Source organism: Erythrolamprus reginae, chromosome 11, assembly GCF_031021105.1.
Source record: "Erythrolamprus reginae isolate rEryReg1 chromosome 11, rEryReg1.hap1, whole genome shotgun sequence".
Lineage (NCBI taxonomy): Eukaryota > Metazoa > Chordata > Lepidosauria > Squamata > Dipsadidae > Erythrolamprus > Erythrolamprus reginae.
In genome coordinates, this window is record NC_091960.1 from 28,250,694 (window position 1) to 28,322,782 (window position 72,089).

General features: G+C 42.2%; 1 protein-coding gene across 1 annotated transcript; it reads right to left on the bottom strand.

The window, feature by feature from the left end:
- Window positions 1–3,599: 3,599 nt before the first annotated feature.
- On the bottom strand, window positions 3,600–58,257 carry LOC139174381 (protein argonaute-3). Its single transcript, XM_070764700.1, has 19 exons — window positions 57,869–58,257; window positions 40,967–41,138; window positions 35,318–35,438; window positions 30,714–30,922; window positions 27,706–27,842; window positions 24,391–24,525; window positions 20,684–20,771; window positions 20,018–20,165; window positions 17,780–17,899; window positions 17,456–17,578; window positions 17,003–17,136; window positions 15,508–15,692; window positions 13,893–14,052; window positions 12,349–12,439; window positions 9,794–9,988; window positions 7,388–7,522; window positions 6,678–6,779; window positions 4,778–4,977; window positions 3,600–3,738 (listed from the first exon to the last, which is right to left on the bottom strand). The coding sequence occupies exons 1-19, from the start codon at window positions 57,885–57,887 to the stop codon at window positions 3,630–3,632; spliced, it is 2,583 nt and encodes an 860-aa protein (XP_070620801.1). The 5' UTR covers window positions 57,888–58,257; the 3' UTR covers window positions 3,600–3,629.
- Window positions 58,258–72,089: the final 13,832 nt, after the last annotated feature.

The window sequence follows — 72,089 nt, forward strand, 5'->3', positions numbered from 1 at the left end:
TCTTAAAATAGCAGATCCCCTCCACATGAAAACCGTTTCACTGCTCTCGCACTCTGTATGAACTGAAAAGATGCTTTCCCAGTGGCCTCTGACTTGGCAGGAAGCGAGGAACTGACAGGCAAGGTTTGCAAATTAATCTGATTAAATGTAGGAACAGAATAAGAAATACATATCATACTGCATCGAGATGTAAACAAATTTTTTTTCCAAAGGAAGCAAAGCTCAACTGTCCAAAATAACCTTTTTAAAGTGCTTCTAAAAAGCTAACTTGGAAAATAGTTTCGGGCCGTGATGGCGAACCTATGGCACATGTGCCAGAAATGGCACACAGAGCCATTTCTTCCGGCATGAGAGCCATTGCTCAGCTCAGATGTACTGCACATGCGTGAGCGCCTCCCACTGGCCACCTGATTTTCAACAGCTTCTGGACTTCTGGGAGGTCTGTTTTTCACCCCAGGCTCCAGAGGGTTTCCTCAAGCCTCCAGGAGGACAAAAACGGCCTCCCCACAGGTTCTGGAGGTCCAGAGGGAGTGCGAGGGGGCCACATGTGCATGCACAAGGGGTGGGATGCACATACATGCACGGAGGCAGGGCACGTGGGGAGTGTTGCGCACACATTGCATTATAGGTCCCGGCACACCCATGCGTGCAGCCACATGTTCATGCACTTTCGGCACACAAAGAGAAAAAGGTTAGCCATCACTAGTTTAGGGCATGAATTTCCACTTAAAACGGGAAAAAAAGTTTAAAGTAAGCGTTCATGAAAACATGCTACCGCTTTTCTCAGATTTCACTCAGAACAATGCAACTGTGGGGGTCACTGAGCTTGGTTGTTTCCTTGCAGATGTTTCATGACCCAACTAGGTAACATCGTCAGTGCTAGAGAGGGAGGGAACTAGATGTGACCTAGTTGAGCCATGAAATATTTGCAAGGAAACAACCAAGCTCAGAAAGCACAAAGGACCCCACAGTTCAACCCTGAGCTCCAAGTATTGTCTTCTACTGGCAATATAAAACTTGCATTGAGCTCCAATGAGGTTGGACAGCCTGGCTTGAAAAACAGGGCATGTTTGCTTTGGACAAAGAGATGAGAGAAAAATGCGAAGGAATCTCCCAAAGCCTGAACTTCATAGGTTGTTCCCTGTGCTGACCCTCCCTGGAGTCATGCGGAGAACGCAAAGGTAAGTGCAGTACGTAACGCATTCTCAACTAGGACATTTTTCAGGCCTGGAGTTTACTTGTAAGCCAAGCGAGCTGCTTCCTTAATCAAAGTGATTTCAAGTGCATTCATATTGTGCCACTTTCCTGCAAGTCGGAATAAACTCTGCTAGGCCTAACGTGTCATTAAAGCACCTTAAGACACCATCCTACAGAAACCCACACCTATCTTTTAAAGCAGAGGTCTTAAAACTTGGCAACTTTAAGACTTGCGGACTTCAACTCCCAGAATTCTCCAGCCAGCTATGCTGGGAGTTGAAGTCCACAACTCTTAAAGTTGCCAAGTTTGAAGATCTGTGCTTTAAAACACAGCAGAAGGTTAAAGGATCACGGTTGGGGGAGCAAAATGGGCCCAGATTAATCAGGTCTCCGTACAAGAGATTGGCAAAGAGTGGGCTCTTTTAACTGCAACGTGGAGTTAAGTAAACAAACTTCAACCAGTCAAATGGTTTTCACGTGGAGAATGCTTGTTTTGTTTCAGCAGGGCTGGGTCATTCAACAATGCCCAAATGAACCATCTGCAGTAGGCGTCTCTGCATATATAATATAAGACCAGTGCAAATAAAGCAGACCAAAAAAATTGCAGTTCACATGTTTACAAAGTGCAAAACGCTTCCCCAAACCCTGCCATTGAGTCAAAACGTTCACCTCTGACAATAAAATACTTTGCTTCGGATGTCAAGTGGAATGAAACAAGAGGGAGGCCCACTTATCAGATTCACATTTAGTGATCTCATTTCGAAAACGTATCCCACCAAACAAAATAGCGCACTCAATTTCAAAACAAAAAGCCTACACAATCAAAAAATAAGATTCTATAAGACTCCCTCCCACCCACCTGCATTTTAGGCTTGGCCTGATTTCATTGGGACAAGAGTTAGACTTCTGTAAAAGGCTTTGCTGTACAGGAAAAATACTCATAAAATAAAGGTTCCGCAAACAGAAGTCCATTAAATGCTGGAGGCAAAGAGCAGCATAAAGGAGCTTGCCTTTTTTGATTAAAAAAATAATAATAAAATCCCCTATTGTAAGGCTTTTCTTTCAAAACTGAGGCTAATTTTGTCTGTTTGAAAGCCCAGATACGTCCATTTTTCCATTATGAAAGGTGTAAAAGGCTACTGCAGCAAAAATGGACAGATTATTATTATTATTATTTTCCTTTAACGGCTTATTGCACTAAAAAGGTAGCAAAAACAGGTTGTCAGTCCTTTAAACAAAATAGTTACGTCTCTAAACATAAAAATTCAGGTTGCCCGCCACTATACCCACTTAAATTAAAGCAGTTATTTGTCTAATAAATATAAAAGAGTAGGGAGGGGAAGTACACATATAGATATGCACGGTCACATTAAAGTGAGAGGAAGCCAGTCAATCCATCTGTCTCCTTTAAAAAAAAAAAAAAAACTCTACTTCATCACGACATGCCACCTACTGAAACGAAGGAACGTGTGATGTCGCAAGAAGATTGGAAGATACAGGTACAACACACAAGAGGGAAAATTAGCTGGACAAGCAGAAAGCAACAACGTCATTAATCTGGCCAGGCTGTATCCATACTTCTGGGAGAAAAGTACATGGTTTAAGTTCCATGATGGAAAGCAAATGGAGTGGTGCGACTCCCAAGTTACGCAGACAGACATGAAAGGCAGCAGCTGGCTAAACTACACAGGGAAGTATTAAGTGCAAGTGCGCACACTCTTTCCCACAATAGCGATGGGGCCGTTCACGCAAAGTTAACACTTGTTCTGCTTGCGTTCAAGCAGACAACCATGGAGGGGAAGCTGTATGCAACCCCTCCCGCAAGGGTACAAAACAGACAAAAACACTTTTTGCACACCCACCAACCCACTCCCACCTCAACAGCACTTGCATTGCTCCTATAAGTTTTAATACCCTTGGTGGCGGTGGTGGTGTCGTTGTTGTTGTGGGTTTTTTGTTTTCGTTTTTTGCAGAAAGAGTTGTGCTGCTGAGCAACTTGAGGTAAAGGCATAAAAAGGATTAGACGACTCCTCCCTCCCCTCCCCACCCCCCGAAAAAGAAACACAGAGACCCAAACGCACAAAGGAAAAGACGATGACAGCAGCACTTCCCATAGGAAGCTGCTTGGAAAGCAGTTGGCTGGTTTCATATTGCATAATAAGTGGCGTGTTCTCGGTGAAGTAAACAATCTTCCTTGCCTCTGGACAAGGATAAGGCCTGCTCCCCGTCCCCCCCCCACCAAAAAAACAGAAATCAGCTTCAGCAAGGCAGAGCTTCTCCCTCCCCTATTCACCAATTGCTCTGGAAACATACATTGTATGTGACTTAATTCAGCAGTTCTTTCTTTTGTGAACAGGTTCCATCTCTCTCTCTTTTTTAATAGCTATCTATCTATCTATCTATCTATCTATCTATCTCTATTTTATATATAGCTAAGCAAAGTACATGGTGCGTAAGGTGTCTTGGTGAATCTGTACAGCCTTAGCGAGGGCTTGGGGATCTCTTCCGTTGCTCTGTCCAGAAACATGGCTTCCTTCGGCACTGTAAGAAGAGGAAAAAGGGAAGAGAGGATGAATATATTCCTGAGGATATGCTCTTTCCTACTTGGGCTTCTAAATCAGAGACCTTCAAACTTGGCAACTTTAAGACTCGTGAACTTCAACTCCCAGAATTCTCCAGCCAGCAATTGTGAGAGTTGAAGTCCACGAGTCTTAAAGTTGCCAAGTTTGAAGGTCTCTGTTCTAAATGAACAAGGTGTGAAGTCAAAAGATCTCTAGTATTATGTCCAACAGAATTTAGTTCTAGTAGCCAGCAAAAGTAACATTTTTATCCAATATCCCTTTTAACTTTCCACAAGTTGTCAAAGGTGGCCTTTTAATATTAGAATCATAGTTGTGTAGGTTAACAAATGCAAAATAAATCCCTGGAACCAGAGTTCTAAATAATTCCTTGGGCTTTATCTAATGTTTATTGAAATCTTTATCTAAGGTGGTTCTTTGCAGTGATGGTGGGAACATTTTTAATATAATACTATTGATATGAAGTGTAAAGTCTTCGGAGAGGGGCGGCATACAAATCTAATAAATAATAATAATAATAATAATAATAATAATAATAATAATAATAATAATATGGTGGTCTGAATGAGTAATGTGCTTTCCTTCCTCCTTACGGTCACATACAGTACATACACAATGCAACTTTGTGTATGTTGCAGATCTGTGCAAAGTGTCTCGTGTTTGAAGTATCTGAAGCTTAAAACCAATTGTTCTGAATTTACATGAGTTTACAATGTGCAAACTTTACAAAAACATTCTAATCTTGAAATGACCCACTTTAAATATACCTAACTTCAAGGCTGAGGCAGCACTAAAATAGATTAGAATATATAAAAACTATGATTATGAATAATTATGATTATGATGTATAAGACATGACCTGGTACATAAAGTATGTATGATGAAAAAAAGGAAAAATGTAATAAAATAAAAAAGAAAGAAAGAACGTTCTTGAAAATAGAACCAAGCTTTAGTTTTTAGGTAGTCAGTTAGCTGAGGGAGCAAACAAAAATCATTCTCACCTGTCATGTTCTTTGTCCACAAGATGGTATCTTGCTCTGAATGCTACCAGATGAGCATAATAAGCTGGTGCAGGTATAGAAACAGATCGTGTGCAGCGCACATAGGTGTGGCAGAGCTGGTAGGTTAGCAGCTGGAGTTCATCTGCAGTAAAACAATTGTCATCCCACAAGACGTGATAGTGTGAGGGGCGGCTGGTACCCTAAGAGAAAGAGAATGCGACAGTTATTCCAGTAGTTCAACTCATTAGTTTTTGACATCGTATTTTTGTATCTCAGCAACCTTAAGATGAGTGGACTTCAACTCCCCAAATACTCCCAACAAGCAGAGTTGATGTCCAGACATCTTAAAAGGTGCAACAATTGTGGTTGAGGTACACTATTGTGTAACATTCCAAAAGTGCAATAGTTTTTTTTAAAAAAAAACTTATTAGTATATGCATGGCAATTATTTATTCATTCATTCATTTGATTTTTTTATGCCGCCCTTCTCCTTAGACTCAGGGTGGCTTACTACATGTTAGCAATAGCACTTTTTAACAGAGCCAGCATATTGCCCCCACAATCTGGGTCCTCATTTTTACCCACCTCAGAAGGATGGAAGGCTGAGTCAACCTTGAGCCAGTGATGAGATTTGAACCGCTAACCTGTAGAACTATAGTCAGCTTCAGTGGCCTGCAGTACAGAACTCTATCTGCTCCGCCACCCTGGCTCTACTCTGAGCCATCTAAAAAAGAGCTGTCATGATATATTTAAGCTGCCCTGATATAGTCTGGGTCTCTTCTCAAAAACTTAAAAGAGGACTCAAAAACTATTTAAATGGAAAAGATTCCCGTGCCCAGTCACTTCTGATTGTAGGACAGTGATGGCGAACCTCTGGCACACAGAGCTCTCTCTACGAGCACACGTGCCATCATCAGCCACTCTATCTGGTTCCAGCTTGCACATTCATGTTAAGACCATCTGGCTGGTGCGCACGTACGTGCCAGAACCCAGAAGAGCAGCTCCATGCGGTGCACATGCGCACCAGCCAGCTGCTCTCTTCTGGCATTCCGGTGCTTGTGCGTTCCAGTTTTGGCACTTGGTGCCAAAATTTTATCCTTCACTCTCTAGGGACTGGTGTTCATCTACACTTCTTAGTCGAAAGGAGCCAGCATTATCCAAAGACATTGTCATGGTCATGTGTCTAGAGTGACTATAATGCCAAGATGCACAGAAAGCTGTTCAAACTCTATCTGTATCCCTTAGAAATGCAGACGTTTATTCTGTCTGGTTATTTCAGAATAACCATTTAAGTACAAACTTAAGACAACTGGATAGAGATAGACATGTTATGTTGAACTGGTGTATTTCCACACTTAAGACACTCTGGACTATAAGGCACACATTAAAAGATCTGCCTCCCAGCATCCATCTGGCTAGCCTTGCAGCAAACAGCAAACAGCCTGGTCAGCTTCAGCACATTATTGCAGCCGCAGAACATGGTTTGTCAGGGCTCCATTCTGTTGCGCCCACAACAGGCTGAGCTGCTGCCGCCAGGGAGCACTGTAGCCTTTGCTGCTGAGCAGCTGATCCAACCACCAATCAGCTGCTGGGCAGCAAAGTCTCCAAAGTTCCCTGGTGGCAAGGAACCAATACCACCAGATAAGAGATTCCATTAGAGATCATCACCCTGGATAGGAGAAAACTTCTGCTTTATAGCAAATCAAGGTCTTCGGGCTTATTCTAACCAATGAGTATGTATTTTTAGGGGGGGAAATTATTAGGTCGCTCTTTGCTGATTTAAGTTTTCCGAATCAAAAATTGGACAAATATGATTTTGTTCTCATCCACTCAGTGTAACCACATTTGGATAAGCATGACCAGAAGCACTGGTCCAGGAACTGAATGCTTCATCTTTCACCTGTATTCCTGCATGGCTACAGAGATAAAAATCGAATTCGTAAGGATGCGTGATATCCGTATCTACTGTTGTTCCAGCAGGGATGTTTCCACTTCTTCCAACCTAGAACATAAGTAAATTAAATATTCAATTAAAAGTATGTTGTTGTTGTTTTAAAAAACCTTCTGCATATTTCTCAATTCTGGGATTCTAATGTCCACATTGCACAAAATCTCTTGAGAAGCATTATGCCTTCTGTGCAGCAACTGCCAGTCAGTTTTTATGCACGCTTTGTTTTTAAAAAGTGATCACCTGATTAAACTTTAAGCTAACTCAAAGCTATTTACAAATTAATCATATAAACCAAAGAACTTCAGCTACACAGGTACCTAAGCCACCCATTAGCCAATACTAGTTGGCAATTTTGGGCCTGCACTTCCAACACAGATTGGGGGAAAGGTAACTTAAAGATGAGGGGCTAAAATCTTTTAACAGAACCTAATCAGGAAGCCTCTGCCAGAAATCTGACTCCCATCAGTGGCTTACAGTGGCTTGGATTCTCCCCCACAAAATATATGGCAACAGCAATTATCTATAGATCTCCTGCAAGAATGGCAACCAGTATAAAATGCTGCAAAGACTCAACCACTTTGTGTCTGTACTAAGAGTGATGGCTACAGTTCTTGTTTGGGGGGGAGGGGGAAACTGCTTGGAAATGGGACAAGTCTTACCCTTTCTGTCCTATCAGCACAAAACAGCCTCGTATGATGCCGCTTCTGAACCACAATGTATGTTATGCCAGGCTGATAATCTTTTTCCAAGCTGATACAAGCCTCTCTAATTGCCAGCAGCTCATAATACAACACCTACAGAGGAGGAATAAAAGGCTTGGCTCACTAAAACAGCGATAAGCATGGGAACAAACATCAGATTTCTATTCTAACAAACAAACACATACACACAAAAAACATTTATCATTTTTCAGCCTCAACTACCATATTTTTCAGAGTATATCAATCCAACATTTATAGCAAAGCAAGTGGTAAAGATTTTCAAAAGGAAGTTCCTAAGCTGGAGGCATGGAAAATGATCAATTATCAATGGAAGGACCAGCACTATTCAATGGTGCTGATACCGTGTTTCCCCGATAGTAAGGCAGTGTCTTACTATCTTTTTACCCCCAAAAGCCCCACTGTGTCTTACTTTGGGGGTATGTCTTATATTGTCCTGGGCTTTGGCCCGGGCGAGGCCTCTTCTCCTCCGGGCGGGCGGCGTTAGGCGTCCACCCACCCCCAGCCCCGTACCGCTTTACGGGCCGGACGGTTGGGGGGGCGGGGGGGACGCGAGGCAAAGGAAGTGAAGGGAACTACGGGCGCCGGGAAGGCGCGGAGCCAGGTGCGAGCGTCGCGCGTGTCCTTTCAGACCCCCCCCCCCGCCGTTTCCCGCCTCCACTCACCAAATTGACAGGGTGAAGGTAGCCGTTCCCGGAGGGCTCTTCTTGCCCGGGGTTTTTTTACGCGCCTTGCCCGCCGCCGCGCCCCGGCCTTTGCCCGGGGAGCCCCGCTAAGCCTTCTGCGCCTGACTCGGCGAGGCGAGAGGGAAGAAGGAGAAGCGCAAGTGGATGCGGAGCGCCCAGGAGGCATTTATCCGCCCGGGAGGCATTTATCCGTCCTTCGCTTTGACGGCGCTGGTCCGAAGCGAGCCGAGCGGGCGGACCAGCGCCGTCAAAGCGAAGGACGGATAAATGCCTCCCGGGCGGATAAATGCCCCCCGGACGGATAAATGCCTCCTGGGCGGATAAATGCCTCCCGGGCGCTCCGCATCCACTTGCGCTTCTCCTTCTTCCCTCTCGCCTCGCCGAGTCAGGCGCAGAAGGCTTAGCGGGGACCAGCGCCGTCCTTCGCTTTGCCAAGCCGGGGAAGAGGCGGTGGCGCCGCGGCAAGGCGAAGGACGGCGCTGGTTCGAAGCGAGCCGAGCGGAGGGGAGCGCCGTCCTTCGCCTCGCCGCCACCGCCTCTTCCCCGGCTTGGCAAAGCGAAGGATGGCGCTGGTCCGAAACGCCACAACCCCTTCAGCGGAAGATGGAGAATTCTGCTCGCCAACCCGGAAATGCAAGGCGAAGGACGGCGCTGGTCATCGGGCTCCCCCCCCCCCGGCAATACCCCCGTGTTTCCCCGAAAGTAAGACATATGTCTTACTTTCGGGGTATGGCTTATATTAGCCAACCCCCCTGAAACCCCCCATATGTCTTACAATCGGGGGGGTCTTACTATCGGGGAAACACGGGTAGTGGATTACATAGAAATCATTCAAGCAATGCCCTTATTGTCAGATTTTAAGGACTGATTGACTGACTGATTTATTGATTGATCGATCTATCTTATATACCGCCCCTCTCCGAAGACTTGGGGCAGCTTACAACATATAAAAGAACAATAGAAAACATCCTAAATCCAAATTTAAAATTAATCTAACTAATCTAAAACCCCAAATCCTTAAAAACCAATCACTCTCAGTCAGACAGTCAGACATACATTCCATTCATGGGCTGGGGGCTAATGTCTAATGGCCCCAGGCCTGTCGGCACAAGTGGGTCTTTGGGTTCCTGCCAAAGATGGGGAGGGGGGGCAGTACGAACCTCTGGTTCCAGAGGGCCGGGGCCCCCACAGAGAAGATGCTTCCCCTAGGTCCCCCTAGGCAACATTGTCTAGCTGATGGAACCTGGAGAAGGCTGACTCTGTGGGACCTGACCGGTCGCTGAAACTCATGAGGCAGAAGGCGGTCCCATAAATAATCTGGTCCGATGCCATTTAGGGCTTTATAGGTCATAGCCAACACTTTGGATTGCATTCGGAAACCAATTGGCAGCCAGTGCAGCTCACAGAGTGCTGGAGAGATATAGGCATAGGAAGGCCCAAGACTGCTCTCAAGACTGACAGTGTTGCTGGTAATATTCTTATTCTGGTATCTGACTATCAACAGTAAGGATATTGATAGTGTTTAAGGGTTCATTGTGATTTTCTTTTCTCTTCTTGTTATGAACGCAAGACTGCTACTGAATTAATGTTCGAATTTTTTTGTTAAGCTGGTTTGAAATACCCCGCTAACCATGCAAGACTTATAAACGGATATCAAGACCTGTCGAAACTGTCCTTCTGAAACGCCATCACGATAGAAGATGATTCGTGTGGGCTTGAACCGTGTTGATTTGTAGAATTGGATGAGAAGTTCTCTAACCATGGAGGCCAAATCTTGGATGATCTCCTGGCGGGGTTTCTGGACTCTCACTGTGGCACAGTACCTGCTTGGATGAGCATCCATGCTACCTACAACCTAACAGCAAAAAAAGAATACATGAAAATGAATGAAGATTCCATAAAGGCCATTTTTCAAATGTCCATTCTTTATACCAACTATTGTATGGCTGCTCAGCTAAAAAGTAAGTAACTAATATTTTATATGGCTGTTGCTTACACTTTTCATTTAAATTGATTTTTTAAAGAATGTCTTGTTTGATTTTGAATTTATCTTTTCTTTTATAATTAGCATATACAGTGAACCCTCGATCATCGCGAGGGTTCCGTTCCAGGACCCCAAGCGATGATCGATTTTTCGCGAAGTAGCGGTGCGGAAGTAAAAACACCATCTGCGCATGTGCAGATGGTGTTTTTACTTCCACCGCCGCCCGCCCTTCGCCCGCCCACCCCGTTGCTCGCGCCTGGGGTTTCCTGGGGAGCGAAGCCGGGGGTTCTCCAAGCGCGCGCGCGGGGCCGCTCCCCAGCTGGGGAGCGGATCTGGGGTTTCCCCAAGCGCGCGCGCGTTGCTGGGGCCGCTCCCCAGCTGGGGAGCAAAGCCGGGGGTTCTCCAAGCGCGCGCGCGTTGCTGGGGCCGCTCCCCAGCTGGGGAGCGGATCTGGGGTTTCCCCAAGCGCGCGCGCGTTGCTGGGGCCGCTTCCCAGCTGGGGAGCGGTCCCAGCAACGCGCGCGCGCTTGGGGAAACCCCAGATCCGCTCCCCAGCTGGGGAGCGGCCCCAGCAACGCGCGCGCGCTTGAAGAACCCCCGGCTTCGCTCCCCAGCTGGGGAGCGGCCCCAGCAACGCGCGCGCGCTTGGGGAAACCCCAGATCCGCTCCCCAGCTGGGGAGCGGCCCCAGCAACGCGCGCGCGCTTGGAGAACCCCCGGCTTCGCTCCCCAGCTGGGGAGCGGCCCCAGCAACGCGCGCGCGCTTGGGGAAACCCCAGATCCGCTCAGCTGGGAAGCGGAGCTAGGCTGCCCCAAGCTCCCGCGCCGCCCGCCCGCCCACGCTGTTGCCGGCTCCGCTTCCCAGCTGGGAAGCGGAGCTAGGGTGCCCCAAGCTCGCGCTCCAGCCCACCGCCGCTGGGGTCTTACCGGGGCAAGAGGGGGAAGACCCAGGGAAGCCTCTGCCCGGCGGGGAAACTCCACCATCTACGCATGCGTGGAAGGGCACGCATGCGCAGATGGTGGAGTTTACTTCCGGGTTGAAAACTAGCGAAATAGCCCTTTCGCGATCCTTGAGGACGCGAAACTCGAGGGTTCACTGTACAGTGATACCTTGTCTTACAAACTTAATTGGTTCTGGGACGAGGTTCTTAAGGTGAAAAGTTTGTAAGACGAAACAATGTTTCCCATAGGAATCAATGGAAAAGCGATTAATGCGTGCAAGCCCAAAATTCACCCCTTTTGCCAGCCGAAGCGCCCGTTTTTGTGCTGCTGGGATTCCCCTGAGGCTCCCCTCCATGGGAAATCCCACCTCTGGACTTCCGTTGCCAGCGAAGCACCCGTTTTTGCGCTGCTGGGATTCCCCTGCAGCATCACAAAAACACGGAAGTCCAGAGGTGGGGTTTCTCATGGAGGGGAGCCTCAGGGGAATCCCAACAGCGCAAAAACGGGTGCTTCACTGGCAACGGAAGTCTAGAGGTGGGGCATCCCAGCTGCGGCGGTGGGTTTGTAAGGTGAAAATAGTTTGTAAGAAGAGGCAAAAAAATCTTAAACCCCGGGTTTGTATCTTGAAAAGTTTGTATGATGAGGCGTTTGTAAGACGAGGTATCACTGTACTCCCTCCCAAGTTTATCCTTCCAACAATGTCCCAGTGAGAGGCATAGAATTAAGACATAGGAACTGGCTTAAGTCAATGAGTGACATTGAAAGCCCAAAAATGAGCTTGAATCTGGGATTTTCCAGTCTTTGTCTAGCACAGAGTTCTTCAAACCTGGCAACTTTAAGATTTATGGACTTCAATTCCCAGAATTCTCCAGTCAGCTATGCTGGAGTGGAATATTTTTATTTATCTAAATATTTATCCATCAGAATTATTTTTGGGGAGAAGAACTACACACCTAGCGCATGCTTCTTCATCACATAACAAATGCCTTCTCTCCCTTAACAAAATAAATGGACAACAAAGTTAAATACAATGATACAATGATCAGGTTTGTAGAAACTACAAGTAATGCTCAAAAATCATTCACCTTCACCAGAAATTGTTTTAATCTGCACACAATGAAAAAATAAGCAAAAAGAATGGCTGATAAACCCATGAGACACAGAGAACTGGATTAAAGAATCAAAGCAAAATCATCAATCCAAGTCTCAATCCAAGTTCCTCAATTTTCTCATTCAAATTATTTGGGGAGGGAGGGAAGGAGGGAGACCCATGAATACAGTGTAGCTTACAGCAGCAATGGAAGGCTTCTTTCCATCCCCAGCAGGTGGATGAGTAACATCAGCTCCCAAGAAGATCACTGGTTGTTGGAACACAGACGGTCTTTTAAAAAAAGGGATAAATCAGCCACAGTATTAATATCTAAGTGATGATCAACAAGGCCTGAGTTACGAACACCTCACATTTGGAAGGAAAGAAAAGCAGATGCTTCTGGTGTGTGGCCAGGAATGTCACAAATCTCATGGCTAACTCCTGCATCTTACAGAATTTAGTTTCTTTGGGGGGGGGGGGGAGAAACACATTAAATTTACATGTGAAACAAAGACCATAATCTGTCATTACATAGAATCTCCCTTGCGCTAAAGTAAACGCCAATGTAGAGTATTCAAACCTTGCCTGAATGTACGTTTTGCCATCGCCCACTTCATGGTCATGTGATGTCAGGCACTCAGCAACTGATCTGCATTTAGGGCCATTTGCAGCATCCAAATATGTTTTATGATGCTTTTGCCTGAAAACCAGCATTTACTTCCAGTTTTAGGCTAAAACACACACAGGCTCACTTTACGATCACCATGCTCGCTTTAAGATCACTATGTTCATTTAACAACCACCTCAAAAATGGCTGAAAAATTGAGTAACTCATTTTACAACCATCACAACTGTTCATGGGCAAGCTCCATTATGGACATAAATTAAGGACTATGTGTGAATTCCTATTTGATTACCAAAAAACACTTTGAAGCAACCAACATGGTTGTAACTACAGTAGAACCCCGACTTACGAGACTAATTGGTTCCGGAAGGAGGCTCGTAAGTCGGAACGCTCGTATGACGAAACATTGTTTCCCATAGGAAACAATGTAAAGTCAATTAATCCGTGCAACAACAAAAAAACCCGCTGCCTCCGAACGCGGAAGTTAGCGTTCAGAGACAGCTGCGAAGCGGTGCGCGTGTTTTAAAACGTGGCAGCCGGCCTGGAGGGCTCGGGGGGAAGCCCCCGAGCCCCCCAGGCCGGCTGCCACGTTTTAAAACACCCGCGCCGCTTCGCAGCTCTCTGCTGAATCCGAACGCGGAAGTTAGCGTTCCGGCTTCAGGAGACAGCTGCGAAGCGGCGCGCGTGTTTTAAAAGGTTGCAGCCGGCTTGGGGGGATTGCCAGCACCCCCCCGAGCCCCCCAGGCCGGCTGCAACCTTTTAAAACACGCGGGATACGAGCGCCAAGGAGCTGTCTCCTGAAGCCGAAAGCGGAAGTTAGTGTTCGGCTTCAGGAGACAGCTCCTTGGCGCTCGTATCCCGAATGTGAGCTCGGGAGGCGAACAAAAATGTCGCTCCCCTCCCAGCTCTTATCTCGAGTAGCTCGTAAGTAGAGCTGCTCGTATGTCGAGGTTCCACTGTATTAAAGTAACGAAGTATCACAGTCGTGTTTATTACATACATAAAGATTTGTATGTAAACAATTGCCACATCAAAACATGGCAATTCCACAGACTGTCTCCATTTTGATGCATGCACTCTTACGCCAAATTCTATGGAACATTAAGGAAGGATTCTTACCGTTGATGAGGTACAAGGATGTTGTTGATTCCTCCCAATTTTACATTAATCTTTAGGCACAAGTTTGAGAGGGTCTGAGGAGATGTTTTTATGACATTCTTGACTTGAACACACTGTGTAGCCATCCCCAGAAGTGTGTCCCCCACACGTTTCACCTCCGCTAAAAAAAGTAAGCATTAATATGAAAAATCTTCAAAGTTCTAAGGAGCAGTTCTAAAATCTAAGACTGAACTGAAAATCATGCACTACTGAAAATCATGTCCAGTTTTTCTGATCAGTCAACACTGATGCCCTCCTGATGGGCTGGATCCTGCTTTACCTTATCATGGGAATTTAAATAAATTAATAAACAAACAAACGCATCTACAGCAGTGTTTCCCAACCTTGGCAACTTGGAGATATTTGGACTTCAACTCCCAGAATCCCCCAGCCAGCATTCGCTGGCTGGGGAATTCTGGGAGTTGAAGTCCAGATATCTTCAAGTTGCCAAGGTTGGGAAACACTGATCTAGAGGACAGCAGGTTGGGAAACATCTTGGTCAAAATCAAGGGTGTACAAAGCTGGGAGTTGAAGTTCATAGCTGCCAGAACTACTCTTTCCTAGAGGTTTTGAGGAATAAGAGGGAACAAAACCAAGGAAGTTTAGTTCAATGAGGGAGACCAATGGCAGCAGAAAAATCCCAATTAGCTCCCCCTCTAGCCCTTATAAAAACATTCAAAGTTCTCAAAGTCCGAAGTCTTCAGAAGAAGCCCTCCATATAATCAGAACTGCACCCATTTCCTCCCATGTTGACTGTATGACTGTAACTTGTTGCGTATATCCTAAGATTTTTATTAATATTGCTTCTTCATTGCTTATTTGACCCCTATGACAATCATTAAGTGTTGTACCACATGATTCTTGACAAATGTATATTTTATTTTATGTACGCTGAGAGCATATGCACCAAGACAAATTCTTTGTGTGTCCAATCACACTTGGCCAATAAAAAATTCTATTCTATTCTATTCTATAAACAAAGTCCTGAACACACAGATTACTTTCAAATATTTATTCTTGATCTTTTTTTCCTTGCTTTTACCATCTATCCTCACAATAGTCTCTGAAAATATTAAAGAAACATTGCCAGTTAGTATCTAAACATGTTTTACAATCCATATCAGGGATCTCCAATCTTGGCAACTTTAAGACTTGTGGACTTCAACTCCACAATGCATAGCTGGCTGGAGAATTCTGGGAGTTGAAGTCCACAAGTCTTAAACGTTGCCAAGGCTGGAGACCCCTGATCTACATGATGACAGTAGAAATGGATGATGCAAAGAACAAAACATATGAGAAAGCTTCATTTTCTCCCACAGGGTGCAAAGTCTTTCCCACAGAGACTCTCCTTCCAATCAAGAGATAGATTTCACTGACTTCCTGAGGAACTTTATCGCAAAGCTCCCATAATGTAACAAGGAACACAAAAAGCTTACATTTCCATTGTTGCCCTAATTTGCGGTGCCCTCACTGCCCTAGCTTCGTACAGAACCTTCTATTCTAAGATTATTTTTGTTCTCCTCAAGGCAATTCAAAACAAGCAGAACTCATACACCGCGTTTGGATATGTATTTACCATACACTGGGGTCTTCCCTGGCAGGATGACGATGATGAGCTGGAGTCCTGAATATGTGTTTTTAAGGTGTCGGAACATGGGCTCCACACTGTCAGCACCTTGGGCATATTTACAGAAGCAAGGCTGGCCCTGGATTGGCATCCCTGCGTCCTTAGAAATTTTGCGCAGCTGGTCTGTGAAACCCCTGGCAACAAATAAAAACTGGATGAAAGGAGAATACTAGCGTCCACACCCATAAAGGCCATTCAGGTTTGCTCTTCGTGTCAGAGAATGACAACCAGAGTTGGAGGCTATTATCATTAATAAGGTACAATTACAATTATTCCACTGTTACATGTTCAAAATTCAGATGCTTAGTGGCTGACTCATATTTATGACAGTTGCAGTAGCCAAGGGTCATGTGATTACCTTTCTGACAAGCAAAGTCAATGGGAAGCCAGATTCACTTAAATAACCGTGTTACTAACTTAACAACTCTGCCGTCAGGCATGGGGAAATTGAAACATCTCCCCCTTGCCCATGTATTTTTTTGTGTATGATTCGATTGTGTGCTTGTTTTTTATATATTGGGCTTTCTTTTTTTTGGACTTTTTAACCTAAAACTGTAATTTAGATTGCTAAATATTAGATTTGTTACTATGTACTGTTTTTACCATTGTTGTGAGCCGCCCCGAGTCTACGGAGAGGGGCGGCATATAAATCCAATAAATCTAATCTAATCTAACTGTAGTGATTCACTTAACAGCTGTCACACAAAAGGTCGTAAACCAGGGCACAACTTGCTTAACAACGGTCTTGCTTAACAATGGAAATTTGAGGTCCAGTTGTGATCTTAAGTCAAGGACTACCGGTAGTTCAGATAGGAAACAGGACCAGATGAACTAATCCTACTTTATTTTAAGACTAGCATAATCTTCGTAGAATTTCCCCTACCGCCATGATGGCAAACCTATGTTTTGCCATAACGTCTTCAAAGAAAAACCATAACATACCGTTGCCCCTTGAAAAAGCACCTCTGGGGAAAGCCAGTGTATAGATTGCATTTGGCAAAACAGAACAGCCACATGCCAAGCTGTGAGGTGCAGGACTGAATACCTTCCCCTTATTTATTCAACCTCCAGTATATGCTGAATAGGGTAGGGCAGCGTAGGGTAGGAAACCTGATGATGTCCCCCTTCCTCACCATCCCTCCAGGGTGGTTCCAACCTGGTTCTGACCAAACTAGGTCCCCCAAACGGCATGGTTATCGGAAATTCCCACGGAATGCGGGAAACTCCATGTCGCCATGACAATTGGACATGCCCCCCTCCTATCTTATGATTCTTGATGAGTGTATTTCTTGTGTATCCTGAGAGCTTATGCACTGAAGACAAATTCCTTGTGTGTCCAATCATGCTTGACCAATAAAGAATTGAACTGAATTCTATTCTATTATCAAAATACATTAATTAAAGGCCAAAGGGAAGCAACTCATATCTTGAACAATAGGCTTACTTTAGTATTTCTTCGCGACATTGTCTCTGTGTTGCAAAGCAAGCAATGGCCCACATCTTGATTTCCACACCTGTGTGAAACTGTTTCCCCCGCATATCCCATACACCATGGCTTGGCGTTGCCACTGTTCGATTCTAAATAAATAAATAGAAATATCAATATGCTTGCAGTTTACACAACGAGCACTAGATGTCGTATCATAGATGCATAAACTTAGATGGGGTCTAGGGCAGTGTTTCCCAACCTTGGCCACTTGAGGATATCTGGACTTCAACTCCCAGAATTCCCCAGCCAGCATTTGCTGGCTGGGGAATTCTGGGAGTTGAAGTCCAAATATCTTCAAGTGGCCAAGATTGGGAAACATTGGTCTAGGGAAATGAAATCACAAACCAAGGGAATCCAAAGCTATACACTGAATTATATGGGAATAAATCCAGAGAAGAAGTTTCTTACCCGTCCTCCATACTGCAACATGGGAGCTGGGAGCACACGCCCCGTCACATGAGCCATCTCATCACGCACTTTAAACTGGAATTCTTGAACAAATGGGTCAGCATCGTAATTTGCACTTCGCACCTAAGAGGAGATGAAGAGGGGGCAACATGATAACAACTCTACAGTAGCTGACTTCAATACTTGCACAATAATAAACAGATATGATTTTAAAAGATAGGAGACATTTGGGATAAGGGGACCCAAACAGGAACAAGCACACTAGATCCTCAATGACCCCTCCAGCTGGCTTTATCTATTTTTCTAATTCAGAGGCAAACTAACCAGTCGGCTGATTTCTTCTTGTCTGTCAGGTGCAGATCTGGCTGTTGCTTTTATCATTGTTGATGTTTGATTGTCTGTAAGCTTCTTAATACATCGCTGGCCTGCCACGATGTTACACACCTGCAAAAATATTATATGTTCATCTTATGATAGTCAATGAACTGTACAACTGAGCAGCATGCAATGTTTTTATATACCATGTGAAACTCCACTTCCTCCAAAATAATTTGCTATAATACTGTCCAAATGGCACTCTGCAGATGTCTGTTTGTAACTGCCAGAATATCCCAGGGGATATGAAGACCTTGGCTGAGAAGTCTGGGAACCGAGGTTCACTCAGGTTTGAGAAGCATTTCTACATGCACTAATAATTTTGTTGTTTTTGTTGTTAATTGCAAAGTCGTGTGCTATCCATTGTGACCCCATGGACAACATTCCTCTAGGCCTTCCTGTCTTCTACCATCCTCTGGAGCCCATTTAAGCTTATCCCTACTGCTTCAGTGACTCCATCCAGCCACCTCATTCTTTGTGGTCCCCTTCTTCTTTTGCCCTTAATCTTCCCAATTGGCTGGATTGTATAGCTAACTGATTGTTCTGTCTGGGTGCCCCCAGACTTCAACACCAACTGGAAAAAGCAGCCAGACACGCTGGTAAAAGCAAAAGCACTTTATAGTTTGAAAAATAAACACAGAGAAAAACCTGTTCTTCCCAACAGGCAGGCTATGAGACTTCACAGCAGAGTCCTGATGGCCAGACAATACAGCAGACTTCTTGCTGGCACACCCACCACTGTAGAGAATAAGACCCACACCTTTTCCCCCCAAGGTTTCAGTATTCAAAGTCACAAACCAGAATTCCAAGACGCCAAAGATCACAGCCAGGTCCCAGGACTCCCAAAGATAATACTCCACAAGCCAGGAAGGGTGGGTCTGCCTTTTCAGCCTTTCCAGAGAGCACCACACCCAAACCCAGCTGTTGCCTCTTTAGTGCTGAAAGTACCTGGCTAATTGTCCCCTTCGTTGTGTTGCTCTTCTCTGCCGGAGATCGATTATTGCTTGTGCATTTTCATCTAAGGAATCCAGGCTGCTTGCTGGGGAGAGCTCCCCCGAGGGGGACTCTGGCTATTCCCCCTCTTCCTCAGCCTGAGATTCCTCCTCCCCGTCTGCCTGAACCTCCTGTTCCTCATCGTCCCCCTCTGAGCAGGAAGCCGGCAGAGGATCAGCCATTCCCTGAGGGGCCTCAGACGGAATCACAACAACTGATAAAGTGCCATTAGGCCTGGATCAATCCTTAGCAACCATATAGATTTCCTCCAGGATTATTAAGTTTCAAGTTTCAAGTTTTATTGGATTTATATGCCGCCCCTCTCCGAAAACTCAGGGTGGCTAACAACAATCATGAACAGTATACAATAAAATCCAATACTAAAAGCAAATTAAAACCCCTTAATATATAAAAACCAAACATACATACAAACATACCATGTATACAGTTGTAACAGCCTAGGGGGAGAAAATAGTCTTAATTCCCCCATGCCTGGCGGCAGAGGTGGGTTTTAAGTAGCTTACGAAAGGCAAGGAGGGTGGGGGCAATTCTAATCTCTGGGGGGAGTTGGTTCCAGAAGGCCGGGGCCGCCACAGAGAAGGCTCTTCTCCTGGGTCCCGCCAAGTGGCATTGTTTAGTTGACGGGACCCGGAGAAGACCCACTCTGTGGGACCTAACTGGCCGCTGGGATTTGTGCGGCAGAAGGCGGTCCCTCAGGTAATCTGGTCCGGTGCCATGAAGGGCTTTATAGGTCATAACCAACACTTTGAATTGTGACCGGAAACTGATCGGCAACCAATGCAGACTGCGGAGTGTTGGTGTGACATGGGCATATTTAGGGAAGCCCATGATTGCTCTCGCAGCTGCATTCTGCACGATCTGAAGTTAATTCCTAGTTTGGTCTTTTGGGTCTTTAAGTGGCAAGATACTATTATACTTTTAAAAAACCTGAAAGCTTCTATAGACAGCTTGACACTGGGCCCAAAGAATAGTGACTCCCTACAAATCTAATAAATACATCAGGACATAAACTTTCATGAGCGAAGAGAGATCTAGACTCATGGTTATCTTTAGTTCACAAGAAAGCTCACATATACAGAATGTATGGATTATTGAAAAATCTTTTTCAAATCTGCAAATGAAAGATTCTGGGGTCTTCGCGTGTTTCAGAGATTGCAATATTAAATGCATTACTTCAAGAGGCAGATAGGTGTGTTTCTGCTCCTGTCCCACTTGTAGACAAGGAAGATGAGGGTATTTCAGCTGCAGGTTGTACTTTTCTCTGAAATACTGTGCTACTGTTCTCTCCACAGTCTGACCGTTTTCTAACTGCAATGGAAATCTGGAAAACAGAATTGAAAGAACAGTTCATTTGCACAAGTCTGTGAATCCATGGATCTTCTTCCTTCCATATTATATACAGGTAGTCCTTGAATTACAACTGTACATTTAATGATGGTTTGAAGTTACAACAGTCTTGGAAAAAGTGATTTACGACTGACCCATTCTCAAAGTTAAGACTATATCATCCCCCCCACTGGAGTCACAGGATCACAATTGGCTAAAATTTACAACAGTTGCAGCATTGTGCAATCACATGATCACGATGTGGCCTTCCCAGCCAGCTACTGAAAAGCAAAATCAATTAACGACAATGTGATTTGCTTAATGCCCAGTGTGATTCACCTAATGTCCACAGTAAAAATGGTTGCAAAACTGGGCCTAATCAGGAGCATTTGCTTAACAACTGCATTGTTTCAAACCAAATTTCTGGTCCCAGCTGGAGTTGTAAATCAAGAACAGCCTGTATAATATCTTGTAGCCACCTATGTTAACTGTGTAGTTTAGCCATGTACTTACGTCTGATGACTAGCCGGTCTCCGTGTAACATTACAGACACGGTATTTCCGCCTCATTGTTCCACAATGAGTCACTTCAACCTTCAGACCTGGATAAAAAAAGAGAAACAAAATACTGACGTCAGATGATGCTTGCATAGACACAAGATGTTTTGTAACAGAACTTATTCATCTCTTTCATAAGATTTGCTATAATTTCTAAATATACTGTTGGAAGAAAGAAATAAGAATGGTTAGATCAGTGATGGGGAACCTTTTTTTTCCTTGGCTGCTGAACGTGTGCAAGTATGCATTGCCACACGTGCACGAGTGCCCATATACATAAATGCAATGCCCCCCTTGCACGTCCTGCCTCCTGAATATGCGTGCGAAACACCACCCACCCACCACCCATTTTGGCTTCACATCCCAAAACAGCGGTGGGAGAAGGGAATAGCCTCCCATTCCAAATAGAGCTGGGAGGAGGGAAAGCCTTGCTAGGGTGGAATCTCCAGAGATCTGGGAAGGCATGGGCCGCAGAAAGTGAGGAGAAAGCATGAGTTTGTCTGACCTGAAAATCAGCTGGCCAGTGGAAGGCACCCACACATGCGCAGTGGAGCTGAGCTAGTCAACAGCTCAAGTGCCTGCAGAGATCTCTATCTACCATTTATTTTATTTTATTTTATTTATCTATTTATTGGATTTGTATGCCGCCCCTCTCCGTAGACTCGAGGCGGTTAACAACAGTAATAAAAAACATCATATAAATCCAATACTAAAACAACTAAAAACCCTTATTGTAAAAACCAAACATCCCTACAAACAAACATAACATGCATAAATTGTAAAGGCCTAGGGGGAAAGAATATCTCAGTTCCTCCATGCCTGACAGCAGAGGTGGGTTTTAAGGAGCTTACGAAAGGCAAGGAGGGTGGGGGCAATTCTAATCTCCGGGGGGAGTTGGTTCCAGAGGGCCGGGGCCGCCACAGAGAAGGCTTTTCCCCTGGGCCCCGCCAAATGACATTGTTTTGTTGACGGGACCCGGAGAAGGGCATGCGTGCCAAAGGTTCACCATAATGGGGTTAGACATTCCTAATATAATCCCATAGATTTGTAGCCCCTAACCCTTCCCACAAAACAGGACGAGACAATATTTTACAGTGGTGCTTTACTTGCATTTTTAAAATTTCCCTTTGCCTCAAGCGCTGATGTCACCAAAATGAACTAGAATGATGGTCCTTCCTCTTTTCTCTTAATTTTATGGGATTGCAATGTTACTGCTGTGATGACTGACATGTTAACACACTACTGCTATTCCTCTTGTATTATAAACGAAAACTGTAACATCATTTGGTACTTTCTAAATTTCAATGGCCCAATTTTGAAGGGCCCCTAGATTTCCAAAAAAAGGCGGGGGGGGGGACAGCTAGCCTGATCAATAGCAACTCAAATGTATCTTTTCTAAGCATGCCAAATTAAAAAAAAACTATTTTATGAACATTCATGTGTTAGCTTGAATTTTCCCAAAAGGTGGCCCAGCTAAAGGCTCTAATATGTAGGAAAACCCAGTGGGCCATGAAGACAAGTTGATTTGGATGTCAGCAAATGGCATTTTCTTTCTCCCACCATAAAGGACAGTACCTGACGGCATTTTTTCCTGTTGATGCTTCCTTCCTGTCACCATATCTGGAAAAACAAAGCTCTAAAAATCCCAAAAAATAAAGGCAAATACAGGCACACTGTTGTCTCCTTTATGCAAGGAATACAACTTTTGGGAGATAACCATGTTTCACTGAGAGATCTCTTTTTCCCTATTTTGATGAAAATGAGTATGAACCAACATTACGGAGAACAAGGATTTCCTTCTCAAAATCTGTATCTTTCCAGTGTGGAAGGAAGCCATAGCCTGTGAATGCTACATGGGAATGAAACAGCAAATGTGATCCAAATCCAAATTTGTGTTTCTTCTTCTCATACAGCAGAATTGGCCCAGGCAACATCCACGCCAGCCAAGTGGACGCATATCTTTTAAAAGGCTACACTTTTGCAAGATTGCAAGTAAGAACATGCAAGACCTTGGAAAGGAGGTGCACTATCAAAAACGTAAGATTTTTCTGGATTTGTAACATTTGGGGCCTTTTACTTCTTCTTTTCATCCCTCTTTGTACAAGATCACACCATGGCACACGGCCCAGGCAAAACACTGCTGATGTTTGCCCTAAAGGAACCACAGCTGCTAATCTGAATGCCACTGTGTAACATCAATCATTAGAACTGAAAGGGAGGCTAATCAGCAATCCTGCCTTGTCTGAAGCAGTAACACATATCAAAAGAACATGTCTCCCTTTACCTCCTCTGGGGAAAGATGCTACTTTACACTGCTGCTAATTTAAAATACGCATATGCATCCTTTGATTTAAAATAGCCAGAGTAGCTTCAGGTACACACAAAATGTATCCTCACAAGAAGTATCTTTCTTCCACTTGGAATATGGCAATATTTTTATTTATTTATTAGTACTTCTTGCCTCTTCTCCAGTTCAAGATTGTATACGTTATATTTCTTTCATCCCCCACCCATTTTTTTTAACAACAATGTCCAATAAAGTTAGTTGATTTCATAGGAATAACTTGGCCAAAGCCATCCAATGGGCTGATATTGGATCTGAATCTGGATCCCAGTCTATAGACCAATATTTTAACCATGGCAGGTAATCCTCAAGTAATGACCATAACTAAACCTGGCATTTACAGTTGTATGTCATGATGGTAATAAAGCTGATTATCACATGGTCATTATTTTAAAAACTTTTTTTGTGGTGGTTGTTAAGTGAACCTGGCAGTTGTTAAACAAACCCATTGTTCACTATAGGCCAGGGGTCTGCCAAAAAACAGAATCAAATGCTAATTTCTGGCAAAAATGTCTTAAATTGTGGTTGTGTGACCATGGGATGGTTCAAATGGCCACAGCCGTAGGCCAGTTGCCAAATGCCCAAAATACAGTCACCCAACCACAGAGGGGGTAACACTGGAGTTTCGGAAGTGTTAAGCAATCAGTTGTAAGTCAAGGACTCCCTGTATAGCAAGCAAGAACCAATATTTTGATACTCACTGAAGTACGTAGCAAATATGGGGGCTCCTTGGTGGTCTTTGAACTTGCTTTTTTTCTTGCAGACATTTTATTACCCTAACTAGGTAACATCATCAGGGCTAGTAAGGAGTGCTGTTTGCTGTCAGTTTACAAGTAGAAATATCTCAAGCAGTACTATTTGAACATATTAATCCAATGCTCCCTGTGTCTTACACTTGGTACATTTCTAAGGTGATTGATTGGCTGGCATATAACCAACATGGTTTTGTCTGGAAGCTGCATTATGGCAACTGAAAGAATACAGTAGTAAAAGCCAATCAGAGATGGTGCACAGCGTGGCTAGAAGGCGAGAGATAAAGGTGCAGCACACAATTCTGGCAATGGAGCCTTTCTAGCAACGCAAACTGAAATCTCTCCAGTCCAGACAGCTGAAAAAAATCCTTTCACTGTTTATTACATTTTCAAGAATTGCCCATCACATAGATGCCACACTAATAAGTCACTATGTGGCACCAAAGATAATGTACCATTGTACGTTTCTGATGAATGTAGGTGTCTGAGATCTAAGCAAGCACCTCATAAAGCAGTAAGATTAGCACTGTGGATTAAATGCTATATATATATTTTTTTTAAACTCACCCTTTATCTCTTTGGTGAATTTTACACGGTGAGAATCAGTCAGCGGTCGTGGCTGTTCATCAATGTTGTGTATATCAAGAACTTCACACATGAACTGAATTACAGGTTGTGCTTTGTAGAAGGCAGTGGCAGAAACTAGGGGAAAAATAATAAATGTAAGGAAATACAGGAGACCCTACACCATTTCTGACAAATGACAGTCCAATCTCAAAAGCCTCCAGCGATGAAGCTTCCACAACTTCCAAAGGCAACTTCTGTTCCACCGATTATTCTCACTCTCAGGAAATTTCTCCTTATTTCTAGGTTGAATCTCTGCTGGATCCATTTCCATCCATTATTCTTTGCCTCATCAACTGGAGAGTCTACCTTTCACCCCAGGGATTCTTTAGAAGTGGTCTGGTAACACCTTTTCTGATTAACAGATTTTATTAAAAGGCTTAAGATTTCATGAGTTGCAGTTCACAAAAGCCTTCGTCTTTTAATAAAATCTGTTAGTCAGATAAGGTGCTATCAGACTCCTCCTGACAGACTAACACTGCTCTCCTGCTCCAATGCCCAGGAGTTCTTTCTTTCTCCTCTGATTTATTCTGATTCAGAGGCTGGAATTGAGTCAAAATGCCTAGTTGAAAACATGACATCAGATAGGGCAAATCTGTAATACAGTACAGTGGTACCTCCACTTACAAACTTTTCTAGATAAGACCTGGCTGTTTAAGATTTTTTCGCCTCTTCTCAAGAACCATTTTCCACTTACAAACCTGAGCCTCCAAAACTGTAACCGGAAAAGGCAGGGAGAAGCCTCCGTGGGGCCTCTCTAGGAATTTCCTGGGAGGAAACAGGGTCAGAAAAGGTGGGGAGAAGCCTCTGTGGGGCCTCTCTAGGAATCTCCTGAGAGGAAACAGGGCCTCCACCCTCCCTGTGGTTTCCCCAACCGTACGCATTATTTGCTTTTACATTGATTCCTATGGGAAAAATTGCTTCTTCTTACAAACTTTTCTACTTAAGAACCTGGTCACGGAACGAATTAAGTTTGTAAGTAGAGGCATACAAATCCAATAAATTATTATTATTATTACCACTGTACTGGGAATTTTGAATCTGTTTGGCTGCAAGAGAATAATTATAAACAAGATTCATATGCCACTTAAATAGTTCCCTTCACTGACATAATCACTAATCAGGAAACTTGTCTTATATCTAATGTCGCAAAGCCCACACTTTAATTTTGTCATGAATAAAAATATTGACTTTTCTGGTACTAAGCAGATTCCTCATTCTCTTATTAACAGTACACACAAAATATTTGAGTGTACACACCACATTCTTTCCAGCTCCAATTTTTGGACCAAAGCATTTAATAATCCTCGATTTAGGTCCGCAATTGAGCCTGGAGTTATGGTCATAAGTCACTGTGGTTGTTAAGCAAGTCACATGACCTGACCCAATTTTATGTCAATTTTTGCGGTGATCATTAAATGAGCACAGCAAACATTTTATGAATCCATTTTAGTCGATGGGCAGTTTTTTCCAAAAACCGAAAGTAAAGGCCAGAAACCGGGGGGGGGGGGGGGGGGGGGGGGGGGGGGGGGGGGGGGGGGGGGGGAAATCCCATGTTAAAAAAGCATGCACATAACTGGGATGCTGCAAATAACTGTAATGGCAAGTCAACTGCCAGGTGCCCAAATTGCAATCATGTGGCTGCAACGGTGTATATCATTGTAACTTTGAAACTGGATCATAAATCCAGGACTATCTGTATTTCAGGCTGGCTGAAATAATTTTATGCTTTAAAATATTCTTCAACTGATTTAAATGGATTTTATTTTCAAAATTTCTAAATAAATATAATTAATTTAATCTGAAATCTCATCAAATGCTTATGCTTAATATTGGAAATACAAAATAATACGCTCAACTCCTACTTAATCATGGACAAACCTGGTGAATGTTTGACCAGTTGCTATATCTCAGCCTTTCTTTTTTCACAAGATGTTATGAAAATTATTGATTTAAATTTATTGATTACCAACCTCCAGTGGATTCTGGTTGGCTGCAAAATTAAAAATATTGTATCAACAGCAACCGAAGCTAAATTAGTTTGCTAACAAAATCCACAAAGCAAATAAGTGGTTATTAAACAATGGTAAAGATCAACCCAAGTAGTAGTACCATGTACTATGTCTTGAATTTTTCCTGATACAGTTAGACATAAACACAACCAATCAATAAAACTATTTCCCCAGGAATTTTAAATTTTGGAGTAACGTTAAAAAAATTTCCTTTGGAGAGAGCAACATGAAGACTGATTAGCCTTTGTGTTGGTCTGAGAGAACAACTTTATTACAAAATAGAATACTTTTTAAAATGATCTAAGTATTGTTTAGGTCTCTTATACCACAGAACCAGAACCACCAGAAGACAAAACATCCTGATGGCAGCCTGGTGAGTGGTCTAGAACTCCTGCTGGGATCTTCCCTGGCATGGGCAATGTACAGGCAGGAGAATCAGAATAAAAAATTACATTATTGAAGTATAGATGCAGCTGATTCTTCCATGAGTTAATTCAGAGAAGAAGAAAAATCAAGCAAATTTGAGGTTCAATTATGAAAATATGTTTCAGAACTGCAACATAATTCTTTTTTTATAAATGTTTGTATTGTATTTTTCTCCTTTTATAAATTCCCATGATTTATACATAACTGTGCTCACTCGCCTATTATTTACATATCTATTATTTACATATAATTATTTTCAGATCCAGGTATATTTATTTATTTATTTATTCAATTTTTATGCCACCCTTCTCCTTAGCCTCAGGACGGCTTACAACATGTTAGCAATATCACTTTTTAACAGAGCCATCATAATATTGCCCCCATAATCCGGGTCCTCATTTGACCCACCTCGGAAGGATGGAAGGCTGAGTCAACCTTGAGCCGGTGATGAGATTTGAACTGCTGACCTTCAGATCTACAGTCAGCTTCAGTGGCCTGCAGTACAGCACTCTACCTGCTGTGCCACCCCGGCTATTCCATACATATTATTTACACATCTTTTCATTCAAATCCAAAGGATTTGGGGATAGTGGAAGGATTTGTGCTCTTCAATCCCCGAATCCCCAAGCCAACATGAGGAATTTATAAAAGGAAGCTGAGATTTGTGAAACAGAAGAGGACTTTTCCTCACAAAACACCAACACCAGTTGTGTATGTGTATACATATTTAAGCCTTCATAAATGCATTTTCATATCCATGCACAATATCAATCTTTTATAAACACCCTCGAACATTTTTCAAAACAGAACTGGTGGTTACCATCTATATTCAGCATCATTTTCCACATTGCTGGCCGAACAGACTGATGAAATCCAAACCAAACTTCCCGGCCACCTCCCAATGGATGATCATAGCCTTCAGGAGCAGAAAAAAAGGAACGGCCCACAGGTGTATACCTATGCAGAGAAGGAACCAAGTGTTTATTGATCCATTTCACATATCACCATAATCTACATTAATGTCTGGTGGCTCGTAATAATAATAACAATAACAATAATAATAATATAATATAAATAAATAAATAAAGACAATACAGGTAATTCTCGAGTTATGACCACAACTGGGATCTGAATGTTCATCGCCAAGCAATGCAATAGTTAAGTGAGTCATGCTTGTTTTTACTATAGTTTTTACTACATGATTGCTACAAGCAATGACAATGGGGGAAAACAGATTAAGACTCTGTGATGTGATTGTTTAATGACCATGGTGAAAATGGTCATAAAATTAAGACTAGTCATATTGACTTGTTTTATGACTGCATTGACTCATGACACAAGTTCCAATTGTAATCTTAAATCGAAAGCTAGCTGGACCTGGCAAAGCAAAAGGCGGGGTTTCAAAATCCTCACTTAACTTAAAAGGGATTGCTAATTGTAGGATCTCACTTTGAGTTTGCAAATAGAAAACACACTTCTAGACAAGCCCTTCTAACAGAGCTGTCCTTAATCTATGATTGTACTGGAAATCATCACATCTGAAATCTAATCTAATACAAATCTAATCTTGAAATCTAATACAAACAGAATGAAACACCAAAAATCAGGAATGAAAAATAGCTAGATTTAGCACCTTTAGTCTACACAAAGGATTTATCACCTGGTATTTATTATCTTTTCCCCCAAAAAACTGAGAAAGAGAACGTTGTGAGAGAAAATAGTTTGTTTGAATTATCTAATGAATTCATCACAGAAGAGGGATTTGGGGGGGGGGGGGGTTGGTTTTTTTAAAAAGAGCATTTTATACCTCACCTTCCCCAGTATCACTCAATCTGGAGTTTTACTTTTCCCTCAAAATTCCCCACCTATAAGGGTCTGTCTCCTTTTTGGGGGAAGAGAATGTTGGGGTCCTGAAAACCAGGTTTGTAGAACATTTTATCCTTGAAGGCATTGAACTGAAGTTAAACAAGTAAGTGTATAAAAGGACTCTTGAACTTACCTGAACGGTCTTCTCGATGCACTGCAAGGAGAGTCCAACATGGGTAATACTTCAGCCTGATTGGCTAGGGACTGAGTTAAATTAGAATAATTATAATTAGCTCCACCCTATCCTACCCCCAATAGCTCAGTCAATAAAAACGAAGGAGTAGTGCAAAGCAACACAACTTTATTAACTTAAGAACAGGAAGTTCAACTGAGCCCCTGGGCCAATTGGTCGGATTGGGTTTGGACTCTCCTTGCAGTGCATCGAGAAGACCGTTCAGGTAAGTTCAACGGTCCTTCTCCAATGCACTGCTGCGGAGAGTCCAACATGGGATATACCCAAGATTATGATGATAGGGCGGGCGATGGCTGGACCAGGGGCGTATGTGTTTCACACACCCGCTGCAGCACTCTTCGGCCAAAGGCCGCTTTGCGGACCCAAACGAGTCAAGTCTGTAGTGTTTGATAAATGTATCTGGAGTGGTCCAAGTGGCCGCTCGATAAATATCTTCCAAAAGAGCCTGAGAAGTCCATGCCGCTGATGTTGCAACACTCCTTGTAGAGTGGGCAGTAATGTGTCCCGGAACCGGTAAGGACTGTGATTCATAAGCATTCACGATGCAAGATTTCAGACAATGGCTAATTGTTGTAGGGGACACCTTCGTGCCCATCAAGGATGGCATAAAGGACATAAACAGGGCCTCTGTCTGACGGGAGGACACCTCCGCCGCCGGTGACTTCAAAGGCCTGCCCATCAGCTGTTAGGCGGCCGCCGCTCCGCCGTGCTCACCACCGCCGCTTTCCGGCTTGCAAATGTGAGAGGCGGCTTGTTACGGAGCATCCAAGACTGAGATTCTCCTCTGTTACCTGCGGTAAGCACTGCTGTGGAAACAAGCGCGCGCTGGGGAGGGGTGGAGACCCTGCCATGCCTAGCCCCCTCCGTGGCCAGGGACCTCACCACGCGTTGCCAGCCCATCTTGGCAATCTAGGCTGGGGGGGTGGTATGGCCACGGAGGCCAGGGACCTGGCCTAGTAAAGGCCTTAACCTCTGGGCAGTGCTCGCTGAGAGCAGAGGCCCTGAGGAGGTAAAGAAGCTGCAGGCTATACCCTCGGAGGGCAGGGGCCTGAATTCTTCTGTCTTCTGTTCCTCAGCTGCAGATAGAAGAGAAAAAGGGAAAAAGGAAAGACATTAATTTGTAACATGTAACATGTAACTAGTGGAGAAGAAAAACTCTAGTCCCTACACTACGACTGAGTTTTTAAGACTGAGCTATTGGGGGTAGAATAGGGTGGAGCTAATTATAATTATTCTAATTTAACTCAGTCCCTAGCCAATCAGGCTGAAGCATTACCCATGTTGGACTCTCCGCAGCAGTGCATTGGAGAATAGATTTCTTTTTAATTTTTCAAAGACCAGTTCCCATTATCAACAGCCACTTCCTGGAAGTATATCTTCATATACAATTGCTTTAAAACACAGATTTTGTAATTCCAAGATACAGCCCTAATATACAAAACAAGCAACATAGCTGGCATTTTTCTCGCTTTAGTGTCTGTCACTTTATTTCATTGTCTGTCACTTGTCAAATTCACAAGTCTTCCATTGCCTTTGATCTTCACTTAATAACATCCTTGTGGGAAACTTTTCCAATTATTCAAGGATTTTCCTATTCATTTCTAGCAGAATATGCTCAACAAACAGAAATGGGAAACTTTTAGTGACCTCACTAATGCAAAATGCATGCTCTCCTTATCTCCTAAATCTTTGCATGCAAGTTTAAAAGCACAACTCCACAAAAAATTATCTCAGGAAATAAATGGAACATAGGACATTAGGAAACCTACTTCATGGAGGGTAAATGTCGTAGCACCACATCAACAGCATGAACAGGGTTAGTGCTGATTGGCTTGTCCAATTCCAGAGGCTCAGGTAAGGTTCGTCCAGTCAGAACTTCATGCAATAGGTGCCAGCTTACCCGGGAAACAAATTTTATGGAGACCTTGAAGGGACGATCTTTGCCACCTTCTCCTGGCAATGTTACATCCAAATCAACCTATTGGGAGAAAAAAACCATGGAAGAGGAAGTTTAAAAAAAGTTTTCAAGCTCAGTGAAAAGAAATCTGCATACAAATTTTAGTTTCATTTCTTTGCTAAGGAATTTCAATGACGTGATTTAAATCAGCTTTACTTCCCTGACTGTTAAATCTATAGCTATTCAGGGAGGAAATGAATGTGGAAAGAGAATATTTAAAACACCATGTTGAACTTAGGAATCTGGAATCCTAAGCATCCCCTCTTTTAAAATGTTAACACAACATATTATTGTTGTGAGCTGCCCCAAGTCTGTGGAAAGGGGCGGCATACAAATCGAATGAATGAATGAATGAATGAATGAATGAATACATCTTTTTTTAAAAGATCAAATATATCTGTATTTGACATTATTGAACTTGAAATCTATAATTTATTCTTACAAAACGGTAGTTTATTTACTATGACCTATGTTGAAAAGATTGTATAGATTTAAGCAAGATAGAATTGCAACTGTAGAAAAGCAGTTTGATATATGTTTATGTTTAATTAATTGAATTGTTTTTGATAGTCATTTATATTTTTAACTGTATGTTTAATTGCACATCATGCAGAGTCACGTTTGTGTGATGTGCAGCTATACGAATTTGCTAAATAAATAAATATCAAACCATTTATGATACAGATTTAAAACTGTTCTCAGTGGGAGCCTATTTCTACAGATGCTAAATAGAAATAAAAATGTAAAGCCTTTTCAACAGCTGCTTCTATTCTCTGGAGCAATTTGGGGAGGGGGGGCGTTAATTGTTATTATACACTACCTAGAATTACACTGATCTGGGCAGCTTCAAAAATCTACTAACTAAATAAACTATGTCCCATGGTAATTTTCTTCAAATTTTGCACTGTAGCCTGAGAAAGCTGTTTTAAAAGATTACTTAAAACTACACAAGAGTATGAACTATTTTGAAGTTAGAACATCTGAAAAACATTGTCAGGGTCAGGATTGGCACATCAAAGGGAGACAAAAGCATTCCTTCTAGTATTTTGCAGTTACACAAAATACTACATGAAATATGCATCAGCATTTCATAGTTTCATATTCTGTGGTTTTAAAAGGAGCAGCATGCAGAAGGATGGTCCAAGAGATACTGTATTGCAGTGATACCGAGCCTTTTTCTGCTTGTGTGCCAAAAGGGTGCGCATGCACACAATCCCCCTGCACTCCCCCCCCCCCCAAGCGCACATATGTCACTGGAGCCTCCAGACCTCCAGTAGGCCATTGGGCTGTTTTTCGCTCTCCCCAGGGTTCAGAAATGCCTCCTGAAGCCTGAGGACCAGGGAAAGGCCTGCTGTCTTTGGGGCTACCGGTGTACCCTCTGATGCCGTCGTGGGCTCCTTCAGCAGATATGGCTCTACGGGCCATAGGTTCCCCATCACTGCCATAGAGTAAGAAGAGGCAGCTACCCCAAACCTCTTCCTTCCCCATCCAGCTGGAGATTACACAATCTCTCATTTTGGGCTTTTCTCTGGAATGAGCTGCTTCCTCCCTGGGGATGCTTGGTGTGGCCAAGATCATTTCCCCCGCACGCCACTTCAATTTCTCCAGGTGCACATTCCCACACAGGACAGTGTAGTCTAAAAATGTTTGATTTGAAGTGAAGAGACCCAGATTCTAGTCCATCTTCAACCAGAGAAGTTCACTAGGTGATTTCAGACAACTACGTTTTGTCGGCCTAACCAGTCTTAGAAACATAGAAGACTGACGGCAGAAAAAGACCTCATGGTCCATCTAGTCTGCCCTTATACTATTTCCTGTATTTTATCTTACAATGGATATATGTTTATCCCAGGCATGTTTAAATTCAGTTACTGTGGATTTCCCAACCACGTCTGCTGGAAGTTTGTTCCAAGGATCTACTACTCTTTCAGTAAAATAATATTTTCTCAAGTTGCCTTTGATCTTTCCCCCAACTAACTTCAGATTGTGTCCCCTTGTTCTTGTGTTCACTTTCCTGTTAAAAACACTTCCCTCCTGAACCTTATTTAACCCTTTAACATATTTAAATGTTTCGATCATGTCCCCTCTTTTCCTTCTCTCCTCCAGACTATACAGATTGAGTTCATGAAGTCTTTCCTGATACGTTTTATACTTAAGATCTTCCACCATTCTTGTAGCCCGTCTTTGGACCCGTTCAATTTTGTCAACTTGTAGACTTGTTGTTCTGGGGGGAAATAAGGAAGTACTACACAAGCCAATTGAACTCCTATTACAACAGGTAGGATCCAAATAAAATAAATAAATATATGTTAGTTAGGCTCAATGTGTCTGTCTTTAAAAACTCACTGAGTGGTTCAAATGCAAAAGTATAAAAACAAAATGATGCACATGGGAAAGGAGATAAAAAGCCATTTCAACCATTCCCTCATCAGTTACCCCTTGGTGAAATCACAAAACATTGACTTATAGGCAGGTTTTCAGTGCCTTTTCTGAATACCACAAGAAAGGGTCACCCAGACCTCTTGGGGAATAGGTTTAGGTTTAGGTTTATTGGATTTATATGCCGCCCCTCTCCGCAAACTCAGGGCGGCTCACAACAATAATAAAAAACAGTACAGTACACAATACCAAATCCAATGCCCACCCATCCAGTTCCAATTTAAATTAATAATCTCATAAAAAACAGTATATATAAAAAACAGGCACACAGTCAATCAATCAACAAAACAACATGGGCAAGGGGGAGGTGTTTTAGTTCCCCCATGCCTGACGGCAAAGGTGGGTCTTAAGGAGTTTACGAAAGGCAGGGAGGGTGGGGGCAATCCTAATCTCAGGGGGGAGCTGGTTCCAGAGGGTTGGGGCCCCCACAGAGAAGGCTCTTCCCCTGGGTCCCACCAGACGACATTGTTTAGTCGACGGGACCCGGAGAAGGCCAACTCTGTGGGACCTAACCGGTCGCTGGGATTCGTGCGGCAGGAGGCGGTCCCGAAGATATTCTGGTCCGGTGCCATGAAGGGCTTTATAGGTCATAACCAACACTTTGAATTGTGACCGGAAACTGATCGGCAGCCAATGCAGACTGCGGAGTGTTGGAGTGATATGGGCATACTTGGAGAAGCCCATAATTGCTCTCGCAGCTGTATTCTGCACGATCTGAAGTTTCCGAACACTTTTCAAAGGTAGCCCCATGTAGAGAACGTTACAGTAGTCGAGCCTCGAGGTGATGAGGGCATGAGTGACTGTGAGCAATGACTCCCGGTCCAAATAGGGCCGCAACTGGCGCACCAGGCGAACCTGGGCAAACGCCCCCCTCGCCACAGCTGAAAGGTGTTTTTCTAATGTGAGCTGTGGATCGAGGAGGACGCCCAAGTTGCGGACCCTCTCTGAGGGGGTCAATAATTCCCCCCCCCCCAGGGTAATGGACGGACAGATAGAATTGTCCTTGGGAGGCAAAACCCACAGCCACTCCGTCTTGTCTGGGTTGAGTTTGAGTTTGTTGACACCCATCCAGGCCCCAACAGCCTCCAGGCACCGGCACATCACTTCCACTGCTTTGTTGACTGGACTTGAATGATATTCCAGAAGTATGCACAGACTTAAATTTTAGTACATAACATTTGGATAGGCTTCAATGAATTGTCAATCCCCTTCCTGGCAAAAGGGTACTTTTTGACATACCAAGTGGGGTCTGAAAGAGATGGGTTGCCAAGGGATGTACTTCTTAATTTCAGCGTGGGTCCTGACATATTGGGGTAGCTGCCCCTTTGGATATAGCTAAGTAGGTTAGAAGGTATAGCTTTAGTCTGGCAGATTCTGTCCATTAAGTGCAATCAAAGACTGGATTTGATTTCACCATGTTGCCTTTGGGCTTGGACCTGACCCTGTCTGCTATATGCCTTATAAAGATGATGATGATGGTGATGAAAAATCCACTTAATTGCACTTGTTCAACAGTCCCATTATGTCTGTCTACTCTCAAATCCTTCTGCTGTCACTCTCAGTATCCAGAGAAAGATTGTTAATTCCTAGTAAAGGCTTTTCCTTTCTTTTCCTCCCTCTCTTCCTTCCTTTCTGATTATGCTTCTTTGCAAAATGTTTTAAATATGTAGTTTTTGTATTTTAAAACAAATTAGCAATACTCTGTAAATACTTCTGTTGTCCTCATTTTTAAATGGTTTCTTACCCTTTTAAATACTTTTGTTGTAAACTGTTATCAATTTGCTGAAATTGGTGACTGAAATTGCTGGTTGTCAGTCAAATTATTGGCATACAGTATATCACCAATGACAAGTAAAATAAATGAATAAAATCAGCATCTATATGTAAGTAACTGAAATATGTAACAAGTAACTGAAAATAACACTGAAGCAATTTCTTGTAGCTTTAAATTTGTCACAAATAAGGAAATCATCTTACCCCAGTTGTTGCTACAGGGAGTGGATTGGCTGTATAAAGGCTTCTTTTTCCATCATAAACTGGTCTACGGTCACCAAATATTGTCACTTTAAAATGCTGCACCATTGAATCTACTACCTCCCTAGAAAAATGAAAGAGGGAAAGAAGTATATTTGCACATTTAAACTGCCTGACATTCAGAGAGAAGAAATGAAAGCTCATTAAATTAAATGTAAACAGAGTGAAGCTGCATTATATCAACAGTAACATGTTATTATAATAATTATAATAATAATCTTACAAAACAACTGGCCATTGTGATAAAAATTGATGATGATGATGATGATGATGATGATGATGATAATAATAATAATAATAATAATAATAATAATAATATCTGATCACTACACAAGGGTGATGGAAGATGCTTACAGGTATAATCTCAGTATCAGTACCCTTATACAACTTTTAAGTTTTAGACAAAATATGGTAAAAATAATAAATAAAAATAACTTGTAGCATGTGTTTAAATGCCAAACAAGTCTTACCTTATCTCTGTGTTTTCTAATTTTGAATTCTAATTTTAAATTTACATAAACTTTTATTTCTTATTACAGCTACATAAGCTGACTTGTTTCCTCTAAACCACAAACTTTATTATTTTTTCAGTGGGTAGATTAGAAACTATCTTCACCCTGATCCGATCGTTTATTCGTTTCCTTCCACATTAAAATTGCTGTTTTGTGCTTTGAATTCCTGGTACACCTTTCAGACTGTGTTGGTTTTTTTTAAAAAAAAACAACACAATCTATTTCTAAATTATTTTAACCCTGCTGTTCTGTTCGGGTCGTATGCGACCCGAAGCCAAGTTTGAGTCCCTGTAAAAAATTTTCCCTGCATATCTGAAACTTGAAATTTCATGACTTTTCATCATTTCAGGGGTTCTCTCTATGAGAATTTTTTTTGGGGGGTGGGGGGCTTAGTTTTTGCTGAGCAAAAAAAGTTCCTAATGTTATGTTCGGGTCACATACGACCCGGACCGAAAACACTTCATTTGAAGTGCTTATGTTTGGTCAATTTGAAAACTTTTTTCACTTGGAAAGTAGTCTGAACATTTCTGCACACAATGATATGAAAATTGAAATGAAAAAATTAATCCTTATTGGTTTATTTTGCACATAAATGTGCCGCCCCCCCCCGTTTTTGTGATTTTTTTTCAATTTATGGATAGTTTTGCTTGCAAAATCCATTCTATTTTACTGGAGTTGGTGTGGGATTGGTAGCTTGAACATTTCTGAATATAAGAAAAATATAAAGGAACTGAAAAAAATGATTCTTACTGGTTTTTTAACATCAGAAATAAGGCCTCCCCCCCCCCTCGGCTGCTTGCAATCATTTTCACTTTTTATTTTTTTATGCTCCAAATCCGAAATATTCTTTAAAATCTTAGGCATTCATTTACTCAATTTAACAATGCTGGTCATCAAAAAATATTTTTGGGGTGGTGGCTAATTGTTTTCTGGGCAAAAAAAAATCATAACTTCAAATCTGTTTCTGTTCGTATATGACAGGACCAAAAATATTTTTTTTAGGTACTTGAATTTAATCTTTTTGAAAACTTTTTCAACTGGAAAACTAGTTTGAACATTTATGAACATAATGATATGAAAATTGAACTGGAAAAATTGAGACTTATATTTTTATTTTGATCAAAAAGCCCCTCCCCCCATCCTTTCTGAATTTCGTGTCAATTTATATTTTTTAAGGCTACAAATCCCTAAGGAATTTTCCCCCAAAAGGTTTGATATACTAAATTGAACATTTCTGAACATGAGAAAAATATAAATGAACTGAAAAAAATGGTTCTTATTGGTTTATTTTTGCCACAAAAGGGCCACCCCCCCCGGCCTTGCTGTGTGCCATTATTGTCACTGTTTATACATATTTGTCTATAAATATTTGGAATATCCTTTTGAAAATCAACCACATTGTAGCCAGATAACTAATTTTATGAAAGAAATCCATTTTACTAAAAAAAAGTATGTAAGTTTGAAATTAACAGCATAATTTTTATATAAATTGAAATAAATTTATATGCAAAATAAACCAATATGCATCAATTTTTCCAGTTCAATTTTCATATCATTATGTTCAGAAATGTTCAAGCTACAAATCCCACACCAACTTTAGCAAAATAGAATGCATTCTGCTAGCAAAACTATCCATAAAGTAAAGACTATTTCACAAAAACGGGGGGAGGCACATTTATGTGCAAAATAAACCAATAAGGATTAATTTTTTCAGTTCAATTTTCATATCATTGTGTGCAGTAATGTTCAAGCTACCAATCCCACACCAACTTTAGTAAAATAGAATGCATTTTGCAAGCAAAACTATCCATAAATTGAAAAAAAATCACAAAAACGGGGGGGGGCAGCACATTTATGTGCAAAATAAACCAATAAGGATTAATTTTTTCATTTCAATTTTCATATCATTGTGTGCAGAAATGTTCAGACTACTTTCCAAGTGAAAAAAGTTTTCAAATTGACCAAACATAAGCACTTCAAATGAAGTGTTTTCTGTCCGGGTCGTATGTGACCCGAACATATCACTAGGAACTTTTTTCGAACAGCATACAAGGGTTAAACAAATGTTTAAAAGTGTTTAATTTAAACATGGGGCTATCCTTGAAAAGTGTTCGGAGACTACAATTCATCTAAAATGCAGCTGCTCAAGCTGTTATGGGTGTACCTAGGTACTCTCATGTTACATCAAATCTCCGCGAGCTGCATTAGCTCCCAATACATCTCCAGATACAATCCAAGGTGTTGGTTATCACTTTTAAAGTCCTAAATGGCTTTGGACCAGATTATGTACAAGACCGCATTCTGCCACATACATCCCAGTGGCCGGTTAGGGCCCACAGAGTTGATCTTCTCACGGTTCTTTCAGCCAGACAGTGTCAGCTGGCAGGACCGCGTTGGAGGGCCTTCTCTGTGGCGGCTCCAGCTCTTTGGAATCAACTGCCTCATGAGAGCCGCACGATCACCACCCTCATGGCTTTCCGAAAGGCCATAAAAACATGGCTTTTTTGGCAGACCTGGAGCTGGTGAATGGCTCCATCTTGCCCCAGCTGTATGGATGAATGTTTTTATAAATAAGGAGTTTTTATAATAGTTTTTATTCTTTTATTTTGCTGTTAGCTGCCTACTCCGGGCCACGCGGTGGACTTTATGGCGCCAAGCGGCTTGCGCGTGGGTGAGCTGCAAGTGCCGGAATTACTGGGCGCTGAGGGCCTTCGTGCCAAATAAAACGCTCCCTTTTTTTTTTGAATGGAGGAAAGACTAAAAGTCCAGCAGACGAACAAGAAAGTTTGTTATGTGTCCCACACCGCTGGAGGAAAAAAGGGCCACAAATAATAACCTCCCAGCCGAGTAGATTTACTTGTAAATGCAATCCAGCAGCGGCACAAGCAGGGTGATTATGAAATTTGCGGCTTTAGCTGCGCCGCGGCTTCTCCCTTTGGCGCCGAGCCCAGTAGAGCTGGTGCAAAATCTAAGGCTTTGAAGAAAAGAATAATGGTAAATGGTTTTACTTATCTTTAGAATTGCAGAGAGAGAGAAAGAACGAAAAGGGAAGGTGTTTTGAGAGGAGATGAGCCACCACGTGTCCTGCCAGGAGGACCAAGCGAATTCTGGGGAAGGGATGGATCCAGCAATCTTTTTAAAGACAAGGCTCGGTCCTATGCAGATTGGACAGCGAGTAACCCATGTGACTGTTGGACCTGCTCCTTCAGTACAGAGAATGTTACTTATCTATATTTATCTTTTATAACTAAAATTATATTCTTTGTAATAATTATATAGCAACACCATTGCCTCAATGGACTAAGATCCTAGGATCTAAACACAAGTGTGTTGATTTTTCTTTGACACAACAAATTCACTGAAGTCGCAAAACACATATTTTCATTATTTCTTAAAGACTGCATGTTTAAACAACACAGATAAATATTACAGCAAAAATAAAGGAAGCATTGTAGAAAATCCAGCCAAGGAGACTTACTGCATAGCATATAAACAATAGCTGATGAAACTTCTGAGCAACTATGAAATCAGTTAGCATGAAGATCATGATTTCACATCATATGGATATTGCAGAATCAAAAACAGTTTGAATTTCTTTTAATTTACCCAAACTAAATTACTTGCTTAGTGGATGAATTACACAAAGCATCAAAAAGAAGAACAACATATACATCTGGTATTAAAACTGAACAGGACAAAGGACTTCAAAATTCTATTTTCCTGAAGTCAAGCTACTGTTAATTATCTATTTCCATTGTTTACAGATCAAGAGGCAGAGTTCTTACCCTATTTATAGTTTCCAGTTAATACTAATGAAGCGTTTAATAAAATATAAATCTAGAATTAGAATTGTTTACAGAACGCTGTGCTTAATTTTGCTTATTGCATCTTAAATGAAACTGCAGAAGGTGCAGAAAGGAACAACAAAAATGTCCAAATGGTTGGAACAATTCCTGTGTTTTGGTTTTCTTTGGTAGAGAAAATAGTCAGGTTGGAATCATGGATCGCACAGTGAAAGTGAATGGAAAGTTCATGTATAAAATAGAATAAGTTGTACAATGAGGCAGAAGGTAATTGACTGAAGACAGGGATTATTTTTTAACTGTACTGTATATTGTTGAGCATGGACATTTCCTATTACAGGGCTCAGTAACCATCTACCAATCTGTACAGTTTCATTGGATGTAAAGCTCTTCATAGTCAAGATGATTGCTGTATAGTACTGCTAGTAACTGTGGTATTTTTCCTCTCAAAGCCAGTTGCTGAAAAATAAGGTTTTGAGGTTACTATTCTCTTATGCTCTATTTTGGGCTTCTCACAGGCATCTCTATGACTTCTGTGTAATTGAAATATCAGTTTAGATATACCTTGGGACTGATCCAGCAGCGTTTTCAGCCTATTCAGATCTAATCTGCAACTGGTTGACTTTGTGTTCTGATTAATCCATTAACAAGTGTTAATCCATTAACAATTGAGACATGATACTCAAAAATTTACTACCAAGAAATTAGAATTTTCCAGTAAAACAAATATAGGTTGTTTTTTTTTAAAAAAACAAAAAAACAACCCATGTTGCTCTAATAGTGCTACCATGAAAACATGGCCTTTCCTGGAAGCCCACAGTATAATATCGGTATTTTAAAAAGTGCTATCTATAGAGACTAAAACAGATTCATGATGAATGTTAATTTTCAAAAAGTTGTGTTTAATTTCAGTTTGAATCCTTCTTATTCCCAAATTTCTTAAAGTGCTAATGACTCTTAAAAACTCACTTTTGTTATGTTCTACTTGATCTGTTAATGCTAAAGACATATGCCATTTTTACAAATGAATTTTAATTTCTTTCCGGTATGTGGGTGTTTATGTAAAACAATATATGTCCAAGTTACAAATTTACTCCTCAATCCAAGAATAAATAATATGCTCGTGATATCAGCTATTTTTTAAAAAATAAAGAGACTATCAAATGAAATATTTTCTCCTCAATAGAGCGCTGACCAGCACTAGCTATTGAAAGCATCTCACTTCATCAGTAAATCAATATTACTAAGCTAAAATAATATTACTCATTATAACTTACCTGTTCACTCTCCTAGGACACTTATCTGGCTTAATATCCACCTCATAGAGGTAGACGTCAATCTTTGGGATTTCAACTTGGAAGCAGTTGGCCAGCAGTTTAATAGGTTTCCCCATGGTGCCATAGCCAGGTCGTCGGGGCACCATGAGTAGGGGCTGAGCCCCAACGGTTCCTGCCAAATAAAACAAAGGTACAACTTAGAGATGGATGCTGAACTTGTTTTAAGTGATATTGGTGCAAAGAAACATCCAGAATTATCCCTTCCATTACATTTGCACAAATACCATGCTAATTTCCATTTGCAACAGAGCTAACCTTGGCTGATTTCCTAAAAGCGAAGCAGTGAGAACTGGTTAATAATAAATGGAAGATCATCAGAAAATTCCAAGGCTGTAGCTTAAACTGAAAAGTTTTTTTAAAACCCAACTACCATCCGGAAACAAGGCAATATCAGGTCATCTTCTGCATTGTTGACAAGAATGCATTAATGAGGGGAAATGTTTTCCTTCTTTTACATTACAGTGGTCCTCAACTTACAATCACAATTGAGCTCAAAATTTCTGTTGCTCAGCAAGACAGTTGTCAACTGAGTTTTATCCAATTTTAGGATCTTTGTTAACATAGTTGTTAAGTGAATAACTGCAATTGTTAAGTTAGCAACATGTCTGTTAAGTGAATCTGGCTTCCCCGTTACCTTTGCTTGGCAGAAGGCTGCAAAAGTTGATTTACATGACACTAGGACACTGCAACGGTCATAAATACATACCACTTGCCAAACATCCAATGTGACAGTAGGGATGCTGCAACAGTTGTATGAAAAATAGTCATAAGTAACTTTTTTCAACACTGTGATAACTTCAAATGAATGATTATAAGTCAAGGACTACCTATGGTGTTTTATTCCTCCCTGATTAGCCATACCTTGAATTCATTCTGACCTGAACTCATTTTGTTGCTTATTATTTTTCAGTCCAGCCATGACCATGCATATTAAAAAAATACTCATAGGTAATATGAATGTTGAAATTTCCAATCTAAACCTTAGAAACCTATAAAACTGTTTTATACTCATTTTCTCCTATTTCATCAAAATTCTGGGCATACCTATCTCAAGCTTAGGAAAACCACAGCTCTTCCCTTTATCACTCTCTATATTCACCCAAACGTATCTCCATATCCTAAATCTGAAGCTCAGACATTCAAATGCTAATTTCATATATCTTCTGAATATCTGTTGTTGTATTTTTATAATTCTACTGAATTTATAAATAAAGTAGCAGAAGTACATGTACAGCGCTACATAAATAAGAGAGGTAGAGGGTCAGTTCTTAAGTAATAAGAACGACCAATTGCTGCTAAAGAATACACCGCTGCCTCTTTTATAACCATGATCTAATCCAAACTACTTTTCTAAAGTATTTAACCATGAAAATGTTTAGACCCTCAGGTCCAGTCCTACTAGGTCCCAGTCCTACTAGTAACTGACTTAATCCAATTTGTATCTGTTTTGCCAGCAGAAATATGTTTCAATTTAATTCATGGTAAGCACATCTGCAAAAATGATTGAGAAAATAATAGTAAAATCAGAGTGAACTGATATGGATCAGAAACTCCACTGCCTGTTGTGGTCAATTTCAGCACTTTAAGAATCTCACTTGGAGAAATGGGATAGAAATAGGGAAGGATAGGATGTAGAATAGAAAATAGGATATAGAACAGAACATAATAGAATGGAATGAGAATAGAAATAATAGAACAGAACATTCTTTATTGACAAAATGTGATTGGACACACAAGGAATTTGTCTCCTGAAATATTTTCACTATCCACAGTTAACACTCATGATTTTGTGTTGTGTGTAATGTTACAGCTATGCTTCCTATAAAGAACCCTTGCATCTGCTACACAGATAGTGACATTTTCATCCCTCTATCTGTGCCAGTCATTAATGAAAAAAATAAAGACATTAAAGAAAAGGTGAGCATTACTCTGGGGTTCTTAGAATGATTCATAAGACAAATGTCATCATTTGCAGACACAACGCAATCAACCACAACCACCACTTTCATACACCTACACATAATAGAACTTGTACATATTCCCACTTCCTGGTGATTTCAGCTGTTAATATCACTGATGCATACTAACAAGCAATAACGTCAATAATGTGAATAATATTCTGCCCATGGTTTCAAAGGCTATATTGCAATTCACCGAGCTTTCAGAAAATTCCAATAATCACAAGAGATTAATAGATAAAACCAGCCATCATGTAATTTGAGAAAATGCTTTTACACTATGAGTTCTTGTAATCCATTCTATGTATTCACAAACTAAGCGAAACCACCAGAGCTTTCAACAGTTCTTACTGGAAGAAAGTATCAACTGAGACAAACATTGTCTTCCTTAGTCTATGACTTGGGTTTACAAAACATTGAAAGAAGTAATGTTGCAAGGAGTTTAAATATTGTTTGTCATTGCCTCTGCTTCTCTGTGAAAAAATGAAATCCCCTTGGAGGGTCTATAAGCCATTCAAACTCCCTATTATCGAGGTCTTCAAACTTGGCAACTTTAAGACTTCTGGCCTTCAATTTCCAGAATTCTCAGCCAGTATAGTTTGGTGACCTCTGTCCTACTGGAAGAGTAGATTGATTGGTTGGTTAAATTTATTCTGTTTCATATTCACAATTTATCTGAAATTATCTAAATTATAAATTTATAATTAGAAATCTAAAATATCTGAGACAACAGGAAGTTCAGCATGTAAAGCAATTTCATTACAAATCAATACAAGAAAATGTATAACTATTGGGGCTGTACATATGTTCAAACCTGGAAAACATGCAGCTGCTTTAATTAATATCAGGGAGATATTAAGTTGCAACACAATTCTTTCAAATCATCTCAAAGAATACAATCCTCTAATTATTATGCTGATGATACCCAGTTATACATCTTCACCCCATGTCCAGTCAGCGAAGCAGTGGAAGTGATGTGCCGGTGCCTGGAGGCTGTTGGGGTCTGGATGGGTGTCAACAAGCTCAAATTCAACCCTGACAAGATGGGGCGGCTGTGGGTTTTGCCTCCCAAGGACAATTCCATCTGTCTGTCCATTACCCTGGGGCAGGGGAATTATTGCCCCCCTCAGAGAGGGTCCGCAACTTGGGTATCCTCCTCGATCCACACCTAACATTGGAACATCATCTTTCGGCTTTGGCAAGGAAGGCATTTGCCCAGTTTCACCTGGTGCACCAGTTGCGGCCCTATCTGGACAGGGAGTCATTACTCACAGTCGCTCATGCCCTCATCATCTCAAGGTTTGACTACTGGGACTACTTTTGAAAAGTGTTCAGAAACTTCAGATCGTGCAGAATGCGGCCATGAGAGTTATCATGGGATTACCTAGGTTGGCCCACGTCTCTCCAACACTCTGTGGCTGGCATTGGCTGTCGATCAATTTCCGGTCGCAATTCAAAGTGTTGGTAATGACCTTTAAAGCCCTACATGGCATCGGACCAGAATACCTCCGGAACCGTCTTCTGCCACACGAATCCCAGTGGCCGATAAGGTCCCACAAAGTTGGCCTTCTCCAGGTCCCATCAACTAAACAATGTTGTCTGGCAGGCCCCAGGGGCGGCCCCGGCCCTCTGGAATCAACTCCCCACAGAGCTCAGAACTGCCCCCACCATAGTTCCCTCTAAGCTGAGCAGTGAGCAATGGCTCACTTAAAAATCATCATCAACATCAACTCAGAGTTTTTCAAACCTGCCCAGAAGCCGAGAGGGAAAGAGTGAGAGGGAAAGAGTGCCGCCCAGTCCCGAAGGGACTGCCGCTCAGACACTATACTTTTCCGCCCACCCCCCCAAAAAATTAGAAGGAACACTGGCCCCCACCCTCCTTGTCGTTCACAAATTACTTAAGACCCACCTATATCGCCAGGCATGGGGGAATTGAGACATCTCCCCCAGGCTTTTATAGTTTTATGTATGGTATGCGTGTGTTGCATGGTCTTTAAATGATGGGGTTTTTAGATGCTTTTTAAAAATATTAGATTTGTTTATATGGTCAAACTGTTTTATTATTGTTGTGAGCCGCCCCGAGTCTTCAGAGAGGGGCGGCATACAAATCTAATAAATAATAATAATAATAATAATAATAATAATAATAATAATAATTTATTGTTGTTATTATTATTATTATTATTATTATTATTATTATTATTATATTCACGCTAAAGAGTTTGTTCAATTTTAGCAATCCAAAATTGAAATATAAAAATAATAGAACAAAATGCATAAAAATCCCATAAAGTAGAAATGAATGTTCAATATAAAAACAATTCCTTTGTATGGTGATGGTGTATGCTTCACCTATGAAAATAAATTACGATGCACAGCATACTGCTCAAGAATTGAGTTATGATGAATACAGCCTTTTTCTGTAGAAACAATTAAAGAATAGAACACACAATAACAGGGTTGGAAAGGGACCTTGGAGGTTTTCTAGTCCAAAACCCTGCTGAAACTGGAGACCCTAAATCTTTCTGGGCAAATTGCTCTACAATCTCTTCTTAAAATCCTCCAGAGAATGGAGCCCCCACAACTTCTGGAGATGAGCCATCCCACTGATTAACTGTTCTCATTGCCAGAAAAATTCTCTCAGTTCTAAGTTGGCTCTCTATTTAATGACCTCCAAACCATTACTTCTTGTTTTGCTCTCTGGTGCTTCGGAGAGTTGGTCTCTGAGACAATCCTTCAAGTACTGGAAGTTATTCATGTTCCTCACGTCCTTCACTTTGTTAGACTGGAAAAGTGATGGCGAACCTTTTTTGGTTCATGTGCTGAAAGGAGGGGTTGTGGGGGGTTGCACGCAACCACACCCATAATTCTATGCCCCCAAGAGCATGGGTGCATGATCCGTCCCCACTCCGGCACACAATGGTATGCCCTTTTTTGGTCTCCTCAGACTTCAGCACTTTTCTAAGAGCCTGGGGAGGGCAAAAATGGCCTTACCCCAACACTTCCCTGAGGCCCACCGGAGGAAGAAAATGGCCAATTCACCAACCTCCGGTTGAACCAAAAGCCCCCTTCTTTTGCTCTCCCCAGGTTTTAGGGGCCTTTCTAGGAGCCTGACTTCTAGTTGACCCAGAATTCAAGTTGGAAAATAGGCCATTTCTGGCCGTTTTTGCCCTCCCCAAGCTCCAAGAAAGGCTCTGAAGCCCGGGGAGAGCAAAAAATGGAACTTCCAATTCAACCGGAAGTCAGAAAATGGAACATTTCTGGCCTTCAAAGTACCTCCAGGAGGGGAAGGCCATTTTCACCCTCCCCAGGCTCATTGAAAGGCTCTGAAACTTGGCAAGGGCCAAAAAGGGGCTCTTTTCACCCCTGCCGGAGGCTGAAAACACAAACACATGGGGCTACCTTTGAAAAGTGTTCGGAAACTTCAGACCGTGCAGAATGCAGCTGCGAGAGCAATCATGGGCTTTCCCAAATATGCCCATGTTACACCAACACTCCGCAGTCTGCATTGGTTGCCAATCAGTTTCCGGTCACAATTCAAAGTGTTGGTTATGACCTATAAAGCCCTTCATGGCACCGGACCAGATTACCTCAGGGACCACCTTCTGCTGCACGAATCCCTGCGACCAGTTAGGTCCCACAGAGTAGGTCTTGTCCGGGTCCCGTCAACCAAACAATGTCGCTTGGCTGGACCCAGGGGAAGAGCCTTCTCTGTGGCGGCCCCAGCCCTCTGGAACCAACTCCCCCCAGAGATTAGAATTGCCCCCACCCTCCTTGCCTTTCGTAAGCTGCTTAAAACCCACCTCTGCCGCCAGGCATGGGGGAACTGAGATACACTTTCCCCCTAGGCCTTTACAATTTTATGCATGGTATGTCTGTATGTATGATTGGTTTTTATATAATGGGTTTTTAACTGTTTTTAGTATTGGATTATTGTTATATACTGTTTTATTACTGTTGTTAGCCGCCCCGAGTCTGCGGAGAGGGGCGGCATACAAATCCAATTAATAATAATAATAATAATAATAATAATAATAATAATAATAATAATTCCCAGTGGGCCCAGAAGTTCTGAAAATCCAAAGCTGAGCTTGCATGCCTATGTATATGGCTCCGCGTGCCACTTGTGGCATGCCTGCCATAGGTTCGCCATCATGGGACTAGACATATCTACTTCCCCAACTGTTTATACAGGATAGCCTCCTGATCCTTTAATCAACTCTGTACTCTTTTTAGAATCTCAAAGCTTTTTAAAAATCATGTTGACAATGAGTTTGATTCTCTGATGATTTGAAACTCAGGGGCCGCACATATACTCTGGGACAGGTTTTCCTGGAAGTTGTGCCAATGAATACTATGGCGCAGTGTTTTTCCACCTTGACAATTTTAAGACTTGTGGATTTCAACTCCCATAATTTTCCCAGCCAGCAAAGAGAGGTAGAATTAATTGATTACCATGCCACTTTCAACAGGGGTCCTCATTTTCCCAAACCATTTAGGACTACTAAAACAGAATAAACTCTGATTAACAATCCCCAGGCTAATTTAACAGCAACAAGTCAGAAATCATTCTTTGGATGGCACTCTGGCTGGGTTTCTCCAATTTTCTGAAATCATATTATCCACAGAACCAGAAACTAATGAGATTGGGCTCAACATGCCAATCCAAGAAAAACAAAAGACAATGAAAATTAATGAAGTTTAACATACTATGTGAATACAGCCACTATGTTTTTAACTTATTTGGTTAAGCATGCCAGAACACAAGTCATTTGGCTAACTAGACACTCTACGAAAGCAAACAATGTGGAGAGAGAAAAAACCAAAAAAAAAGTTAGGTTATGCAATCTTTGTTTTTGTCAACTTGTACCATTACGAGACAGTTTATAAGCCACTGTAACTGCACCAACTTTGTGGTTTTTTTTTAAATCAAGGTACCGTAATAATCACCAGTTTCACTCCCTTTTCCAACATGTAATATGGTTTATTTGTTCAAGTCTTTTCATTTGTTACACCATTCCTTTATTTTAGATATGCCAAACTTAATGCTCCTTGATCACTATGTTCTCTATTACTATTATTATCCTAAATAACATAAGCTGATCAGTATGAAGGTGAGGGTGCTGAACATGTAGGACATATTTTATAGGCTAACCATGTTTCAGCTATGATTAAGCTGTAAAATGACAATAAAGGATTCATGCTGTACACACACAAGGCACAATACAAATATAGAAGCCTTCGTCTTATTTTTTTCCATCTGCAAAAACTAAGCAATGCTTGGATAACATTTACAATAACATTCTTTCACCATGGAAGAAAAGCTGGATACAAAGGTACAGTAGCAGGAACCTGAAAATTATTCAGCCTGTTAAGCATGCAAAAATAAGATCACAAAAGGCCAAATCAAATTTATATGAGCGACAATTCACATTTTTGGACAAATAATGAAGGCAGGGTTTTTTAAAAATCTACATCTAAAACCAATGTCCAATAGGAAAATTACTGTGTTGTTCTACGGCTCATACTATTATGCACAACAGTGGTCCCCAAACTTGGCAACTTTTAAGACCGGTGGACTTCAACTCCCAGAATTCTCCAGCCAGCTGTGTTGGCTGGAGAATTCTGGAAGTTGAAGTCCACAAGTCTTAAAGTTGCCAAGTTTGGGGACCCCTGATGTACAACATTATATTCAGAGGTGGTATTGAAAAATTTTAGCAACTGGTTCTCTGCCCAGTTGCTGACCTCCTACAACATGGCAGGGTAGGGGTCATTTTCACCCTCCCCAGGCTCCAGAGGCTTTTGTTGAGCCTCCAGTAGGGCGAAAATGGCTTTCCCTGGGCTCTGGAGGCCCTCTGGAGACTGGAAACAGGCCTGTTTCTGGACTTCCAGTAGATCTGTTTTTCACCCTTCCAGAGCCTCTGTGCAGGCCCTGCACTTTCCTGGCATCAAATCGGGCGGATGGAGACTCTTGGGAGGGGCAGAGTGGGCGGTCTCAGCCAGTCCTTGCAATACTAGTTCAACGAACCAGATGTAAATTAACATCCAGTTTGCCCGAACCAGACCAAATCGGCTGAATCCCACCCGATTATATTTATTGAAAAAATACATTAAAATACATATAATATTATTATTCATTATTAATACAGTATTTTAAATATATAACCTATAATTAAACTTTCTATTTACCCACCTACCTACACATATACTTGTTTCAAAAGGCTAACTAGAAGACCAAGAAAGAACATAATAAATCCCTTAGTTTAGTTTTCCACACTGCATGAAATGATTATGGTTTACTGACTAAACCTCAGTTGATCGGGTTTAAAGAGACCAAGTCATGACTTCCAGTGGAAGCATGACAAGCTAAATGTGTCTCCATGGAGTGCAGAGATGATAACCACAGCAAAGACCAAAGAAACAGTGAGCAAGCAGCTCTTTGAACAGGAGGTTGTCCACAAGTACTCTGGATGGCTATATCTCATAAGAACACAGGATACCAGTCTCAGCAAGTTGGAATGCCAGATGAAAGGATTAACCATCAAGCTCTACAGCTGGCACCTTTTCCTCTCCTCCCTTCTAATCACTTTTGAAAATTGTTTATTTAAATGTATTAAGAATATTCAGAACAACAAATTTGAAGTCTCCTGGTGGCAATATAAAAAATATCAGTAACAATGTGTTATTCTATGGGCAGACTATCTCTAAAAATGTTAACCAATAATGGATGTGAAATTTCTTTTTCTTAATGCAGAAATAATGGGACTGGAAATATGGACTTTAAAAAAGTGGGGGTTACAAAACAAATAAACATGACAAGAAAAAAATGTGCAATACAAGGTAGAGAGGTATCCTGATAAGAAATTTTTACTGGATAAACAAAAGAAGTTTGTCAACACTTTGAAAATCAGAGGGAAATACAAAAGACTAACCAAGATTTTACATTAAGGACTTTAAAGTAAAGAGACATATTAAAGCCTTGCGAATCCTTGTGATGGGAAAAAGACAATATTTGAATGAATTAAAAATCAAAATTGTTAGAAGTAAAAGAAAGGAATACCCCTTTACAATCTTTTTGCTGAAAGTGGGGCTGAAAAGTTAATAATTTTGCATATAGAAGGGATGGAATATGGGGAGAAGAAATAGGTGTCAGTAGCTTTATAGAAGTGATGAGTTATCTTTTTAAAAACTTGTTTTAAGATTGGAAATCATTTCTTCAGTTATTTTTTCATTATTCTATTTCTTTCCTCTATTCTAGTTCTTTGCACTTTTTATTCTCTTTTTTCTTTTTGAGTTTAATTTGCATTTACTTTTATTGTTTACTATACTTTACTTAATACTATTGTATTAAAAATCTTTAATTAAAAAAATCTTAAACAGACTAAGTCATTAACCATGAATACTGGTAATTGAATTAAACCAAAAAGAAACACATTGTGGCTTAGTATGATGAGTGCAGCCACTCATTTTGTAGATAATAAATACAGACTAACCGAGAGAAGAAAGTACAGACCTCAGGGCAAATATATCCCAGGGTTATAAGCAGGTGCGCCCGTGTTTCGGTGAGGTTTTTTTGCTTCTGCGCATGCCAAAACACCAGAATACTGGTTATAAGTACAGATCTGATTTTAATAACACTTTTGCTCCATTTAAGAGCAGCCACCAAGAAGGGAAAAGTTTTCCAATAACTCCAATAAAAAGCTAAAATGTTATAAAGAAAGAAGACAATGGTATATCGATAGATAAACATTATAGTTTAGATAAACATTATAGTTTATCTACAATACAGACACACACACACACAAACACTCACACACTTTAATATAAAAAGCTTGAGCAACAGATTTCATCATGCTATGCCAATTAAGCAAAAGGAGATATTTAAATTCCTCTTACATCTATTTAGTTTTTTGTTTGATTGGGCTTTTTTTACATTTCTGCTATGTACCTCTTTTCCACTTTTCTCTGAAACCTTTCAGGCATCAACTAAATTACTTTAAAATACACTATTAATACAGATTTGTAATTATATCAGTGACTCATAAAAGTCCCCAGAAAGTTAAATACCGAGCCTTGCTTTGCAAACTAACCCAATAACAATAGTACTCCTAAGTACAGTCAATATTGTTTAGACTTGAATCCTTTGGTGCAGAGGTCCCCAAACTTGGCCACTTTAAGAGTTGTGGACTTCAACTCCCAGAATCCTCCAGCCAGCAAAGCTGGCTGGAGGATTCTGGGAGTTGAAGTCCACAACTCTTAAAGTGGCCAAGTTTGGGGACCCTTGCTTTGGTGGCTTGATCTTATATTCTGACTCCCTCCTTCCTGACAAGATCTTCTGAAATGTTAGGTAGAAAACATCCTTATTTAACACCCACAAAACTAAAACATATGCTTTAGGGCAACCAAATTTTTATCTCTATGCAAATGGAATTTAATCATAGTCTCAAATGCACAGAAACACAATTCAGTAGCCAAGGAAAGTATCAGGGAAACTCCATTATCGCAACTTTAGCAATCATTGCCCCAGATCAGATAAAAGTTCATTTCCAGATATTAATTTCTGCAAACAAGTGTTTTTGTATACGTGAGGGACAGAAGGTAAGAAATCAAAACATTCATCTTTGGAATTTGAAAACTCTCTTGTACCTAGCAAGGAGCTTGAACAACTCCTCTTGCACTGGTTAGTGTATCAAGTTATTTTGAAATAAGCAAAGATTAATCTGAGAACTACTGCACATTATCAGTCATTCTTAATTATCTTCAGAATTAATTTTACAGAGAATCCTCTATTCAGTGGCTGTTTGGAATCCAAACACTAAGGTATGAGCTAACCAATCATATTTAACTGGATCATGCAAACCCAGCCTGTGTGTATATTGTTGAAACTGAATTAGCTGAAAAAACCCATGATTACCGTAAGTTTAACAGATCAACAGAGTTGGAAGGGATCTTGCAGGACATCTAATCCAACGCCCAGTGGTGGGCCACTGCCGGAACAGCTGATTGTGCACAGCTCCGCAGCTCTGGAACATGAGCGCTGGATCGAGCGCTATTATGCTTCCTGTACCTGCGCAAGTAGCAAAATTGTGCACAGGAACACAGGTGCCAGTGTGTTTCAGTGAGGTTTATTGTTTCCCTGCATGCGGCTAATCATGGTGCATAAATCATGTGAATACAGCCAGACCCATTTAGAGGTTGATATTAATGTTGAACTAATGCCAAGACATTTTAAAACATACTGTGATGTGGCAATCTAGTTCAGAGTGCAACTTTTGGGGATTTACTGTGAGCATTAAAGGAAAGGCTATAAAATATATAAATATATAAAATAGGCATAATATAGGTGGCGGTGGGGCTGTTGTTTCTAATCACAGAATGGTTACAATTACCTCTTTAATTAAGCAGCCTAAGAAACTAACCAAGACACAGAATCACAATTCGAATAACTTTAAATGAATTATACTGTTTTTCAACATAGATTAAAAATGTTTCACTACCATTTTTTTTATTTTTATAGGAGCTTTATCTAACATTTGCACTTATTTACCATGATTCCTACTCATGGTTAGGCAGGATCCATCACTCTATTTTTCTTGCTTATTTAAGGTTTCAGCCTCTACAGTTCCTGACACATCTGTGTTCCACTTAAATTTTTGCAACATAGTTTTACAGACACAGTATTAAAATTTGGAATATTTTACTGTTTTATAGTGTTTTAGATATTTATGGCCATATGTACATTTTATTATTTTATATAGATTTAGATATGTACACAATGCCAGTTGTACAGATATAATATAAAACTACATAGTTGATTATTAATCTTAATTATAATCAGATTTGCCGGTTGCCATCAGTTTGGGTTTGATAGTTCAAGTCTCACTGGCTCAAGGTTGACTCAGCCTTCTGAGGTCAATAAAAGAGGACCCGGGTTGTTAGGGGCAAAATGTTAACTCTTTAAACCACTTAGAGAGGGCTGTAAAACATTGTGAAGCAGTATAGAAGTGCTACTGCTATACTGGTGTTATATTTTTATATTTATGTTAGCAGTTTATACACTGCTCAAAAAAATAAAGGGAACACTCAAATAACACATCCTAGATCTGAATGAATGAAATATTCTCACTGAAATGAAATTGTCAATCAGTGTTGCTTCCTAAATGGACAGTTTGATTTCACAGACGTTTGATTTACTTGGAGTTATATTCTGTTTTTTAAGTGTTCCCTTTATTTTTTGAGCAATATATTTTATTCTGATAGCATGTAGTTTAGAATGTTTGGCACAATGGAGTTGTTTTAATTTTAGTATTGAAAACAATTTTTTAAAAGTCAATTGGACTGAGATGGACAGCTACAAAAATTGAATAAATGATTTTGTTGCCCAATGATCAAAATGATGGAAGATGAAGAAGAGGGATCTAACTCTATTTCAACTTTCCATGTGCATAGAAAAGTTATGGGTTTTTTTCCCTAAGAGTGCATTGTTTGTTTTTTAAATGAAGCTAAAATACAAATACAGTTAGGAAATTAAACAGCAAATTCTGGATGTGACCCAACAATGTCCTAAAGCAGGAGTGTCAAACTTACATTGTCACATGACATATTGCAACTGCTTTCCCTTTCGCTAAAACGGGGATGGACTTGGCCAGCATATGATACATTCAGCCCATGGGCCACAAGTTTGACACCCCTGCCCTAAAGTATGAAAACAACACATATGTACAGTGGTACCTCTACTTAAGAACTTAATTCAATCCGTGACCAGGTTCTTAAGTAGAAAGGTTTTTAAGTAGAAGCAATTTTTCCCATAGGAAACAATGTAAAAGCAAATAATGCCTGCAAACCCATTAGGAAAAAAATAAAAGTTCGGAATTTGGGCGGTAGGAGGAGGACAGTTGCTGCCGAAGGAAGAAGGTGAGGTGAGGGGAATAAAAAAAAATCCAAAATTTTAAGGCTTTTTTTTTAAAAAAAGAGGGACCCTGAGGTAGCGGGGAGGCACGGGAGGAGGAGCATGCGCCTCCCATACACTGCGCCAGACAAAGAAACACAGGCAGGCGAGAGGGAAGGACATCCCGCTCCTTTGACCGAAAGGCGGCTGCTGCTGCTACTGCTTCTTGCTTCTTCTTCCTTCCCATGCTGAAGGGCTGTCCCTCCTCTCGCTCGCTCGCTTTGTATCCGGTGCCTTTCCTTCACTGTGGTGACTCCTTGGTTTGGCTGAAACCGAGTTGATCCAGCCTCTGGACTTCGGTATTTTTGTAATGCTGCAATTTCACTGAGGCTTCTCTCGCTGGGAAACCCCACCTCCGGACTTCCGTTGCCAGCGAAGCGCCCGTTTTTGAAAACGCGGAAGTCCAGAGGTGGGGTTTCCCATGGCGGGGAGCCTCAGGGGAATCCCAGCAGCGCAAAACGGGCGCTTTGCTGGCAACGGAAGGTCCAGAGGTGGGGTTTCCCAATGAGGAGAGCCTTCCCCTGGCAACGGAAGTCCGGAGGCGGGACATCCCAGTGCCAGCAGCGGGTTCGTAAGATGAGGTATCACTGTATCATATTGTAAGGAAAACTGACTTCAAAGTAGTTTAACTGCTGTGAATGAACAAATATTAAAAAGCCATCTCTCATTGCAGAATAGGATAACATTGATGATCATGAATTGAAAACAAATGCTGTGACTGATGATCAGAACTGAAAATTTAAACATTTTCATTTATTCCAGTTCTAGATATCCAATAATAGGTACATTATTTCTAAGCAGGTTTGAGAAGCAGAAAGAGAACAGATTTACTCTCACTTCATAATTTCTCATCAGCTAATCAAAGTACTGTACAGTATTCCTAAATTTTGAGCTATCGTACCGAAAGAAATTAAGAAAATTTCTCTAATTTATTTCACTTAGGCAAGATTCGCTTTTATGGTTCCACAATATTTCAGCAACCTTTGTGTTTAGTATAGTACTGATGTTTAATTGTACTACACTGAGTTGATGAATACATATGCCTGCCAATATATAGCAGAAAATGTAATTTTCAGGGGGAAATAAGTAGGTTTCTCCCAATGAATCCACCAACTTATGCAATTTTTATATCAGAATAGGCATTATGAAGCTGTAGCATAAAGTACTTGTTTCATAAGAGAAAGACAGTTTTTAAATAAATATTTCAGTTCTCATCTTTTGGACTAATGCTAAGATACGAAGTGCCCCTCACCATTACTATATCCATGGATGACCACTCCTACAAAAATACCTCATCTTCATTCTACTTAAATGATGTGCTAGATTTCTCTCTCTCTCTCTCTCTCTCTCTCTCACACACACACACACATACACACACACACACAGGAGGAGATCTTGGAAACTGAACTCTATTGCTCACTTTTAAGTTGCAAAGCTGATTGGTGCCCTTCTTCATTCAATAGTTCCAAATCTGCAGGTCCACAGTTACTGGAACACGCCATTTAATAAAAAGGTGTACAATAGTCATCTCTATTTCATGGCAATGCAATGTTCCTTTAGCAGGTAAGGACAAAGCCTGAACTGTCATCTTTTCTTCCACTCCAAACATAAGCATGAAACTTCCCTTCTCACCTTTTATACAGTCCCCTATAAGTCAACTCATCCACCCTCACATTTTATCCCCTTCCCCAACCTGCGTCCTAGAGAACAGCAGTCTCCAACTGTTGGTCTATGAGAAAATTTTGGTAGTCCACAGAAAAATTATTTCCATGTTTTATATTGCACTAAATACTCAAACTACTGCCCCAGGGACAGATACATGCAATGAACATTTGTGTTGCTGCAGAGAGTCTCCCGCTTTGGGGTCTTTTTGAGTGGGTGGGCGAGGGGCAGAAATTCCAACTTAGGGTCTACTTTAGCCTCTTGATGTGGGGCTTTGGGTGAAGGCTAGAGTGAAGTGCTGATGGTGGCAAAGAGCTGGAGCACCTCGTTCCAGTGGGACTGCATCATGCTCTGGAACTGGCTAGCCATCTCAACCAACTGAGCCTCCAGGCACCAGTACCTGGCCTTGCACTTCTACAGGTCTTCCCTCTGCTTGGAAAGCCTATGCTCTAGTCCTCAGTGAGGTGCTTCTGCTGAGTCTCCTTCTCAGCCAGATCCAATTTGAACTGAGCTGTTTTGCCAACTCTATCTCATGGTGGCTGCCTAGCTCCAAAAATCCCTTCCTGTTGGGGCCCAAAGGAGCCTAGGCAGGCAGGCGAGGAGTGGCTGGGAGGGGAAGGGTGATTAGAGATTGGTGAGGCTCCCCTTGATGTGAGTGACATCAAGTTGGCCATGCCCACCCAATCACATGACCCTCAAGCCACACCCACCCATCCAGTCACTAGTCAGATGATATTAGTGGTCCACAGGATTTTAAATTATGAATTTAGTGACCCTGGAGGTCTGAAAGGTTGGTGACCCCTGCTCTAGAAGAAGAGAAGCTAGACTGCAATTCCCATAGCTCTCAACCAGCACAGTGTAGGGCTGTGGGACTAGTTAGAATAAGAGAAGCCATAGTCTCAAGCAGCTGGATGGCAGCAGTTTAGAAGAAAGTTTAGGTCCCTCACCTCTTCTTCATAAAGTTACAGATGGTTTATTGACCCTCAAACACACGAAAACAATTTAATAAATACTGCCTTAATAGTATTAATTAATATTGGTAATAATTAATAGAGACATCTCAGGGCCATTCTTGCTGGCAGCTGTCTATCCAGTACTGGGTAACTATGTCCCACTGGTAAAGCGCATCACCTTCTAGACTAGGGAGTGGTCATTATGGGGAGACCCTAAAAGGCTCATTGACCCCAATCATATATTTATAACCCACCATTATTTTTTAAAATAAAATAACTCAAGGCAGCAAACATACCTATCAGTCCTTCCTACTGGTACTTTCGACCGCTTATTGACCCCTTATCTGGACATGAATTATTTCAACTCAAAGGCCGTGAAGATATTATCGACTCCCCACATCCGGGACATAAATTGTTTCAACTCCTACCCTCAAAACGACGCTATAGAGCACTGCACACCAAGACAACTAGATACAAGAATAGTTTTTTCCCCCAAAACACCATCACTCTGCTAAACAAATAATTCCCTCGCATTGTCAACCTATTAATTAAGGTTGCATTACTATTACTATTAATCTTCTCATGGTTCCTATCATCCATGTCTTCCCACTTATGACTATAACTTGTTGCTTGTACCCTTACGATTTATATTATTATTGTTTCCTGATTGCTTATTTGACTCCTATGACAATCATTAAGTGTTGCATCTCATGATTCTTGACAAACGTACCTTTTCTTTTATGTACACTGAGAGCATCTGCACCAAAGACAAATTCCTTGTGTGTCCAGTCACACTTGACCAATAAAGAATTCTATACTATGATATTGACTATCCCTTACACCAATGTTTCCCAACCTTGGCAACTTGAAGATATTTGGACTTCAACTCCCAGAATTCCCCAGCCAGCATTCGCTGGCTGGGGAATTCTGGGAGTTGAAGTCCAAATATCTTCAAGTTGCCAAGGTTGGGAAACACTGCTTTTACATCGACCCCTTATTAAAAACCCCACCCTAGCTATTCACTGACACCCCGCTCTTTGACTCCCGGTCAGTTAGGGTCATTTTTGGACCGTCCCTTCTTGGTGGCCGATACTGACTGCTCTTGGACCCCCGGTTGAAGCCAAAGTACCCACTTCTGCCCGGGTTCTGACGAGTAGCCCAGGCACGGAGGCGAATTCTGGGAGAAGCCAGAGAAGTCTCCCCCCCCCCCCCCAAAGGGCCGCTTCTCCTTTTCGCGCTTTCCGGGGACAGACCTTGTCGCCGAGACCGGCGTTACCCCCCCCCCGCCGCCTCAAACGGGCGACCCTCCCCTCCGCCTCACCTGCGCTGCCGATTTCCATTCATGGACTCAGCGCGGCCGATCTGTGGGATGGGGGGGGGAGCGCTCCGGTTCTTTCTCGGCTTCTGCTCGCGATGTCTCGGCCCGGTCCGGCCGGGCCTCCGGGGGGCGTCGGAGGGTTCCTCCAATTCCTCCTCTTCTTCTTCTTCTTCTGCCTCCTCCGCCCGAAGTCACGTCGCCCTTCTCGCACCGCTGCCTCACCCCAACCCGAGCCTTTTCGGTCAAAGCTGGCGGAAACTGCGTGGCCGCCCGCAGCCCAGCTCGCCCGCTTGCTCCGCCGCTCAGCCGACTGAAGGGACCCGAAGGAGATCCCAGTTCTGAGGAGAGCGGTCTTCAGGCGTTTGAGGGGGCGCGCATGCGCCACCGTACTCCCAGCTGCTCGTCCCGGAAATCTCCCCTCCCCTCCTCTGCTTTTCGACTCTTTGGTTAGGAGCCGCTCTTCAGCCTTCCGGGAGCGCCTAGAGAAGAGGGGGGGGACGGTCTATATACGCCTTTACGCTCACCGGCTCGCGCGCATGCGTATTTTAACTTCCTATTTTCCGGCCGCCGGAAGTCCCTCCTCGACTTCTGCCCTCTATAATTCCTTCCTCCCGCGCCAAGTTCGCGCTTCGCCCGGTTCGCTCACTGCGCACGCGCCAGTGTGTTGCTGTGCCTCTCCTCCGAAGGGGCGGAGCTCCTAGCAGAGGAGGATGAAGCGGGTGTTTTTTTAACCATTTGTTGCTCCTTAGGCGGAGTTGATCTAGTGATGGAGAGTTCCGAGTTCGAATTTAGATTGCTCCTGAATTATTTACTGACGACCAGCAATAACAAACGTCAAATGAGCAGTCGGGTTAACTAATATTTGCTTCTTTATAATCCTAGTGGTCCCTGCGAGATTTTAAGATCTGCAACCGGAATTCCTTCCCTTTTCTCACCATAGCTGCATAGAATAAGTCAACATATTGCATGAACCAAATGTAGTTGGTCTGCTGTATTTTCCCTTCCAAGCACATTTTTTCTTTTTTTGTTGTTGGTAACATCAGTAACTGGGATGGCCATCGGAATATTGAGGAAATCTGCAGATTCAATGAAAATCGAAAAAAATGTAACACTGAAATAGCAACTCCATTCACCATCATCAGGCTGAAGTTTCCAAGCTTCGTGCTGTTGTAAAATTGAATGTTTGCAACTGTCATTTCTTCCTAGTATATAGTGTGGGGGTGGAGATTTGGTTTGAATGTAGCAAATAGATTGGGTGATTATGTTTCAGTGATCTGATTGGTTGCTGTAATCATAATTATTAGAAGGACTGACATGGTGATTTTTATGAAGTGTTTTTTGTTTAAGGCTGGTTTCCAAATTTTAAAATTCCAAATTCATAATTATTAGAAGGATTGACATGGTGATTTTTATGAGGTGTTTTTTTTGTTTAAGGCTGGTTTCCAAATTTCTGGTAGGCGGGACGTGTCATCTCTTTTATTCATGCAAAGGGGGCTCCTCTCAATTTCTATGGCTTCTAGAGCAATTCTTCTATATAAATTCTGTTTTGTGAAGTAATTTAGTTTTTTCAAAGTCAATTTCGTGCCCTGTTTTTTTAATGTGCTGGACAAGGGAGGAAGTCTTTTCTTCTTTTTTAACTGCATTCACATGTTCTGCAAGGCGTGCACTTACTCTTCGGTTGGTTTGTCCAATGTATGTGGCTGCACATGTTTTGCAAGGGATTTCATAGATTCCTTGGTATTCCAATTGGATTTTATCTTTGGGGCTCCTTAGGATATTAGATATTTTTTGGTTGGTGCAAAATGAAGTTTTGATGTTATGTTTGTGCAGAATTTTACTAATTTTGTCTGTGGTGCCCTTGATGTAAGGGAGGATGGTGGTACCATTGTCCTGTTCTTGATCTTGTTTTTTGGGGGGTGTCTCTTTTTTGATTAGGTTTGTGATTGTTTTCTCTTTGAATCCATTAGAAATTAATACATCTTTGAGTTTGTTCAATTCAGTTTTTAAGTGCTCATGGTCAGCTAAGCGTTTGGTTCTGGTGATGAGAGTTTTGGCCACTGAGGTGATTTGTGCGGGGTGGTGGTGTGAGTGTGCATTTAGATAACGGTTGGTATGGGTTTTCTTTTGGTAGATAGTGTGTCCTAGGCTGCCATTGGGTTTTTTATAGACCAGTACATCTAGAAAGGGAAGTTGATCATTGATTTCTGTTTCCATAGTAAACTGTATTTTGGGGTGTAGGCTGTTAAGATGTGTGAGGAAATTGTCTAGTTTTTCCTTACCATGTGGCCAAATTACAAAGGTATCATCAACATATCTCAGCCAAAGTTTAGGTTTGTATTTGGATTGCTCTAATGCATTATTTTCGAAATATTCCATATAGAGGTTGGCGATGACCGGTGAGAGAGGTGATCCCATGGGTGCTCCCTCTATCTGTTTATATCTTTGTTCATTATAGATGAAGTATGTATTGGTCAGGCAGTGGTTGGTAAGGTCTAGGATATATTTGGGGGGTTTGTGTTTGTCCTGGATAGCTGTCAAGGCTTCTTTAATAGGTATTTGTGTGAAAAGGGACACGACATCAAAACTCACAAGTAGGTCATCGGGTTGTAGGTTTTGTTTTTTGATTATTTGTATAAAGTGGAATGAATTTTGAACATGTGAGGTAATAGTTTCTCTATATGGTTGAAGGTATTTGGCTAAAAATTTGGCAAGGTTTTGTAGAGGGGAGCCTATAGAACTGACTATTGGTCTGAGAGGTATTCCTTCCTTGTGTATTTTTGGAAGGCCATAGAGTTTTGGACATATGGAAGATGGTGTTAAACTCACATTAAAACATTCTTCATGAGAACCCATTTTTTTAAACAAACAGCATCCCTTGGATGGTATTCTTTTAACAATTTATATCATTGAATTCTTGCTCTCTAACTAATTTCTTTGCAGATGTTTCATTACCCAAAAAGGTAACATCATCATCAGTGCAAGTAACTGTAGGGTTTGCTCTGTTTATATACAGTAGCTTGCCCTGCCAGTTTTGGGGAGGAGGATTTTATTGTTTTATTTAATTTATTAAACTTTTAAGCCGCCCAACTTCTTGCGGACCCTGGGCTGCAAACAGTCGTAATAAAATAGTACATACCGAGTCTACAGAGAGGGGCGGCATACAAATCTAATGAATGAATGAATGAATGAATGAATGAATGAATGAATGAATGAAACAATATAACAACAATAATAACATAACCAATTTAAAAAACCCAAATATCACATTCATTCAACAGACATTCATATCGCTGGGGGCAGCTGTTAATGGCCCACATTTTAGATCCCACCTTTATTATTTCTACAAATAACTCAAAGGGGTGAATGTATCATAAACACTTTACTCCTCTAATTTCTCCACAACCACCACCCTGTGAGGTGGATTGGGCTGAATGACAAGAACTGACTCAAAGTCACCAAGCTAGCTTTCATCCCTAAGGCAGGACTTGAACTCAGTGTCCTGGTTTCTAGACTAGTGCTTTAACAACTAGACCAGTGATGGCGAACTTACAGCATACGTGCCACAGGTGGCACACGGAGCTATATCTAAGAGCATGCAAGGCATTGTCCTATGTCAGCTCCAGCGCGCATGTGCGTGCCAGCCAGCTGATTTTCAGCCTTCTTTTTGAGTTTTTCACTGCACTGAGGGTTCAGGAAAGCCTCCTGAAGCCTGAGGACGGTGAAAAACGGTCCAATAGCCCAACGGTGGGCTATGAGCCGGAACGCTAAATTGCGCTTGCCGCCGCGGCTCATAAGTTCTTATGGGGCCAGCAAGATTTTGCTGCTGCACCTGTGGAGGTAGTAAAATTGCACACAGAGCTACAGGTAAAACCTTGCCAAAACACGGGCACACCTGTGGCTCCGTGCGGCAGCAAAATCGTGCTGGCCCCGCAAGAACTTACGAGCCGCGGCGTCGAGCGCAATTTAGCGTTGCGGCTCGTAGCCCACCGCTGCAACAGCTCAACCGGAAATTCATTTCCAAACTCTAGTTCAGTGTTTCCCAACCTTGGCAAGTTGAAGGTATCTGGACTTCAACTCCCAGAATTCCCCAGCCAGCATTTGCTGGCTGGGGAATTCTGGGAGTTGAAGTCCAGATACCTTCAACTTGCCAAGGTTGGGAAACACTGCTCTAGTTGACCTGTTTGGCTGTTTTTCACTCCCCCCAGGCTACAGGAGGATTTCCTGAACCCCGGGGAGAGCAAAAAACAGCCCAGAGTGAAACCTGTGCGCATGCGCAGGGAGGAGCACGAGGATTGTACGCATGCGAGGGGAACAGCACACATGCAGAAGGGGGACATTGAATTATAGGTGTGGGCACAAACGCACACGCTATCTCGCACTTGCGCACCTTTTTGGCACTTGAGCAAAAAATGGTTTGACATCACTGAACCAGATCAAACTGGCTCTTGTACAGTCTTCTCCAGGGGTGAGTTCCATCTACCTTCGCCACTGGTTCACATCGCGACTTTGCACACGTTCTGGTCATGCCTTTTCGCTTCCACGCATGCTCACTAGCTCAATAAAGCACGAAACACAGCTGAGGAACTGATCAGCTGTGCTTCGGGCAAAGAAATAAAAGCTGAGAATTAAGCCGAGGGCAGGTGGGAGGGCTTTTTTCAAGGAGAAGAGGAAAAGCCATCCGAAGATGGAAAAATTCGCCAAAGATTCTAAAGAAAATGGTGGTGGTGGCGCCCATGGACCAAACGAGCCGGATCCTGACGCCATTGTCACATCACCAGTGGGACGCTAATGGTTCATGCGATCTGGTCCAAACCGGGAGGAACCCAATCCTGGTTTTCTCCTTGATAGTTTTCCCTTACCAGGGTATCAATTAAGAAACTACTTAGAAGAAAAATTCCACTCCTGAAAATAGCATTACAGTATAGCAATAGCATTTAGACTTACATACTGTTTCATAGTGCTTTTACAGCCCTTTCTAAGCGGTTTACAAAATCAGCCTTTTGCCCCCAACATTCTGGGTCCTCATTTTACCCACCTTGGAAGAATGGAAGGCTGAGTCAACATTGAGTCCGTGGTGAGGTTTGAACTGCTGAACTACAGCTAGCAGTTAGCTGAAGTAGCCTGCACTGCTGCACTCTAACCAGTGCGCCACCTCAAATTCACCTTGCTGGGTTCTGCCCAGGGGCAGGCTACCAATCCCAGCCCTACCAGAGCGTGCCCGTGCGTGCGCGCCTTTGCCCTGCACGATTTGGCTTCTGTGCATGCACAGAAGCCAAATATTGTGCAAATATGCATGCACATGCGATACACAGAAGCAAAAAACCTCTGGAAATTGAAAAGTAGAGCTGCTGGTCATGAGCGACCAGTAAAATAAGGTAAGAGCTGCGCCGCCAGCCCCCGTTGCACCGCCCCCTTGCAGCTGGCTCCCATACACCCACCGCGCTGCCAGTCCCTGCCCTGCAGCCCCCTGCACCCCACCCCGTCACAGCCACGAGCGGCCTGCCAGCTCCACCGCGAGCTCCGTACACTGGCCCCTCCACTGCGCCACGGTTTTTACCTTCAATTTCCTGGTCGATGGGCCATGGCGCAGGGAGCAGGCCAGGCAGCCCCAAGTTCTGTGTGATGTAGGAGAGCAGGCCAGCCAGCCGGAGCTCGAGCGGGCAGCTGTTGCTTACTGGCTACTGCTCTAGGCCCCACAGCAAGATTCGGCTGCTGAGCATGTGCAGCAGCAAAATCTCACACTGATGTCCTTATGGCAGCTAGATTTGGGCAAAAATTGCCGGTTTCTTTGCTTCGGTGCATGCGCAGAGGCAAAAAAAAGTAATTTTTACCAGATTCGCACCAGTTGCGCGTGCATGCCCAGCGACAATGGAGTGGGCCTATGCGTTCCGTTGCCACTGGCGGAACGGTGTTCCCACCGTCCTGATTTGACGCCCACCTGTTTCTGTCCAATCTTCTAGCTTGTGAAAGAGCCTCCTGGATCTACCTATTGTTCTGTAAGGGGTTGCTATTCTTTGGAGCAGAGGTCTTCAAATTTGGCAACTTTAAGACTTGTGGACTTCAACTCCCAGAATTCTCCAGCCAGTTACACTGGCTGGAGAATTCTGGGAGTTGAAGTCCACAAGTCTTAAAGTTGCCAAGTTTGGAGACCCCTGCTTTGGAGTAATATTTGTTTACCAACTATGAGTTAAGAGTGGATGCAAAACTGATTACTTGTAGTTCTTGACATACAACACTTCATTTAGCGACTGTTCGAAGTTCCAAGGCACTGGAAAGAGACTTATGAGCATTTTTTCGCACTTAACGACCGTTACAGCATCTCCCATGTTTACGTGATTTACATCCAGATGCTTGGCAACTAATTCACATTTATGACGGACGTAGCATCCCAAGGTCGTGTGATCATCTTTTGAAACCAGATTTTAAGTGAATCAGAGAGCCAGATTCACTTAAAAACCATGCAACTAGTCACTTTAGTTATACCCTTAACAAATTTATTTATTTATTTATTAGATTTGTATGCCGTCCCTCTCCGTAGACTCGGGGCGGCTAACAACAATAATGAAACAGCATGTGACAAATCTAATATTAAAATAACTAAGAAACCCTTATTAAAAACCAAACATACACACAATATACCATGCATAACTTGTATAGGCCTGTGGGGGGGGGGAAAGGAATATCTCAATTCCCCCATGCCTGACGACAGAGTTGGGTTTTAAGGAGCTTACGAAAGGCAAGGAGGGTGGGGGCAATTCTGATCTCTGGGGGGAGCTGGTTCGAGGGTCGGGGCCGCCACAGAGAAGGCTCTTCCCCTGGGTCCCGCCAAACAACGTTGTTTAGTCAACGGGACCCAGAGAAGGCCAACTGTGTGGGACCCAACTGGTTGCTGGGATTCGTGTGGCAGAAGGCGGTCCCGGAGATATTCTGGTCCGATGCCAAATGTAACACGAAGTCGTAAAATTGGTTGGGGGGGGGAACCCTCACTTAACAAATGTCTCATTTAACAAAATAAATTCTGAGCTCAGTTGTGATTGTAAGTCAAGGACTACCTGTAGAATTTTCAAGTGCAATTAAGAGAATGTCCGATGTCCACATTACAGGAGTTGAGTTCCATTTTATTCTGCTTTGATCAGACTCTGCTGCATTGCTCTCATTTCTGACTAATGTATTTTAAAAGCAACAATTCAGAAAGATTGGAAGAGATTGAGAAAGAGGAAATGAAATGATCAGGACCCAGAAACCAGGCACTAGGAACACAGGTGATTCAAGGAAATAGGAATGTTAGCCTCAAGAAGAAAAATGATAGCATTCCTCGAATACTTGAAAAGGTCTCAAGCAAGAACTCAAAACCTGCTGTGTTTTATCCAGAGTGCACAACCCAAAATAATACACTGACAGATAGAGAGATAGATAGATGGATGGATGGATGGATGGATGGATGGATAGAGTAGATAGATAGATAGATAGATAGATAGATAGATAGATAGATAGATAGATAGATAGATAGATAGATAGATAAATGGAACACTTAAACAACACAATATAACTCCAATCAAACTTCTGTGAAATCAAACTGTCCACTTAGGAAGCAACACTGATTGACAATCAATTTCAGATGCTGTTGTGCACATTCAACTTTGAGCAGAACAAAGTATTCAATGAGAATATGTCATTCATTCAGATCTAGGATGTGTTCTTTTGAGTGTTCCCTTTATTTTTTTGAGCATTATATTTTGTTTCAGGAAAATTCTAACAGAATGTTTGAAAAAGCTTCTTATGTGGTAAGAACAGGGCATCTAATGACACGAAGAAGTGGATAGCCTCAAACATAGTTTAATATAGCTATGTGTCTTGGGATGCATTTTAAGATTGCTGAGGTGAAGAAATTGTGCTGTAGAAATAATAAAATAATATTCTTGTAATCTTGCAATGTGCCTTTCTACATTTGGCCTACCTTAACAAGTTTTGTGTCAGTCTTGAAACCCATTTTATTTTATTGCTTTTCAGAATATTACATCAGTTTTTAATGCTATCTTAGTGATTAAAATGTCTATGTGCTTCCTAGTGTGTGCTGAATTGAGCAAGATGTGTTTCAGAGGAAGACACTTCCTGAGAAGGATCAACTAAGGGAAAGAGAAGGAGAGGAGAGGGAAAGGGAAAGGAAAAGGATTTTTAATTCAAAATAACAAAACTTTATAGGACCAATCCATTTTCTCTTGTTCAGGTTGCAATCACTCTAGAACTCAATTCCTGGCCAAATGGACTGAGACAATACTAGTAACTCAGCAAAGCCTAACTTGTGGTTTCTTTCTGATCTACAGTATTATAGCTGATGGAGTTATTGGCCTTTTGATTTATACTACACCCCAACTGACTACCAGAAAATTAGATTAAAGAATCTGCTGCTCTCTGAATACATGAATTTTATAAATAGGTTCAATTTTCAGGATTGCAGGAGCGCCAAACAATTTGTTTTTCATTTTCTAAAAGTCCTTTGCTTAATACCGAGCGTAATTTGCAGACATTCCAAAGAGAACAAGGCCATTTGAAAACACCTGATGCAAAAGTTACACACAGACACACAAAGAACAGACTGTGCAGAAATATTGTTTGAGATAGTAAACCAGGGATGGGCAACTATGCCCCCTTTATGACTTGTGGACTTCAACTCCCACAACTCCTGAGCCATCCATGCTGTACTAAACCAATTGTGCACTTCAGGTACGATGGGACTACAATTCCCAGCCAGCACAAAACTTCTGCAAATTGCAATTCCAGAGTACCTAAAAAGCACCAGGTTGGAATAACTGTCCCAAAAGAAAATTAAATCAAAATAAAACAAACCCTTAGCAATTTTTCAATATACAGTGTTCCCTCGATTTCCGCGGGGGATGCGTTCCGAGACTGCCCGCGAAAGTCGAATTTCCGCGAAGTAGAGATGCGGAAGTAAATACACCATTTTGGGCAATTGGATAGTATCACAAGCCATCCCTTAACACTTTAAACCCCTGAATTACCATTTCCCATTCCCTTAACAGCCATTTACTCACCATTATTACTGGTACTCACCATTGAATAAGACACTTAGTGATCCTGATACTTATGCACATAATTATTTATTAACACTAATTATTTTTTTTGTTATTTATTTGCAAAAATTATTAGTTTGATGATGACATATGATGTCATTGGGTGGGAAAAACCGTGGTATAGGGAAAAAACCGCAAAGTATTTTTTTAATTAATATTTTTTGAAAAACCGTGGTATAGGCTATCCGCGAAGTTTGAACCCGCGAAAATCGAGGGAACACTGTATCATTGTTTCCTCCCTTTGTATGTGCTGTTTCACCCTTTATTGTTGCATTTCTGATGTTTGTAGAAAGCTATGCTGTTATTTTTTTTAAAGGAATCAAATTAAATTATTATTATTTATTAGATTTCTATGCCAGCCTTCAGTCAAGGTTATGCAGCAATAGTTTAAACTGGCTTAATGAAACAAGACCATGCAATGCTCAATTTCAAACAAATACACACACACACACACCCATATCCACACACAAATCAAAGCTACACAGACAGGTATGTTTTGTGAACATTCTGTATTTACACATCCACGCTTCCTTGTAACAGGTTAAAAAAAAACCGTTTTGAACACAAGACTAGAATTGCCATCAGTTTAAAACTTTCACAATTATTTAGAAGTGCAAAATTACATGCGCATGTGTGATATGGGTTTTCTCTTTTTAAAAAAATTATTATTATTGCTGTTCGGCTGCACGGCTCTCGCGAGATGGAACCAGCACAGCAAATTTCCACTGGGCTTCCAAGATGCTTTTAACACTTGATTAAAAGGGAGGGAGAGAAGTGGGGAGGGGAGTAGGGGGGAAAAAGGACGGGAAGTTACATCTTTTCTACATCAGCTTTTTACGGACAGTAGTGGCTTCGTTGGTCCCAAAGTGATAAGGAGAAAGCAAAGGAGCAAAATGGGGAGGAGTAATGGGGAGGCTTTAGGAGAAAAATATTTTTTTTTGTACACTTTTCAACAGATGGAGAGGACAGGGGGGGTGGATGGGGGGGGGAGAGAAACCCAGCTCTTTTAGACAAAAGTTTCCGGTGCTTTTTAAAGATGTAGAACTACAATTCGCAGCCAATAATGGGTATTTCAACCAGAAAGCAGAAAGGTTCTGAAGCCATCCACAAAATTGGGGGTGGGGGACTAGGGGGTGGTCCATATGCTTCCACTTTTCAATTCTCAAGTAAATTTCGCCAGGTCCAAAGTCTGGGAGGGAGAAACATCTCACTTTCCAGGCTCTGCTGGCTTCCCAATTTCTCACAATCCCCACCTAACGTAGATCATGGTGTTCGGATGATATACGTTTGTGAATCCAGTGACACCTAGGTCAGTGAGGGTGGAGGTTTGTTCTCAGAGGTTGTGGGTGGGTTTCTGGACATTTTGTTACCAGGCAAGGTGACTCCTTTCAGCAGAATTTAGGGAATGTCTTTCTTGTGTTGCCGTTTTTCTGCTTGTAAGGGGTTGTGTAGTCAGTAGGTCTTGTGATGGGACCACAAGAAGCGGCAGAACACTAACGCTGACATTCCCTAAATTTCCGTTGAAGAAGTTGCCAACCGGTTGGTAACAAAGTCAGGAAACCAACGCATAAGCTTGGGGAATGAACCTCCACCCGCCTCCTAACACCTGAGCTGCAGATAATCACCACTATTGCAAACCTGGGACAGTATTTCTCAATCTGGGCAACTTGGAAGAGGTGTGGACTTCAATTCCCAGAATTCCCCAGCTAGGTTGGCTGGGGAATTCTGGGAGTTGAAGTCCACACCTCAAGCCTACACCTCAAGTTTGAAGAGGTGTGGACTTCAACTCCCAGAGTTCCCCAGCCCAGCATGTCCAGCTGAGGAATTCTGGGAGTTGAAGTCCACACCTCAAGCCTACACCTCAAGTTTGAAGAGGTGTGGACTTCAACTCCCAGAGTTCCCCAGGCCCAGCATGTCCAGCTGAGGGATTTGGGGAGTTGAAATCCACACCTCAAGTCTACACCTCAAGCTGAAGAGGTGTGGACTTCAACTCCCAGCGTTCCCCAGCCCATGATGGCCAGCTGAGGAATTCTGGGAGTTGAAGTCCACACCTCAAGCTGAAGAGGTGTGGACTTCAATTCCCAGAGTTCCCCAACCCAGCATGTCCAGCTGAGGAATTCTGGGAGTTGAAGTCCACACCTCATGTCTACACCTCAAGCTGAAGAGGTGTGGACTTCAAGTCCCAGAGTTCCCCAGCCCATGATGGCCAGCTGAGGAATTCTGGGAGTTGAAGTCCACACCTCAAGTTGTCACAGTTGAGAAACACTGACCTAATGCTTGAGAAGCATCATCTCTACTGTAAACATCCAGGATGCAGCGAAAAAATGTTCTGGAATCCTTCAACCCTACAAACCAGGCTAGTTCTGAAACCAGGTCTTTGCGATGCCAGCTTCCATGGTGGCATCAGGGCCCACTGCTCAAACCACCAGATCCCAATGTCCAATCGGGCCTTATTTTATATCTCTCATCCGCCCACTCCCTTTCCCCTTCGTTTCAGACCTGAAGCAATCCATCGGAACAAGCAGCAGTGCAGGGGAAATTAAAAAAATAATCACAATAAAAACCGACAACCGATGGCTACATTTGTATGCTGCATTCACACACACCCTTCCCGTCCCCCCACCCACCCACCCAGCGACACACAGCCTGTGGGAAGTCAGCAAGGCTTCCAGCCACAGGGGTGAACATATCACAAGGAACACGGGTTAAGGTGCAAGGCGAAACGTCCTGAAACAATTTTTATTATTATTATTAGTAGTAGTAGTTTTGCGGATCTCACATAAACACCCGTGCAGTGCGAAACAGCAGCAACAGCCACACTTAGTGATGGAGGAAGGGAGCCAAAGCAGAGGAGACTCCCTCTTTGGGTTGCACTCTCTGACCCTCCGAAAGACAGAAGACAAGTTTTGCCCAAGCGAAGCAGGAATGCAACAAGGAGCTTTTGTTACTTAGCACATGCAAGGGGGTGGTTAGCCTGGTTCTTAAAACATCAAAACGAAAGAAGAGGGGGGGAAAAGGAGGGGTGGAAGAATCACCCCAAACTTAGAAAACATGGTTTCAAAGAGGTTGCAGCAATTACATTATTTACGGCACTTCGTGAAAACTTTGCATGCACCAGGTGGGGAGGGGCGAGGAGGTGGGGTGGGGTGGGGAAAGCGCTGACCACTTCACATCCCCTCAATCATACCACGTCCCCCTCCTCTTCCGTTAAAAGCAGCAACCTAACTGGAGTGCAAAAAATAAAATACGGTAAAACACTGAAAACGGGATTCGCTGGTAACAATTCAAGTCCTTGGAGGTTTGATGTTGGTTTTAAAGCATTGGTGGTTGTGGTGGTTTTGTCAAAAGCGCCAGGTTTCTTTCAGGTTCTCTTCTGCCCCACGCTGCCCGTTCTGCAAATGCCCAAATTTGCTTATTCTTGCTCAAAAATAGCTTAGAATTGCCGTCGCAGTGCTGGTGTCTGAGGTGAGAATCTACTCCAAGAAGAAGGAGGCAGACGGGGAGAAGAGACACCAAGAAAAACCTCAAAAATGTCCTTCCATTTTTTGTTTTGTAAATGCATTTTCACGCAAAAGCTGAGAAGGGGCGAGGCAAGCGACAATCGTCTACGAGGAACTTCGATGAAGGCTGGTAGGTGAGTTCGCCATGCAGGCACTTGTTTAAGCAATGTTGGCTCTCGGTCTCGATGCTTCTGCTCAAAAGCAGGTGCCCAGGGTAGAACAATGCCAACCTTGAAGGATTCGAAGAAGGGAGGGAAGGAAGATGGGAGGAGAATGGATGAGAGGAAGGAAGGAAGGAAGGAAAAGAAGGAAGGGAGGGAGGGAGGAAGATGGGAAGAAGAAGGCAGGAGAATAGCAATATCACTTAGACTTATATACCTCTTCACAGTGCTTTACAGCCCTCTCTAAACGGTTTACAGAGAGTCAGCCTATTGCCCCCAACAATCTGGCTCCTCATTTTACCGACGTTGGAAGGATGGAAGGCTGAGTCAACCTTGAGCCTGGTGAGATTCGATCTACCAAACTGCTGGCAGCCAGTGATCAGCAGTGGTAGCTTGCAGGACTGCACTCTAACCATTGGGCCACCGAGGCTCTATAATGGAGAATGGATGAGAGGAAGGAAGTTGGATGGATGAGAGGGAGGAAGGAAGGGAGGAAGGAAGTTGGATGGATGAGAGAAAGGGAGGGAGGAGGAAGGAAGGGAGGAAGTTGGATGGATGAGAGAAAGGGAGGGAGGAAGGAAGGGAGGAAGGAAGTTGGATGGAGGAGAGAAAGGGAGGGAGGAGGAAGGAAGGAAGGAAGTTGGATGGATGAGAGGAAGGTAGGAAGGGAGGGAGGGAGTTGGATGGATGAGAGGAAGGAAGGAAGGACGGAAGTTGGATGGATGAGAGAAAGGTAGGAAGGGAGGGAGGGAGTTGGATGGATGAGAGAAAGGGAGGGAGGAGGAAGGAAGGAAGTTGGATGGATGAGAGAAAGGGAGGCAGGAGGAACGAAGGAAGTTGGATGGATGAGAGAAAGGGAGGGAGGAGGAAGGAAGGAAGTTGGATGGATGAGAGAAAGGGAGGAGGAAGGAAGGAAGGAAGTTGGATGGATGAGAGAAAGGGAGGGAGGAGGAAGGAAGGAAGTTGGATGGATGAGAGAAAGGGAGGGAGGAGGAAGCAAGGAAGTTGGATGGATGAGAGGAAGGTAGGAAGGGAGGGAGGGAGTTGGATGGATGAGAGGAAGGAAGGAAGGACGGAAGTTGGATGAATGAGAGAAAGGGAGGGAGGAGGAAGGAAGGAAGTTGGATGGATGAGAGAAAGGGAGGGAGTGAGGGAGGATGGAAGGAAGGAAGTTGGATGGATGGAAGGAAGGAAGGAAGATGGGAAAAGGAAGGTAGGGGAATGGATGAGAGGAAGGAAGTTGAATGAATGGAAGGAAGGAAGGAAGATAGGAGGAGGAAGGAGAATGGCTGAGAGGAAGGAAGGATCAATCACTGAACCCACAATCTGCATTATTCGTGTTTGAAAGGTCAACCTGCTCCACCCACGTTAAGCAGAGCAGCAGACAAGTTACTCAGAGGCCATCTGAGATGCAGCATCTTGTCAGGAATTCCCACCTCCTGTTTGTGCTTTCCCCTAGCAGTTGTTAGCC

Bases quoted from the DNA above. Each gene is read 5' to 3' on its own strand.
- LOC139174381 (XM_070764700.1), bottom strand. The intron at 15,693-17,002 runs GTAAGCCTATTG...ATTTGTTGCCAG, and splicing joins TGTCGCGAAGAAATACTAAA to GGGTTTCACAGACCAGCTGC. The intron at 4,978-6,677 runs GTGAAAGATGAA...TCTTTCTCTTAG, and splicing joins GTAGCCATGCAGGAATACAG to GGTACCAGCCGCCCCTCACA.